This window comes from Ostrea edulis, chromosome 2 (assembly GCF_947568905.1).
Source record: "Ostrea edulis chromosome 2, xbOstEdul1.1, whole genome shotgun sequence".
Classification (NCBI taxonomy): domain Eukaryota; kingdom Metazoa; phylum Mollusca; class Bivalvia; order Ostreida; family Ostreidae; genus Ostrea; species Ostrea edulis.
This window is the reverse complement of record NC_079165.1, coordinates 71,624,699-71,696,787: the sequence shown is the minus strand read 5'-3', so window position 1 is coordinate 71,696,787 and position 72,089 is coordinate 71,624,699. Positions and strand designations below refer to the sequence as shown.

General features: G+C 35.6%; 2 protein-coding genes across 2 annotated transcripts in view; one reads left to right on the top strand and one right to left on the bottom strand.

Moving 5' to 3' along the window:
- Nucleotides 1-2,276, top strand: part of LOC125680047 (ankyrin repeat domain-containing protein 35-like) — a 7,407-nt gene extending 5,131 nt beyond the window's left edge. Inside the window, exons 4-5 of the mRNA XM_048919490.2 lie at nucleotides 756-903; nucleotides 2,201-2,276. Of these exons, the coding sequence (XP_048775447.2) occupies nucleotides 756-903; nucleotides 2,201-2,276 (224 nt within the window). The remainder of the gene's footprint in view (nucleotides 1-755; nucleotides 904-2,200) is intronic.
- Nucleotides 2,277-67,593: 65,317 nt separating this feature from the next.
- On the bottom strand, nucleotides 67,594-70,368 carry LOC125682581 (putative ankyrin repeat protein RF_0381). Its single transcript, XM_048923232.2, has 4 exons — nucleotides 69,923-70,368; nucleotides 68,581-68,682; nucleotides 68,250-68,456; nucleotides 67,594-68,083 (listed from the first exon to the last, which is right to left on the bottom strand). The coding sequence occupies exons 1-4, from the start codon at nucleotides 70,245-70,247 to the stop codon at nucleotides 67,881-67,883; spliced, it is 837 nt and encodes a 278-aa protein (XP_048779189.2). The 5' UTR covers nucleotides 70,248-70,368; the 3' UTR covers nucleotides 67,594-67,880.
- Between the last annotated feature and the right edge of the window lie 1,721 nt (nucleotides 70,369-72,089).

The window sequence follows — 72,089 nt, the reverse complement described above, 5'->3', positions numbered from 1 at the left end:
AGATATCAAAGGCAAAATTATCGTTGTCACAATTCGCACTTCATATCTTCATGTATCATTATGCTCCCGAGATCGAAGATCGGGGGGCATATTGTTGTCCTGTCTGTCGTTCTGTAAATCTGTTATTCTGTCTGAAACTTTAACCTTGCTAATAACTTTTGAACAGTAAGAGCTTTGATAGTTCATAACAGTATTCCATGTGACAAGACCTTTCCGTGGGTACTAAACCTTTTGACCTTGGCATTTGACCTACTTTTTTTTTTTTTTTTTTTTTTTTTTTTTTTTTTACATTAGTCATAACTTATAAATGGTAAATATTAGAGCTTTCATATTGCACATGATCATTTCTTGTGACGAGATCTTTGTACTGATACCAAGATATTTGTCCTTGTGGCCATCTTTGGAATTGGCCATTATCGGGGGCATTTGTGTTTTACAAACACGTCTTGTCAAATTTGCATTCTACTTACATTTCTGTTGGAATTCCAAGCCGTTAAAATAGATGTACAATATTTAACAAGTAGGTACTATGTATTCATACGCGCATTTGCTATTAAATTGCAGCGCCCTCATTAAGAAATGCCTATCATTACAATTTGTAAAGATGTCAAAACCCACTGCAAATGTAAATATAGGGGAGTTAATGCTAATTAATGTTCCTTATTATTCTCTTGTCGAAATACGTTAAAATGATACAAACCAGACTTTATAGGAAAATGCCAAATGTAATGTATAGACAATCTGTTTTATAACAGACTACAGTTTGGATAAAGACAAAGAATGGTTGAAGGAGGAAGGCCTAGACATTGAAATAAGCAAGACCCACAACTGTATTAGCCGTGTCCTGCGCAAAGTCACGTGTGGCGTAAACCTGGCAGAGAGCAGCAAATCAACGTTGTCTTTTTAGGTCACCTGAGTTGCAATTGGTTGTCGTGGTCCGTCAAGTGTTAACAATTGAACAATTTTAACTTCTTGATAACTACCAATCAATTATTTTCAAATTTGGTATGAAGCATCATTGGGACAAGGGGGACATAAATTAGATTTAAGGACTCCTTTCGCCCTAAGGGCTGGACAATTTACTGCCCAAAATTGACCAATTTTCAAAACTCTTCTCACGAATCACACACGTGTAAGAAAAAATAAATAAATGCATAGTGATGTAGAGCAGGAAGGCCTCTAACAAACTTGTAAACTTCATGATCCGCGGGGTAGGGGTTCTGGCCCCAGGGTGGGGCCAAACTAGGTATATAGTGTTTTTGTGTAAAACAAATAACATCTTCTTTAATGTTATTGATACTAAATTGATAGTAAATAGATATTTAGAAAGAGCGGGTAGTCCTTTACCACAATTGTAAATTTGATGATCCCAGGGGTAGGGGTTTTTGGTATCAGGGTGGGGCCAAAATGGCCTGTTATTAAATGTGTGAACATTAGACATTTTTAACCTCTTCTTCATAACTATCATTCCGATTCTTTTCAAATTTGGTATGAAGCATTTTTGGGACAAGGGGGACATACATACATTATAAATTTTAGGACTCCTGGGGCTTTAGGGGCGGGGTAAAAACTGTCCAAAATTGACCAATTTTCAAAAATCTCCTCAAGAACCACACACATGTAAGAAAAACTATTGTAGATGTAGAGCAGGAAGGCTTCTACCAAAATTGTAAATTTCATTATCCCCGGAGTAGGGGTTCTGACCCCAGGGCGGGGCCAAACTTGATATATAGTGCTAAATAGAAAGAGCAGGTAGTCTTTTACCAAATTGTAAATTTGATTTTTTTCCAGAGTAAGGGTTGTGACCCCAGGGTTGGCCAAATTTAGTATATAGTATGTATGTGTAAGTTTGCTGATACTGTATAAAATCTAGATACATACTTAGGAATAGCAGAAAAGGATGTACAAAAAATGATGAATTTCATAACCCATGGTTATGACTTTGAGATGAGTCCAAATTAGTCATATCTTACGATGTTTTACTGTTAATACACCTATTATTTAAAGCCTTTCATCAGTGTATACATTTTTGAGGGAAGTGGAGTTTTAAGAACACATCATGTTTTATACTATTGTTGAACATTATAATTTAGCTTAGATATTCAGAACAGGAAAGTTTTGTCTAGATTTCATAGCCCATGGAAGTAGTGATACATTTTCACTAGTATTCAGGTGACTGATAAGGCCTGTGGTCCTCTTGTTTCAGTAACCGCCAGTCGTCGGAGTCCAACCTTCATGTAATGATGATTGACAGAAAAAGAATTGAAACTGCATAATGTATTACAAATTATCATTTTTTCATAACATAACATTTCAAATGCTGATTATTACAATTGAATAGTCTTGCTATCTCCAATAAAATGAAAAGATTTTCAGAACGTTACAAATCCCAGAATCAATTGGTCTACTGTATTCTCTCATGCAGTGTTATTATATATCATAGTGTCATTAACGTAGCGTCTCAATCTAGAATCGATCTAGGGATCTCCCGGTTACAAAAGGGGCGTCCTAACCATTACATGTAGGCTACTGTGACCAGTTGATTCCAAAGTGAACTGATATCACTGCAAAAGAAACATACATACATTTGCGGGCCAGAATTCAATACTTCGTTATACTGAATCTATGATAAATTAATTACGTTTGAAACGCAGTGCAATGTAAAATACTGGTCACGATTGCCTTCTGGTTAAGGCGCTCAATTAGCAATCGGAAGCTCCCGTGGTCGATGTCGGGGCTTACTAAAAGACCAGAGAAGCTTTTAAAAGATAGTTAGAGACTTTCCTTCGCCAAGCGCCCGGTAAAGGAAGTGAAAGTCATGGATTTTTGCTATGAGACTTGAACCCTGAAACCGTACATGCAAGGGAATCATCAATGCTATGACTTTGAGTGCCATATGTGCCTTGGTTAGCTGACCTGTTTTTTAAATATTTTTATGAGGCAGAATTTATTCGAAAGCTTCTACACGAGATGAAAAAATGTATTGTGGTAAGTGCATGTATGTCGACGGCGTCTTATCTATTAGCAGTAATCATTTTCATACGTATATCGATTCGATATATCCCAGTGAACTCGAAATAAAAGACACCACATAGTCCTCAACCCCAGCTTCTTACATATACATGTATGTATATATCTTATTGAAAGTAGATATTGACGGCAAACTAACAACTCTTTTTTATGACAAAGGGGGTGATCTCAGAGGTTGACATCCCTGAGGAAGTAACATGTTCTTAACTGGAACGTAAAACAACAGACAAACACTACAGATGTTTTGAACTGTTACGTTGTTTCGTTTACGTCTCTTCGAAAATTTTACATTCATATTTAGACGCCAGTTGTCGGTGAAGTACCACATATGTAGATGCATGCTTAAAGGGATTGGTTCACGATTTTTCAACAAAATGCGTTTTATTTTTGATGTGAAACATCAAAAATATAACCCATTTAATGTTGTCGGCCAATATTTTGACCTATTGAATACAAGAATAAAAGCAATATTTCAACCTTAAATCTGTGTTATGTAAACAAAGACTCGAGTCTTTTTATGTAAACAAACAAACCAGTGAAATATCAATTTTATAAAATAAAGCATCGTAATTTTGCATAGTCACAAATTTTAACTTTAAGATGACACAATTTACCCGAGGAATGTTTGAATTGTGAAAGATATAATAAACTTAGATCAATATCAATTTCTTCTGAAATTTTCGTAAAGAATAAATAATATACCCCAATCTTTATTTACAAAACTAATAATGAACTCTCTATAATGAACTTCTGTGATAATGCATAACCTTAATTTTTATGTGAAATCATTTGAACATATTGGACAGTAGATTCTGATCAATAAAAATGAATTGGGGGGGGGGGGTGTCGTGAATTAGTCCCTTTAATGTTCAGGGTCAGAACAGTTTCTTTAAGATACGAACGCCTGTCACGACATGGGACCTCCGTTTTTGAGGTCGTATCCGAAAGACTCGCTTAAACGCCGAGCGTTTGGAGAATGAGCAATTACTACCCATTCTTACGCCTTAGGATTGGCATGGCTGGCTATGGCATGAGCGGGGCTCGAACTCAATCTCCCAGTCATGCACTGCGAATACCAGGTACATTGATATGAACAAGAAAAGGTTTAATACACAGCCTTGGTGTTTTCCTGATCTATTATAGGAGCTAAAACACACCCATACTACTCGACCTCTTTGCGTGCTAATGGAAAAATACCGTGTAGGTGGACGGAGTCCAGAATTGATGTAATTACTCTCTGTCAAAATATAAGTGAGAAAACCACCTATACAGTCATCTTGACCGAGGACACCGACAAAAGATTTATGCTGCAGGTAATGATATGTATACATCCTATTTGTCAGGGTATTTTCACTTTGGGAACTTACCTCTTGCAGAGTATTCAAGAACAAATCACGATGGGTGAACTTGTTAATCTGTTGGACCAACTGACATCGCACACAACCTTTGGTATTTTTAGCGGCTCATTCTGTGGAGAATCTTCACTGTTACGCAATATGCGTGTACAAATTAAAAAAAAAAAATAATGATGCTTCAGATTAAATTCTTGATAACATAATTAATCATATGAAAAATATCCAAGGAAAGGGAGATTTTGGTTTGAATTTTATAACAGCCAAAGCAACAGAGGAACAAAGACGCGTCAGCGAATTAAATAAAACGACAATCCGTCACCTAACTCCTAACACTGGTTGGACGGATTCATGTGTCACAGTTAATGCGGGATCTAACACAGTGATATGGAAATGTTTCTTGCTTTGTAAAATCTCAGATATGATAAGACTTTCATTGTGATTTCCATTCATGTGTGAATAATAAATTGAGTGAAATATGTTGTGTTAAGTTTTCATTCAAACACATACTTTCGAACTTTGTTTTATAAAGAAAATCTAATATCTTTCCATTTGTACTGTCTAGTGTCCAATAAATCAAAACTAGATTAATGGTCTCTAATAGTTTATAAGACACTCGGTATAATGGTGTTGATGACGTCACAGAAATGTATCATAACAAGATGTAGGTGGATGCCAGATGATGTATATGCCCTTACTTGTACGGTCATTTATAAATGATGAAACTGACAATTATTAATAACCTGTTTCCTTTGAAACTGAGTGCATTAAGAGCAGGCACAAAACCCCTTCATACTTGGATTCAAGCCTGAAAGATCACGTTCTGATTTTCTAAATATCTATGTATTTTAAGTAGAGATTGGTCTTTGACAAAACCAGAACTACACTGGTGGAATTTATCTCCTGCAGGACACTTTCAAATTGGTTCAAATTCAGAATATTTCTTATAAAAAGATGGGTTTTTCCCTGTGTTGTGATGTATTTTTAATTCTTTTACATGTAGATTGTTTGTTTATTTTATGTTTACCACCACACTCAACAATTTTTCAGTTATCTGGTGACGCCCAGTTTTTATTGGTGGAAGAGAGAACCCAAATACAATGTACCTGAGAAGAGACTTCCACCGACCTTCCGAAAGTAAACTGGGAAACTTTCTCACTTACCGGCGCGAGCAGGATTCGAACCCGCGCCGACAGAGGTGAGAGGCTGTGCGATATTGAGCGCGATGCTCAAACTACTCGGCCACGGAGGACCCTACACGTAGATTGAATTTATAAATACAAAAGAAATGTAAAAGTCGTCGAGCTTGTTGTTGACGTTTATTGTATTAAACTTGACCTTTTTGCACTTTGGATAATTTTATTTGCATAAATTATTTCTATCTGTTGGTGTCAATGCAACTTTCATTTAACTTAAGTTAAAGAAAGAGTTGTCCAAATCAAAAGTTTGAAAACAAGCTGTGTATATACATGTACATTTAATATGAGCACTTATTTAAAATACACAAACTGAGTGACAAAATCCAGGGTTTACGATGCAACAACACAGTATTATACTTTTATGACATGAAACGTAATTGTACAGTTTTGTCAAAACTATCAATTTCGGTAAATAACTACTTTCTAATCATTCATAATAGACAGGATATCTTTGAAAATGCTCCATACATTGCCAATATGTTATAGCTTTGATACAGGTATTTTTTATTTATTTTATTTGTTATGTTTTAATTGGGGTTCGGCTGAAATAGAAACCCAATGTGCAATGTATTTAGATTTTGTACAGTAAGATTTGTACGTCTTCATTTGATATGTACGAGTCTAGATAGTGGTTGGATTTGTGTCAATGTGACATTCATATATACAGTGTATGTTTAGGTACTGTCATGTAAAATAAGACAGGGAAATGGCAATTGGCTTTCACTATGACAGGTGTTAACAGAGCACGTGAATAAAGATTTTCACACGTGAATATTTATCATTCACGTTGGTAAAAAGTATGTTTGAAAGTACATTTTCGTATATTGTTTTATATACATGTAGAATCTTTGTTTTCAACTAGTTTTACTCCATCTCTTATACAGTTCTGTCGACTCCTCGTATAATTGAAACCAGGAAAACCACGAGATAAGGACACCAACTCTGTCAATCTCTACATGAAATAGAAAGACCGGATCTAGACCTGCGGTAAACAGTTTGTGGATTAGAGGTGCGGTAATCAAGAGACCTAAACATTGCACCATATGACTTACGCAACTTAGTGTCCTGTCCAAACGATGCCTGTTGACCCACTAGGCTCAGTAATGATGGGGGAAATCGCTGATTTAAAAAAAAGCATAAAAAAGAACGCTGATTCATTATTTTTATTTTAGCTTGTAGGTTTTCATTTTAGCCTGTGGAATCTTTACCCACAGTCTAAAATTAGTCTGTGGTAGAAAAAGTTAATTTTGACCCCTGCAATTCATATTGAGTTAGTGGAGTCTATGTCGAGCTCATCTTTCATCAACGCATTACGTAGATTTATTGCACTTCGAGAGAATATGTCGTTATTTCGATCAGACACAGGTACTAAGTTTATTGGTGCCACAGAAGATCTTGGGATTGATGTAACAAAAAGATCAGTGAAGAACTACCTAGAGAAGTCAAAGATTGTTTGGACATTCAATGCTCCCCACTCTTCCCACATGGGAGGAGTGTGGGAGAGAATGATCGCGTAGAGTATTAGATACACTACTCTTCAGACCAAAGGAAAAATCTCACTCATGAAGTTCTTAGTACATTGATGGCTGAAGTGACAGGAATAATTAATTCAAGACCAATTACTGCTGTATCTAAGGATCCTGAGGTACCGTTTATGTTGAGTCCAGCAATGCTTCTGCATCAGAAGATATCCGGTCATTATTCTATGTGTACAGATGTTGACATACGTGATATATACAAAGAACAGTGGGAGCAAGTGCACGTCTTTTCCGACTTATTCTGGCAACAGTGGAAAACTCATTACCTACAAAACTTACAGTCCCGTTGCAAGTGGACATCTAAAAAAAATGAATTTGAAGGTTGAAGACGTTATAGTCATCAAGGATCGTGAAACAGCTAGATGTCAGTGGTCTGTTGGACTTGTGGAAGAAGTTTTCCCTAGTCCGGACGGACTAGTTCGGAAAGCTTATGTGCGCGTTCTAATTATTGGAAAACCGTCTACATATACAAGGCCTATTAGTGAACTCATTCGACTCATAGATTAACAGTTTCATATTGGTTAAACTGCTAGTTACGTAAGATGTTAACTGTTGAATTTGTGATTGTTGATTTGATCAAGAAATTCGTTTGTATTTCAATGAATTTTTATGGATAGGATCCTGGTCGCAGCATCATGTTATCTTATGTTTTTCTACTTAGATGTCTAAATATGTTTGTTTAAATTGATATATAGTAATATTGATATTAGGTAGGGAGTGTTCCGTTCCGGAAAATTTTACGAATTTGGTTTCCGTGTTTATGTTGGACATACTACTTCCGCTCCACGAGCTTGGCATATTGTGAATTGTATTGCTGGTGTTTTACAGACCCCACAGTGTATGTATATTTGTTATTTCATTCTTATATTAATTATAAGTGATAAATATTGTTTCTTTAAATATTCAATGATATATTTAATTTATGCATTCAAATGTTTTGTTTACGAACGAAATTAATACTTATCAAGTGTTTACTCCCTGACCTTTGATATGTTTATGTGTGTACATCATTGTAAAGTTTGGATTTTGTAATTGTAGCATCTACAGTTTATTTCTAGTGAATAAATTATGTTAACTAGCTGTCGTGATTCGACTTTTGGGGCAGCATACGGAAAGAATGTGATGCATAGTTCATGGCCAGTCACAATATATGCATTCAGACTGAAGTTCTCTGTTTAGTAGGTAAGAATGGGCCAGTTTTTAATGTCCGATGCGTATTCCAGAAATAATCACTTCGTCTTGGCGTTTCATTTTGATGTTACACGATTTGTTATGCCCCCCCCCCCCCCCTTCAAAGAAGAGGGGTATATTACTTTGCACCTGACAGTCGGTCGGTATACCACATGTTCTCCGCTCAATATCTTGAGAACCATTTACTTGATCGTAATGATATTTCATATGTTGGTTGGTTATGAGTATAAGAGGACCCCTATTGTTTGTCAGGTCAAACGTTGAAGGGTCAATCTATTCTGGACATAGGAATATACTGTCCGCTCAATATCTTGAGAATACTTTGCTTGACAGATATCAAACTTGGTACACTGGTACATCTTTAGATGAAGATGACCCCTAATGATTTTGAGGTCACATGGTCAAGGGTCAAACTGGACATAGGAATATATTGTCCACTCAATAAGCTCAAATTCACAAACAAAAGAATAGATGCCGTCAACATATGATATAGATGTCCACTCAATATCTTGAGATTCCTTTGCTTGACAAATATCAACCTTGGTACACTGATACATCTTCAGGACAAGATTACCCCTATTGATCAAGGGTCAAACTGGACATTGGAATATACGGTCCTCTCAATATCTTGGGAATCCTTTGCTTGACAGACATTAAACTTGATACACTGGTACATCTTCAGGAACATGTACATTTTTGGAGGAAAATTACCCCTATTGATTTTCAGGTCGCATGGTCAAAGGCAAACTGGACATAGGAATATACTGTCCGCTCAATATCTTGAGAACCCTTTTCTTTCAAGGAGAATTGGGGTTTGAAAAAGTAATTGGAATTAACTGCAATTAATTATATTTTTAAGTTATTGGATGTAATATGTAATTAAAGATTTTTTAAATACAAGTAATTGTAATTTGATTAATTACCTGAGAAAAACACTCTGTAATTCAATTATTTTTTTAATTACTTTTAATTACAATTACTATCAATTACAATCCAGCTCAATGAGAGTTGTTTTAGCATATTATTGCAATATCGCTAACGTCTATTTGATACTGGAGTATATTTTCTATTATGTGTCTTTAAAACATGAAAAAGAAGAACTTGATACTTTGTCAAAATGGGTTAAAAGCATATGAGGAATATTAAATCCCCGCATTAGACATATGAAAACAAAAGTACGTACCATCCATCCTTCTGTAGTTATTAAACCAGAATTGATAAAAGAATTATATAGGTTACATGAGGTACATGTTTTGGTTCCAGCTGACAGAGCTAGTGAAAACATTGTCTTTGTTTGTGAGGCTCATTTTTACAACTGCATTTTAAACGAACTTGGCATTAATTCCACTTTTGGTAATCGTACGTATACTCCAACTGCCCTTTCAAAACCATGCTTCAGTTTTAGACACATTTTATATCCCAGTCAATGGGCCGAATGAATATGAATTACCTTACCTATACTGGATTCCTAACCTATATAAAAATCCTTATAAACAAAGATACATTGCTGGATCCAGTAAGTGCTCTACCAGGCCCCTCTCTTTGCTCCTCACGAAAATATTAACAGCTGTGAAGGAGAAACTTCAAACTTACTGTGCAACTACATATACCAGAAGTGGTGTTAAACAAATGTGGATTCCAAAAAATTCTAAAGAACTTTTAGTAAACTTCAAATCGTAAAACTTTTCCCAAATCAATAACATTAAAACCTATGACTTTTCAACACTATACACGACCATTCCTCATAAAAAAAATTAAAGACTAGACTATTTCACATCATCGACAGTTGCTTTTTCAACGAAAATGGAAAACGGAAATATTCATATCTAGTGATCAGTCATTCAAAAACTTACCTTTGTTAAACACCACTCTGATTCCACGCATGCAAAATATGCTAGAGTTCCTCATTGACAATATCTTCGTGGTATTTGGTGATCCGATCTTCTAACAGTCTGTTGGAATTCCTATCGGCACGAATTGTGTTCCTTTGTTAGCAGATCTGTTTCTATATTCATATGAAGCAGAATTTATTCAAAAACTTCTACGTGAGAAGAAAAAATCTCTCGCTGTGGCCTTCAGTTCGACATTTAGATATATCGACAACGTTTTCTATTAACAATAATAGCCTTCATTCATATGTCGATTTGATTTATCCCTGTGAGCTAGAAATAAAGGACACCACATAATCGTCCACTTCTGCTTCAAATTTAGATATTTTATTGAAAGTAGATATTAACGGCAAACTGACAACTTAACTGTATGCCAAACGGGATGATTTCAGCTTCTCCGTCGTCAATTTCACATATTTGTGTAGCAATATTCCATTAACGGCAAACTGACAACTTAACTGAATGGCAAACGGGATGATTTCAGCTTCTCCGTCGTCAATTTCACATATTTATGTAGCAATATTCCATTATCACCTGCATATGGTGTTTATATCTCTTAACTGATTCGATACGCAAGAGCTTGTTCTGCGTATAATCAGTTTTTAAATCGAAGCAAGTTACTGACAAACAAGTTGATGATACAGGGCTCAACAGTCTCGATTGAAGTCCGAATTTTGCAAATTATATGGTCGGTATAGCGATCTAGTTCGTGAATGCAACCTATCATTGGGTCAAAGCTGTCTGACATGTTTCATACCGATTGTTAGGCCGTTCTTGGCACATTGATTTTGACTACGGATAACTCCGATTAACTGATTAAAATATAGGGCCCACGGGTGTGACCGGTCGACGGGGGTTATTTGCTCCTCCTGGGCACCGAGTCCCACCTCTGGTGTGTCCAGGGGTCCGTGTTTGCCCAACTATCTGTGTTGTATTGCTTGTTGGGGTTATGAGATTGATCACTGTTCGTTATCTTCACCTTGCACTATTCAGAATGTGGATAGCAGATAAAAATCAGTGTCAAAAAAATGTTGGGGGAAAATGCTTACCCAATCATAATATACTAAAGTTACATGTAGCAGCTACATTCCCTATTTAATGTTTCCATGATTGTGAACACGTTTAATAGAAACATGTGTTATTTATTCCTACAATTATGGTTAACCTGTCACGTTCGAAAGACAATGGTATATGTTACTTCAGAAGAAAATATATATATAATTGATATATTTCAGTTTTTTATGTAATAGAAGTTTTATTGACGTATTGTCTGAAGATGCTTGCATAATAGTACATGTATGACTAATACTAGCCAAGCATCTTTAAAAGAAGCATCAAAGGAGAAAATAACGAATAGTGATCAATATCAAAATAACCAAAAGTGATCAATCTCATAACTCCTATAAGCAATACAAAATAGATAGTTGCGCAAACACTGACCCCTGGACACACCAGAAATGTATTTTTCTACAGAATAATTTCCTGCATGTAACATTTTTAAGAGCCATTCTCTATAAGCATCAAAACGTGTGAAAAACGACCGAGACAGATTTTGACGAAATTTTACACAAAGTAGTACAATAGTGTTTAACGGTCAACAGGGGATGCTTACTCCTCCTAGACACCTGATTCCACCTCTGGTGTGTCCAGGGGTCCGTGTTTGCCCAACTATCTGTTTTGTATTGCTTGTAGGAGTTATGAGATTGATCACTGTTCGTTATCTTCACCTTGCACTATTCAGAATGTGGGTAGCAGATAAAAATCAGTGTCAAGAAAATGTTGGGGGAAAATGCTTACCCAATCATAATATACTAAAGTTACATGTAGCAGCTACATTCCCTATTTAATGTTTCCATGGAGACAAAACAGTCAGATTACCAACAATTTTATAACAGGGCTTTTCTTTTGGACTATCTTTGGTCAAAACAGACTCAACTGAGTATAAATACTTACTTCCATGGAAACATTATGTTGGTTATTTAGATATATTTTCATTTTCATTGACTACAAGTATTTTACAAGTTTTCCATAGCAACTAAACTACAAATTGAATTCTTTCTCAAATAGTATATTTTAGCCCGACTATCAATACAAAGATAAAGTTATGAAATTATAGAATCAATCTACTGAAGTACATTGATTTATTTTCAATGACTGTGGTTGTTGCCCCTATTGTTTCCATAGTAACATACTTTTCTTCCTATTTTCTCCTTTGTAATAATTAAATCTGGTTGATATGGCAACTGGAATATTTCATAACATGAAAGTACATAATATGTATCATTGTTTATGCAAAATTTAAATGATGTCATAAAATGGCCTAAAATTGATTTTTTCAAAAATAGCAAAAAAGCCAAAACATTGATTTTTCAACTTCAGGAACAATAGGTAATCCAATATGGATTTATTGATAGTTTATTATGTAATTTTTATGCTTTACCTAATGTTTAACCAAGAAATAGAGAAATTTGTACACCAGTAAAGGGGGCCTCCGTGGCCGAGTGGTTAGAGCATCGCCCTCAAAATCACACGGTCTCTCACCTCTGTCAAAGCGGGTTCGAATCCTGCTCGCGCCGGTAAGTGAGAAAGTTTCCCATTTTAATTTAGGAAGATCGGTGGTCTCTTCCCAGGTACATTGTATCTGGGTTCTTTTTTCCACCAACAAAACAAATAACTGGGCGCCACCATATAACTGAAAAATTGTTGAATGTGGCGGAAATTATCAACCAACCAATCAATCAATAGTTTTAAGGGGCAGGGGTGCTATAAAAACTATGTGAATTTAGTTTTTTATTGGTCAGACATTGAACTTTTGATCACACTTCTTAGCAATAAATGTTGTAAATTAGTTTTTCAATATACACACGCAATTAAGTTTAGGGGGTATATTGGAATCAGCATGTCCGTCTGTCTGTAGATATGATTTTGTCCGTGAATGTTCTAAGAAACTAGTGTATTGATTTTTCTGAAAATTTGAACACTCATTATTCATGAAGTGAAAATGTGCACCTGATATTTTCATATTGATTGGGCAATATTTCCTCAATTTACAGGCTTTTTCCTACTGATGGACGTTTTCATTTTGTAAATTAAAAGGAGTTGTATGGCTTAAAAATTCATGAAGAGATTTGATTTAAACGTTGAAAATACATTGTTCTTTGGCTAAAGTTATACATATCTTATTTTAGATTAGAATATTCAAAGTATTAGAAGTTATGCTAATTTCTATTTTGTTTAAAGAGGTGGGTCTCTTTGTCGGGAGAACTTCAAAACAAATGAAAAGGTTTGAATCAGACTATACATTTTGTATTCAAGTAAAATAACACTTATGTACCTCACATTTTGATTGATATTGAATATGTAAATATTTCCATTCTCTATATGGGTCATTTTAAAAAATGGTGGTATTTTGTTGTTACAGGGCAGTAAAAGATGCCTTACTCACATTTTGCCATGTTTCACTATTGTATATTATATAATATATATTACCGTACATATCATCTTATTTTCAGTTGATATTAAAAGATTTTTAAAAATTGAGATAATTTATAGTTTTGATTTGGTATACATATAGGGCTGTTACGTGTAACAAGTGAAATACTTGGCTTTAAGTTACATTTTAAGAAGTAAAAACTATTTCATTCAAACAATTATGTGGTCTAAGGGTTGAATAGTAATTAAAATAGCTTTCAGAAACAAATAGAAAATATTTTTTTATGATTAGTATCATTCAGTGATGATAAGTAAGCCTGTTATCTGTTTTAATGTCCTTGGGGTAACGAAACAAAACAGTTCTCTTTCTTAGTATTTTGAATGGTAAATGACGCCTCCCTTTTCCCATCATGCAGTAGTAATTGATGGCAGAAGACAAAGTGTCTAAAAGTTTAAATTGCTGACTTTTGTGATGTTAAAGGGGCATGGACACGGTTTGAACTGAAAATTTTCAAATTGTATTTTTCCATTTTTATTGTTTACAATGCTTAACTAAAGTATTTCTAATGGTCAACCAAAATTTGAATATCAGTTGGTGAGTTATAAGCACGATACAGCACTCGCAATTCTTTGTTATGTAAACAAGACCCGTGCCATGTTTTTTGTTTACATTAGACTGTTTAATAAAAAATAGCGTGTTTAAAACAAAATGATATGTGCCAAACACTAGAAATTATTTGTGTTAAGAATACACTTATGAATTGAAATAATCTGCTTTAAACAAAACTTTTAACGGTTTATTTAACCTATGTAAACCAAAATATTTGTTTACATAACAAGGACTTGCGAACTCTGTATCTCCCATGTACCTTGACTACTGACATTCAAATTTCTGCTCAAATCGTGTCCATGTCCCTTTAAGGTAAGTACAAGTTAATGTGTAACATTTAAGATTGTCCATGGGTTAACAGAAATTAGGAGGAAAGGGAAAGTTTTGATAGCTCTGAAATACGAACCGAATATTTCAATGAGTCTCTGTAGCAGATGACAGGCTTTTTATTTAGAGGGAGGAGTTATTGTTTGGCAGGGAAAACTTAATTCACATATCCGTCCCTGGTGTAACAATAATAACATGCTACACCATGGACCATATTTGTTATCCCAAGGAAAACATTTTCGTATAGTTTATTTTATGGGAAAGCTGCGATAAAATGGCTAAATTGAAATATGTCATCCTGTAATAAAATTGCTACTTAATACTGTATTATGGAAATCAAGGCATGTGTTGTAAACTGGGAAACTTTCTCACTTACCGGCCGTGCGAGCGGGATTCAAACCCGCGCCGACAGAGGTGAGAGGCCACGTGATTTTGAGTGCGACGCTCTAACCACTCGGCCACAGGGGCCCTACAAATTTATAATTAGGCTTACGTCTTCATCCAAGTCAATAAACTGTGACATGTAGGTGATCATGAATGATTTAGCTATATTTTTGTATTACTATGCTAGAAGTTTTAATGAGTGTAGTACTCTTATCTACACAGATAAGAAACTTGGATGTAAACTAACAATTCATGCTATTTTTCTAAGTCCAAGGGCCATAACTTAATGGAAAAACAATGGACCGAGATATAATTTGAACTTGAATTAGATAGGTTACATGAGGAATATGTTTTGGTTCCAGCTGACAAAGCTAGTAACAACATTGTCTTTGTTTGTAAGGCTCATTATTACAACTGTATTTTAAACGAACTTGCCATTAATTCCACTGTTGGTAATCATACTTATACTCCAACTGCCTTTCAAAAAAGAAATTCTTCAAAACCATGCTTCAGTGTTAGACACATTTAATATCCCAGCCAATAACTCGAATGAATATGAGTTACCGTACCTATACTGGATTCCTAAACCACATAAAAACCCTTACAAACAAAAATACATTGTTGAATCCAGTAACTGCTTTACCAAGCCCCTATCTTTGCTCCTCACAAAAATATTAACAGCTGTGAAGGAAACTCTTCAAACTTACTGTGCGACCGACTACACATGCCAGAAGTGGTGTTAATAAAAAATTAATGTGGATTCTAAAAAATTCTAAAGAACGTTTAGTAAATTTGAAATCGCAAAACGTTTCCCAAATCAATAACATCAAAACTTGTTACTTTTCAACACTATACACGACCATTCCTCACGATAAATTAAAGACTAGACTATTTGACATCATAGACAGTTGCTTCTTCAATATATATGGAAAAAGGAAATATCTAGTGATCAGTTATCCAAAAACTTACTTTGTTAAACACCACTCTGATTCCACGCACAAGTACTCTAAAGTTGAAATAAAAACAAAATATGCTAGAGTTACTCATTGACAATATCTTTGTGGTCTTTGGTGATCAGGTCTTCCAACAGTCTGTTGGAATAAACAATATTCACGACATTAACCGCCAGTCGGCGCTGGTGTAGTATCGGTGGTTACGAAAACGTTTGAATTTGTCAAGCGCCTGGAAACAGTGTCAACAAATCCTCGTACGGTAGTTTTCTTTTACAAAATAACATATAAATAAGTAAAGTTGTAAGAATGCCAACACGTTTCTATGTGCTAGGATGTTCTGAGAGTGGCGGCCATAAGTTTCCGTTAGATCCAGGCCTGTGTATGAGATGGAAATTAAGCGGTCAGCAAGTAAGACGAAAGGATTGTGGAAGCCAAGTAAACACGACGTCGTTTGTCACCAGCATTTCAAAGCCAGTGATTACAAAGATACGCAATTCGGTAATAACAATTTTTTTGGGTAATATAACGAATTTGATTAATTATAATAACCTTTTTTAAAAATTTTTTTTACAAATTTTGTTTACCATAAAATCAACAATGAAACGAATTGTCAAACTTTTTCAGACATCACTTGTTTCGAGAAATGATAATGACCTCGACAAAAAACTTCTTAAGTTTTTTATTTCAATTATTAACATTTATTACCACGAATGCCTTATTAGCAGAACATATAACCAATTAGATTATAAATCACTAAAACATAATAGTTGACTAAGATGTTTGACTTTTTTTTAATGTTGTTAAATTCTACTTTTGATTTTTTGAAGTTCCTGTTGCTTTGTGGTTATGTTTTACAATTTCAGGGAAACAGCAAAAATCACAGAAGTATTGAATATGATGCATTCCGAATTTATATATTATATATATCTGCCTATTAAATTTTCTTCTCTTCATTTAATTTTATTTACAATATTAAATGTTGCTTTTAGGAATTTAAAAATAAGATTTTAGAAAGCCATTGCAGTATAGCGTTTATCAAAATTTGAATGTGTGCTGCATCATAATATCTAAAAGAAAAGTAGTAATAAATAAACACTCCCTTAATTAATTTCATTTTCTTAAACTTTTACATAGACAAGATATGTCGTATATGTCCCTTTCCGTTGTTTTTTTTTTGTTTTTTTTTTTGGTCTGTTTCTAGGAGATGTATTTTTTCAATATAGAAAACCAATTGAAGCAGATAGCTAAAGGAAACACGAACATGAATGAGGTGATGGTTCATGTAGATTTTGCTGAAAACTATGGATGTAAAATGAACACAGAAATACAAGCAATGCATTGTGGAGCTTCGAAGAGGCAAATAGCTTTGCACAATGGTGTTTACCGATTTGGAAAATCAGAGAATTCCATTTCTTTTTGCTCAATATCTGATTTTTTAGAGCATGCTCTACCAGCCATTTGGGCCAATCTGGAACCTGTGTTGAATACTATTAAACAAGACCCAAATATAGATACCATTCATTTCTTTACTGATGGTCCATCTTCTCAACACCGCGAAAAGGGAAACTTTCAGTTATTTCTTCAAATGAAATGGCTGACCATGGATTTAAATATGCTACATGGGATTACCATGAAGCAGGCCATGCAAAGGTGTTCCAGATTTGGTAGGTGCTGCCCTTCAAAGGATCTGCAGATCATGGCAATGGCATTTGTGAGGCACCTGATTTTGTTCGCCAAATCCGACGAAAGAGACAAGTATAGAACTTTATAAAGTTTCAGACAAAGAAATAACATTAAAATATTCCAAAATGACTTCAATCAAAACAGTTCCAGGAACTTTGACAATAGACCAGATCATTATCACCTACCTAAATGAGAAAAAAGCTGTTCATGTTCTCCCGGAAAGCAACATACTGGCCACGAACTGACGAAAGTTCAATTTCAGAAAACGACCCCAAACAAAAACCACATGACAATGAAAGGCGAAGATGCATCAGTTGATCAGAAAAAGAGAGATGAGAAACTAGAACCACAGGAAAGAAAAGATGAAAAACTGGAACCATATAGGAGTGAATCAGGTGATCAGGAAAAGAAAGATATGGACATAGAATCTTTTCTTTGAGTATAATCTACACTCTCTTGGTATTTGTAGATCATTTGCAAATCTGAATGAAAAGTGTGAACTTAGCTATACATGACAGAGGCGAGTAAATGGGACGGTCCTTCGGATGAGACTGGAAAACTGGAAAATCAGTGGTCATAAACGCCGGGCATAAACCTAAATTTTCCAGCCCTTCACCGGCAGTGGTGACGTCTCCATATCAGTGAAATATTCTCGAGAGGGGCGTCAAACAATATGCAATCAATCAAATAATACTATGGGCTAATTATACTAGTAAAAATAATTCCACTGTGGCACAAACTCGCATACTTATATTTAAATACCCCTGGTACTATACTTAAAAGCTCTAATCTTCGGTATAAACGTGTAGAGAGTTTAACATTTTCTGTAAACCTGGGGATTCAGCAAAAATCACCATATCATCAGCGTACATAAGCACAAATTGATTTAACATCTGTATATCAACACTAGGACAATTGTCTGAACGAACCTCAAAATCATTCATAAACTGTATACAATAAAACAAGTAATGGAGATCCCCCCCCCCCCCCCCCTGTATAACACCGACTTTATTACAAAAAATAATCAATGAGAAAGCCTTTGTATTTTACACAAATCTTAACATTAGTATAGAGGGATTTAATTATCTTAAACACTAACCTTGTATGAAATATTTTATGCCATAACTTTTTTTCTATCAACAGAATCGAAAGCTTATTGGAAATCAACAAGAGATGTTTGTAAAATACATATCCCCCATGATACAAAATTGAAAAGGGTTATACACATATCATTTAATTGATAATAGTATAATCAATTCAATATATTGAGCAGACAATATCTTCCTATGTCAAGAGTGGATTGACCATGTGACCTAAAAATCGATAGGGGTCATCTACTCCTTATGATGTACCAGTGTACCAAGTTTGGTGTCAATCAAGCAAATAATTCTTAAAATATAGGAGACAATATATTACTATGTCCAGTTCAACTATTAACCTTTGACCTCAAAAGCAATAGGGGTCATCTTCTCCTGAAGATGTACCAGTGTACTAAGTTTGATGTCTGTCAAGCAAAAGGGTTATCAAGATATTGATTGGACAGTATATTACTATGTCAAGTTTGACCCTTGACTTTTGACCATGTGACCTTAATATCAATAGGAGTCATCTTCTCCTGATAACGTACCAGTGCACCAGGTTTGATGTCTGTCAAGCAAAGGGTTCTCTAGACATTGAGTGGCCAGTATATTCCTATGTCTAGTTTGACCCTTGACCGTTGTCCATGTGACCTCAAAATCAATAGGAGTCATGTTCTCCTGAAAATATACAGGTGTACTAAGTTTGATGTCTGTCAAGGAAAGGGTTTTCAAGATATTGAGCGGACAGTATATTACTATGTCCAGTTTCATCCATGGCCTTTGACCATGTGACCTCAATAATAACAGGGGTGATCTTCTTCTGAAGACATACCAGTGTATCAAGTTTGATGTCTATAAACAAAGGGTTCTCAAGACATCGAGTGGACAGTATATTCCAATATCCAGATTGACCTTTGACTTTAAAACATGTGACTTCAAAATCACTAGGGGTCATCTTCTCCTGACGATGTACTAGTATACCAAGTTTGATGTATGCCAAGCAAAGGGTTCTCAAAATAGTGAACGGACGGTATATTCCTAAGTCCAGTTTGACCTTTGACCATGTGACCTCAAAATCAATAGGGATCATTTTCTTTTAAGGATGTACTGGTGTACCAAGTTTGATGTCTGTCAAGCAAAGGGTTCTCTTGACATTGAATGATCAATATATGATCAATATATTTCTATGCCCAGTTTGACCTTTGACCATATGACCTCAAAATCAATAGGGGTCATCTGCTCGTTAGGGTGTACCAGTGTGCCAAGTTTTGCAAAGGGTTCTGAAGATATTGAGCGGACATTATATTCCTATGTCCAGAGTAGATTGACCCTTGACCTATGATCTTTTGACCTGAGAAACAATAGGGGTCCTCTTCTACTCATAACCAACCCACGTATGAAATATTATTATCATCAATTGAATGATTCTCAAGATATTGAGCGGACAACATGTGGTCTACCGACCGACAGGGTAAACTAATATGCCCCTCTTCTTTGAAGGGGGCATAAGAAATCAACAATGTAATATCCTTTTCTTATCAGTAAGGTACTTAATCACTATTGATTGCAACACAAATATGGCATTTATTGTTGATAGACACTTACGAAAACCGAATTGCGCATCAGACAAAATATTGTAGTTACGTAGTTCCCATATTAAATTTTTGTTGTTCAGTATGCTTGTAAATAATTTACCAAAGCAACTTACTACAGATGTACTACGATAATTATGCGTATCATTTATGACCCCCCCCCCCTTTCCCCCCAAAATTGGGGGTGATAAAGCATTCATTTAAACAGGATTCGGGATGAAAGCCAGAATGAAAAATAGTATTAAAATGTTTGAGTAAATATGTCATTTGAATGGCGTGACATTTGATTAATACTTCATTGACGATACAAAACACAAAAATAGGAATCTTACATTCAACTTTGAAACATATTGCAGTATCTAATATATTTTCTAAATAAAAATTATGTGCGGACGTAATTTTTAAAAAAAAAGAAAATAACAATTTATTCACCTTTTACCTTTTTTTTTTAGGGCAAATGTATTGATCATAACCTGCTAAGTGTTTGCTCATCTGGTTTAAACCAGCATTCACATAAACATACTTAGATATCATTGATACAAACTCAGCACTTAGTAGTTTTTCTGGTAGTGATCGAGAAATATTCCACGAGATCACCGAGCGCTCAGTTCAAACACTCTCTACAGGAAATATAACCTATTGAACAACTCGGAAATTGCGTATTCCCTAGGGGAAATATCTGGATCCGTGTATATTTAAATGCGCTCGCTCTAACCTTAGCACTTTTACATGTAACACATTCCTGTTGTCACTGCCACAAACATTTGAAGAATTAAAAAGTATCAGGGCAACAGAATTGCATACGACTGTTGGTGAAACAGGGATAGTAAGTGAACCTTGGCACCAACTTTAAAACAACTTCCAAATTATATGATACGCCGCTCTGGAGCTTGTAGACAAGGCAATATTTGAAATATTACTAGTCAATGAGGTTAAATTCTGATAGGATGATGTGGTGTAGATGTTTGGTCTCTGTTTTGCTGAGGAGCACACTTGAAAGCCTTTAGAACTTGAGACCGTGAAAGATGGCCATTTTACCATAGATTTATTTGCTCTGAAAATGAATATTATGTTTTAGTATAACACAGTAATCAACTAGTCAGAATTCTGTATTTTGAAGACTGTTAATTATGTTATCTAATATCTGACATAAAGAGAATCCTTTTATGAGACAATTTCATTTGCAAGTACAACGAGAAGCAACTATTTGATAGAGATGGTCAGTAACCTACTGAACCAGGAGCCTTGATATAGAGAGGAAACTATTCACAAGATTTCCATTGTCTAGGTAGTAGAACCGACTTTTCATAGTAAGTCCCAATATGCCTATTCTAGAGTCACATGTAATTTTTATACACCTGTCAAGTATATCAAGTACTAACTACACATACCACACTCGTTACAATGAAGCAGAATGCGAAACTAAGTAGACCAGTGAGCGATTGCATGTCCCGTAAAGTCATTACCTTTCTATACATGATATTTTCCAATTCTGTTATCTTTGACATCACTAAGAATACAAGCCTCTATCCCTTAATGTATAACTACAGATCACCATTTGCTGGGAATTGTGTCTTTTTATTCTTGATGGGAACCCCAATCCTTTCACAGGCGGATGAAAGAGAGAATTAAGATTTGAAAGCTTTTCCCAACAATTCTGAGAATTTGCGTAACCAAAGAAAAAGAAATCGCCCACAAAATGGGACATACACCCTGCCTTATATATTGTTCATTCCTATATTCACTCTTTGATTAATGTCTTGAGTTCTAAGTTTTCTCATGGAAGGGTAAATATTACTTTCACAAGAGTTTTCCTGTGTGAGTGTTCGTAGCATATGTCAACTATTTGAACAGTTTGGTACAGCTCTACAAAAAGAAAGTACAAATTATTTTCAATCGTACCTTAGCATCTGTTTCCCCCTACACAATGATCTAAAACTGTGACTCTGATGGCCCAAATACTAATACATGCAAGTCTTTTTTAGAATTCGCATTTAATTTGTTTGCGAAATATTGTATGTATGATGGCATATATACATGTATCACTAAGATATATTATTTACTCAGTAAGGGAATCTTAAAACAACAGTACCGCAAACGGTACACAATGCGCCCGTGAAAATGATTACATAGGGTGTGTATCTTACGCCATAATTTGTAGAACTTTCCTTCAAGTAGTATCAGCCTTCATCAGACTGTGAGATACTTTCTTTGCATATTACAAAAAAAATGCATTGAGTTCAGATTTGCATATCCAGAAAGAACAAAGAAAAATAGCACAAAACCTTGAAAATTTTATTTGGCGATTATTGGTCACGGCTGATATTTACTATTTACAATCAGGGAGACAGGCATCGATTATTGCCTCTCTGGCATCCCTAAACAATACAAGCATGAACAGGTGGGCCCTGGGCACAGATGCTCACCTGTTTGATCATTTAAACACAAAGTCAAATAAGTAGAACTGTTGAGCACTACTGATGAGGCAAAATAGTTGCCTTGACCATAAGCTGTTCCTGACGCAGCATGTTTCCAGCCGTGACGATTGGAATTTTGACATGTAAGTGATACGTCCAACAGCTTATCTGAAATATAAACACATAAATAACTGAGAAAGCGGCAGTAACGGTAAATTGTTGCATACGAGTTTTACATGTAACAATTATGATTAAAATGGGGTATGGTAGGGAGGGTTGAATTTTTTTGCAGACAACTGACAACTTTGTGTTTGACGTCACAGTTTTTACTGTGTTTGGCTAATATCCCAACACCCATGACGTGGATGACTCCAAGAACCGGAGTAGTGTCCTTAGGATGACGGAAATGATATGGTAATAAAATAACAGGCAACATGTCACTTTGATTAATGAATTTAACCCTGAGTGGTTAAATCACATTATAAAAAGATACATTAAGCCAAGGCTTGCATAATCCTTATGCAGAAAGAAAAAGGAAAAATAGCACAAAACCTTGAAAACTTTATTTGGCGTTCATTGGCCATGACTGCTATTTACAATAAGGGAGTCAGGTATCAATTATTGCCTTTCTGGTCTCCCTAAACAATACAAATATGAACAGGTGGGCCCTAAGCACAGATGCTCACCTAGCCCATAAAAACTCATTAATTTAAACACAAAGTCAAATACGAAGCAAACTGTTGAGCACTACTGGTGAGCCAAAATAGCCACCACGAGACTATGCTTTAACATAGACTGTGCCACCAGTAGGGCAACCTGTACGATTAATTGATTGATTAAATATTGTTTAGCATCTTTCACTCATTGATCAAAAAGTGGCGAAGTTCTGAATGAGAGAAAAATGTAATGCCTGCAGTTATGAATTCAACCCTTATTCATGAACATGTAGCGACGAACGAGCAACGAGCCCTGGTGTACGTGTACGAAAATGAGACAGTTTCAGTTAATAAATACCTCAACCCCCACCCCCTGAATTATCATTTTAACATTTTCAAGTTTGGGAAAGAGCACAATGTTATGTTTTATTTTGTCTCACTTGACAAGAATTTTATATAAGTCAATTATTTTCCTTAAGCCCCCCCCTCCTTCCCTCTTTTCTACTTTAAAAAAACAAACAAACGATGCTACATTTGAATGCACACACACATTTGTGCCCGAATGTCAAATTGATTTGACAAGTATTTCTGATTATTTTACGCCTATATTTAGGAAAGACATTGTCAATAAATGTATTTACTCCTTTCCCTAAATTTGAAACTTTTGTATTGTTTGTCTCTAATATAAAGATGAAATTTTTCTCGTACATTTCAGCCCCACATATGATATACGTACATGTATAGTACAGTACATTAAACAGTTTTTCCGCATCAAAAATATACAAATATTGCACAATATAAATGGAAATTCATGGTCACACTATTTATTTTGAACGTACATTGATTCCGGGATGATTTCCTCAGGTCGATATACTAAACATGTAATTGCAATAAAGTGAATTACACAAATTCTACGTGGGAATAAACCTTTCATACTATATTTAGAAGCTTTCAATTGTCAACACGAGGTATCTGTTCTACCCGTGTTGGTTGTTTAATGCATTTATCTGGACTCCTTTCGGGGATGTTTTTTTTTTAATTGCGTGTAATCCAAATATAATCATTTCTTGTTTCTTGCGAAACTACGGGCTCAAATCTATACGAATCGAAACGACTTGTCATGTTTGCAGTGCTGTTGATGAAATAAACTGGAACCGATGATGTGACGTCATAAATTAAACTTCAATGGCCGCTCCCTTAGCGGCGGGTAATTTATTGATTGAATATTGTTTAATATTTCACTCATATGGAGACGTCACCACTGCCGGTGAACGGTGGCAAAATTTTGGCACATATGGTCTTTGAGCAGGGAGGGATCTTTATCGTGCCACATCTGCTGTGACACGGTTTTTGCGGTCTCACCCAATTCAATTCATCCGAAGGACCGCCCCACTTACATTAAGCAAGTTGATGGTACAGGGATTTCAACAGTCTCGATTGAAGTCAGCATTTCGCAAATTCTATGGTCGTTATAACGATCTAGTTCGTCAATACAACCTCGCATTGGGTCAAATGCTGTCTGACGTGTTTCATACAGATTGTTAAGCCGTTCTTGGCACACTGATTTTGACTGTGGATAACTCCGTTTACCTGATCATGATATGGGGCTCACGGCGGGTGTGACCGGTCAACAGGGGATGCTTACTCCTCCTAGGCACCTGATCCCACCTCTGGTGTGTCCAGGGGTCCGTGTTTGCCCAACTATCTATTTTGTATTGCTTGTAGGAGTTATGAGATTGATCACTGTTCGTTATCTTCAACTTGCATTGAGAAGAAGATTTTTAAATGATCCCACCCTATTTATGCATTTTTGTGAGTGTCTCCCCTTTAAAAGGGACATGGCCTGTAGTCGCCTTCTTTGACAAGCAAGGAGTACTGAGGACCTATTCTAACCCGGATCCCTTCGAGATGCGGGTATCTTTATGCAAGGATTTTTGTTGTGAAAAACTGTCATTTACGATATCAGTAAGTAACACTTTATTCATAAAAGCGACAATGTGGTTAGAGTTGTCTTTCTCTTTTAAAAGTTGAAATATTAACTGATTATGTATTTCTCTAAAAGGGAGGTTGTGACAAAATTCCAGGGCAATACCTGTATCCATGAGTTAACGTGTTCATTTGGCACATGATATATGTATGGTGTGTGTGAGAGAGAGAGAAGTTGTGTACACGTGCTTTGTCACATGACCCCATCAGAGTACCTGTTGTAATTTTCCTCTCTGAGGCTTTCTGCATGCTGTACGATTTCCATGGGTTTGGGCAAATGCGATTACTTTTAAGTTTTCTTCTTAACGACAGGCGTATTTTATCCATCTAAATGCAGCGAAGTTATGTTCGAATTCTTTGTTCCACTATTTTTTTTTTTTGTACAGACAGAGCACTATATATTTACGGCACCAATTAAACTATTGGTTATAATTATCATAATTTGTATACATGTAATTACCAAAAAGAGTGGAGACATGTTTATCGCCCCTTTGTACATGTACATCATTTTTCGCAGCTTTCGTGCTTTGTTGATTACTACACTTTGAACGAGCGTTCAATATCTTGAGTTTACGTTTATAACATCGGGTATTGATTGGAAGTTTAAACGAAGAAAATACCGAGTCTCTCAAACCTTTATAAATTATCCAATAAACAATATCTTGCTTTGCTGAACAGTATTTCCCAGAAGATATTCAGTGGAGATTGCCGCTATGTACAGTGTATGTAGACAAGATTGCCGTTTTCTTAAAAGTTTGCTACGCTGTATGTAAATACTTGTGCTTTGTTGAGAACTTACATTATTTCTACAATAAAAAATGATTTCTGGTGAAATTCATCGCGAAGAATAAAGTCAAGATTACCGCTTGGTCAGACTTTTTGCCGCGTATTATACACACGAACTGTGATTTCCCCTCAATTTTCAGTCCCCAAAAGCTGCGTATTAAATACCAATGCATATCATACTAGTATTCGGCAAGGCATGCACGGTTTCTTTTTATTTTACTTACTAAAACTGTGAAAAGCTAATATTTCCTTTAAACCTTGAATATCAATTAAAGTGGTGATATTTATTTCCATTTAAAACTATTAAAAGTACCTCAAATTTGAGCTTCCTTTTCTCTAATAATACAAACAATCAAAGAAACTAAATCAGATTTAGAACACCTTGTTTCTTTCCGATTAACTTGTTCTCTGGACGTTCTGGCCAAGAACGTTATGACGTTACGGTGATACTATAGAAAATATCAGTGCTTCAAATGCAGAAAAATACGCCTTTAAAGTAAAGGAGAGCCAGAGAATTACATATTTTGAATCATCTAACTATTATATTTCTGAATCTGCTAAAAAGTGAAAATGGGTAAAAAAAAAAAAAAAAATGACGTAAGGGACTTTTTGTCTATTGTGCAATTTAGGCATATCGATTGAAGCGTAAACCGTCACCGGTTTCGGCATTTACACCTTTTCCAGATTCAAAACTTACAGGTTTTCGACGAAAAGTGGATGTAGGTTACACGTATGCCTGTCCACTTCTCTGAAGAGAATATTTGTTCCTTAGCTCCTTAGTTGCAGTTTATTAGTGTTGAGTGTCTGCTCTTGTTTGTCAAAGTCTCTGGGGTTTTTTTCCCCTTCTTTTATTTTGATCTTTCATAATTCTTCATATGTGGTTTAGTGTTAGCAAAGAACAAGGAACGTTATTGACTATATACCGCCGAGATTTCTTCTTCTTCATTTTTTCAACTTTCATACCATGCTTTATCACTATTTTTATTTACATCCCACTTACATGAAAATGACGTAATATTTTATTATGACGTCATGGATATACGTTATTTAACGATGAGTTGTTTTTTTTTTAGCAGAATCTGTTGATTTGAAATAAAATATGATTAAACTTTATAAAAAAAACAACCAACAACATATTTTGCATGTTTAATTATTCATTAATGTTCTTCTTGAATATCAATATGGTGTCGGTTCGCAGCAGGGTTAAGGTGTCCCGAGTAAAGTTAAAATAATCATCATAAAATGTACCTCGGTGCACTTCATACTATATGACGTCACAATATAAAAGTACGTCACGACGTACAGGTCTATAGTTGTATCACGGGGAAAATGTCATAATATTTTCTCGCTATTTATTGCCGTTATCTAGTGTTCAAGCTGTATGTGTTTTAATCTGTTTGTCAGATGACCCCCCCCCCCCCTAAATTTCTTCAATAATATATGTCTCATATATTTATATATAATATGTGAACGAAAGACTGTAAAGTAATCTTTACATCACTTTGTGACCTTGATATCGCCCCCGATGTGTATAGTCATTTAGAATAAAGAAAACCAACGCATGTACATATCGACTCGTTACAGGTGAAAGATGATGATGTTTTATTTCGACCTAGGCATATTCAGAAAGGTAACTAATTGCAGATTTAGGATTTTGATACGGAAGGTACAATATTTTGCCTCGTTTAGATACGATTTGGATGTGAATGTGGAAAATGCCCAACATTTGAGTTGAGATTATGGAAATTGCTATATTTGAGAGGATATTGTACCGATCCGTATCACTCTTTAAATTTACTATATTAATGTCGACATATCAAGCCCAAGCTGCAAATGGTTTGAGTGCATCTTTCACCTGGAACGAGGTGATAAACAACTAAAAGTCTAGCGGATAAAAATAGCTCTACGTCACTTGTATGACGACGTAATAGGTAAGCAAAGGATTTCCCCACGTGATACGATGTTTGTTAATGTATTGACAAACGATTTTTACTAAAAATATGCGACGCTTGAAAGAATTTTACTTTTATATGAATATGGTGTTATTGCTTGTTATTTTACCCGGAACACCTTAACCCCGCTGTGTTGTTGGCTGCAAACAATATGATTCTCAAAAAAGAATGAATGTGGAAATCGGCTGTTTTCGATACGCAAAGTCAATATTTTGCATGTTATAGAACTGAAGCAAACTGTTCCTTCATTTAACCTCATAAACTATTACTTACTTTGCGATTTAATTAGTATGTCCACTCAAACAATCAATGCTTTACCTATTTTACCATAAAAATCTGCACATAATAAATGCAGACGATGTCTGCCTTTTGAGTCACGGAGGCGGATCAAAGATCCACCGCATGATGAATGGGAATTACTCTACTTTCGTTTTTAAAGGTCACGGGAATATGTTTGGACGTCCTGTCTTTTCAAAATAAAATTATTGAATTAAAAAAACAAATCAAAGACACACATAGACCTCTAATAACGTTGACAGCGCGGTGTTACTGTTAAGGCAATCTCAGTTACATACAATGTATAGATGAGCGGACTCCAATTTCAAATACATTTTTGTAGTCTTGCTTTGTTTCGGTGTTATATATATATATATATATATATATATATATATATATATATATATCAGACACTGTAGTATCGGGGAGGGGTTGCCCCTCCATTTTTTTTCGGAGGGGAGGGGGGGGGGGGCTGTAAGGTTATGTATTTACCTAGTACTCTCTCAGCGTGCGTATTCATATATGTGTCGACTCAAATAAAATTTATAATTATCTCCAATGAATTAATGTTTAGGTTGAACTTTTATAGTTTATGGATTTGAATGAACTAAACACTCCACTGAGACTTTAATTTCAAGAAATCAATAGTCCGTAACTTAAAGGGAATATACACGCAACATAGTTAGGCGCAATCGGGTTCTGTGCAATACAAATCACATGTAAGTCTTGTAAAAAATATCACGTGAACATAGCTATTGCTGTTATAAAATTTAGAAATTCATTTCAAAATTAAGGATTATCTCCCTCATGCATAGCTCTTATCCTTGGACGAATTTGGCTCCACTTTTTTGGCACGCTGTTTTTGGCTATGTTTAGCTCTAAAACTTCACAGTTATTTCGGATTTCAAACATTTCGGTTGAGCATCACTGAAGAGACATTATTTGTCGAAATGCGCATCTGGTGCATCAAAATTGGTACCGTATAAGTTTTACACTATGTAAACACAAAGTGCTTTAAGTATATCGCGTCAAGATTTTTAGGAATCATATTTTTCTTCAAAAGAAATTTATACATTAGAACAATTAATATAATTACGCTTTTTAACAAAGTTGTTGATAATAGTGAAGTGATGCATAAAGAAAAATGACCCGAGTTCAGTACTTTAGGATAAACTCTCTTAAGTACTGTTTGAATTGATAAAAAATTTAAAATGAAATAAAATTTTATGAACTTCACCTCATTCACATTTCCAAATTATTTGGAATGAAGTTGTCATTGCAAAAATGTCCATTGATAAATTACAGGTAGGTCGTTCGCGTGAGCTGTTTATACATAAAGAGTGCATACATTGCCTAAAATAAAAGTAAATCAAGTAAACAGGGCCTTCATGTCAGACAATTAAAGGTTGATTAAGCCATGAATGCATAATGCCACTAGATGCCTGTGTATTTACATAAGTAGCTTTAGAGTGGACCCTTGCATTAAAAACAAAAATACTTTAATTAATGCCAGATTAAATAAACTTCTGAAATCACTCAAATCTATTTTTGATCATGAATTCCAATATTCTGGATAAAGTATACATTAACAGGTCTACAGACGTTCGTAAATGTTAATTACTTACGCAATTGACATTTCTGTTTATTACATGTCAAATTCCACGTATCAATAATATGTATCTTCCGAATCAAATCACCGTTAGAGTTTTATAACCGTTGTTGTATAATTTCATCCTTTCTTTTATAGCTTTAATTTCTTATACTGAGTTAGATTTTTAGACTTGTCCAAAAGCTTAGCACGATCCTACTTTTAAACGAACATTCTCTGATTTTATGAGTTATTATTTCTAATCACTATCTGAGGTTTGTATATAAATATCTAGACACGGATTTTGAATTCTGATTCAATTTTGATGAAATCAAGTTAATTGCAGAATGTACCCTAGTACTGTGTAAAAAAAAAATGTACAATTATGTAATATTGGTGCTCTGGCAAAGTTTCATATAATGATGGAACAACATAACATAACACCAGTATTGTGTGAAGTATTGTCATTTATTAGATGGCAATAAACAAATACTATCATTCTATGCAAGGTGAAGATAACGAACAGTGATCAATCTCATAACTCCTACAAGCAATACAAAATAGATAGTTGGGCAAACACGGACCCCTGGACACACCAGAGGTGGGATCTATATCATTATAACAAAAACAGCTAAGGGGAGATCTAGACAAGTTGCTTCTTTAAAAATCCCTAACTATGATAAAGTGATCTCCCCTGTTATACAAGTAAACAATAATGGTTATAATAGTTAGAAAAACATTTGATCTGTAAAACATATACATTTAAAGATCAAAAGAAAATTCATATGTTGTGCGATGTTCGTGACATGAATTATGAAAACTGGTATCTCCCTCGTCAATATGACAATACAGCCATACTCGGTACACAGTCCGATATGCAGTGGGAGACAATTTTTCGTCGACCTACAGTTTGTTGGAATAAACAGTGTAAAAACTAAAAATAAATTCCCAATCTTCCTGGTCACAGGCTACAATTATTCCTATTCCAAAACAGGGAAAGAATCACTCAGATCCTAATAATCATCGACCAATAGCCTTCACAAGCTGCGTATGTAAAACCATGGAACGGATGATCAATGAACGCTTGGTATGGTTTCTCGAAACTAATAACATTGTAACTGATATACAATGTGGTCTCAGGAAAAATCGAAGCACAATGGACCAGTTAGTAAGACTTGAAACCTATATCCGAGATGCATCTGTTAACAAAGAGCATGTCGTTTCTATATTTTTTGATTTAGAAAAAGCATACGATACCACATGGAAATGCAGTATGAAAGGTGAAGATAACGAACAGTGATCAATCTCATAACTCCAATAAGCAATACAAAATAGAGAGTTGGGCAAACACGGACCCCTGGACGCACCAGAGGTAGGATCAGGTGCCTAGGAGAAGTAAGCATCCCCTGTCGACCGGTCACACCCGCCGTCAGCCCTATATCCTGATCAGGTAAACGGATTTATCCGTAGTCAAAATCAGTGTGTCAAGAACGGCCCTAGACAGCACCCGAACCAATGCGAGGTTGTATTGAGAACGGTATCCTAAAAGATCTTCATAATATAGGCCTTAAAGGGCATTTACCAGACTTCATCAAGAATTTTTTAAGTTATAGACATTTCCATGTTCGCCTACGATCTACAGTTGCAGACAATTTTGAACAAGAAATGAACGTGTCACAAGGAAGTATTTTATCGGTTACAATATTTAGTCTAAAAATAAACAGTCTAGCTGATGTTCTTAAAAACGACTTCAGTGGAAGTTTATATGTCGATGACTTTGTTCTCTGTTATAAATCTAAAAACATGAACTCCATTGAGCGAAAACTACAGTTATGCTAAATAAAATCCAAAATTAGGCTGATGTAAATTGTTTTAAATTTTCCAAAACTAAAACTGCATGCATGCATTTCTATTCTAAGCGTTTCGCCACGATGATCCTCAATTGCAATTAGATTGTACTCCAATTACAGTTGTAAAAGAAAGTTTTTATGTGTCACTTTTGATAATAAACTTTCTTTTATTCCTCATATAGCAATTCTCAAAGAGAAATGTACAAAAGCTCTTGATATAATTAAAGTTGCTTCTACATCTATGCAAGGTGAAGATAACGAACAGTGATCAATCTCATAACTCCTACAAGCAATACAAAATAGATAGTTGGGCAAACACGGACCCCTGGACACACCAGAGGTGGGATCAGGTGCCTAGGAGGAGTAAGCATCCCCTGTTGACCGGTCACACCCGGCATGGGCCCTATATCCTGATCAGGTAAACGGAGTTATCCGCAGTCAAAATCAGTGTGCCAAGAACGGCTTAACAATCGGTATGAAACACGTCAGACAGCATTTGACTCAATGCGAGGTTGTATTGACGAACTAGATCGTTATAACGACCATAGAATTTGCGAAATGCTGACTTCAATCGAGACTGTTGAAATCCCTGTACCATCAACTTGTTTGTCAGTAGCTTACGTCGATTTAAAAATGTCAAAGGTTCCTTGCATATCAATTTTACATTTATGTCAACTTGCATATATCAAACATTTTATTCAAATGCATCAGCAGTGTTAACCTTTTAACCCATTGTAGCTCGCCCTGGCCCCAAGGATCATCGCATGAACAAATCTACCACTGCACTAGCACCTTGTCTTGGAGGTCATGGTGTGAACAATAAAAAATCTTCAGTATAGCAGCAATATTTCGTGTACGTTTCGTCTTTTCATTGACTCAGGGATGCTGTCATAACCCAACCAATATAACGTTATTTACATGTACATATGAAGAAATATTACAAAATTAAAAATTCAATAGTGTTCGTAACTCTTACAAGTAGACACTGGATGACACCCAATCATTGCTAAAACACGCCGTCAAGAAGGGTTCCTAGGCTGTGAAATACAAATGATTACACACCGCATGATTATCATATATAATGGAAACACACCAAGTCATGAAGAATGATTAAATACATTACTTGTATGTTTACTAAAATGTTGTCCAGAAGAAAACAGTTCTTAAAAATATTATGTATATTAGGATTTCGTCGCTGTTGAAATCGTTTCAGTTCATTATTTTATCATTAAAATGAGCTATTTTAGTAATATTTAACCTGACAATATGAAAGCATCCCCTGTCGACCGATCACACCGGGCGTGATCCCTATATCCTGATCGGGTACCCGGAGTAATCCGTAGTCAAAATCAATGTGTAAAGAACAGCTTAACCATTGGCATGAAACAAGTCAGCATCTGACTCAATGACAAGTTTATTGGTAAATTCGATCGATATAACGACCATAGAATTTGCGAATGGTAACTTTAAACGAGATTGTTGAAACCCCTGTAACATGAACTTTTTTATCAGTAGGCTGTTTCGATTAAAAACTTGATCATACGCAGAAGAAGCTCTTGCGAATCGAAGCAGTTAAGAGACACAAACACCATCTGTTACATTGCTGCATAAATATGGGAAGTTAACGATGCAGAAGCTGGGGGTTATCCCATTTGTCAGAAAGGTGAGTTGTTAGTTTGCCATCTATATTTAACAAATATGATTTTAAAAGATTTTTACCAGGTGAGGTCAGGTGCCTAGAAGGAGTACGAATTACCTGTCGACCGGTCAAACCCGCCAGGGGCGGATCCATTGTGGTTACGGGGGCGCCACTTTATGAGGAAGGGAGTATGGGGGCCGCCTCCTGGATTTTACCAATTTTATAGGGCTGGTGTGTCCAGGGGTCCATGTTTGCCCAACTATCTATTTTGTATTGCTTGTAGGAGTTATGAGATTGATCACTGTTCGTTATCTTCACCTTGCATATGTCTCCTATTTAGTCATTTGTACTATTTTCTATCATTTTTAATCAGGTGAAATTAATAAAATGACGCAAATTTTAGGGGTTTTTGGAAAAGAATTAAGTTCTACCAATAAAGTAATTCAAACAAGATACCACGATTTACCTTAAATTTGAAAATTTTAGGGGTTGGGGGGGGGGGGGCACCGCCAGCGCCCCCTTAAATCCGCCACTGTCCACCACGAGCCCTTTATCTTGATCAGATAAACGGAGTTCTCCGTAGTGCTAGTAATATATTCAATAATTATTGATGACTTAGCGTATTTCCATTATACACTTTTTTGGCACGCTGTTTTTGGCTATGTTTAGCTCTAAAACTTCACAGTTATTTCGGATTTCAAACATTTCGGTTGAGCATCACTGAAGAGACATTATTTGTCGAAATGCGCATCTGATACATCAAAATTGGTACCGTATAAGTTTTACATGGTAACCATGCAGTGTGTAATTATTTGTAATTCACAGCCTAGGAATTCTTCTTGTCTGTGTTTTAGCGATGATTGGGTGTCATCCGTTGTCTATTTTTACTAGTCATAAACTCATCTTCAATTTCTTATTTTCTGTATAAATGAACATGCAAATAATCTTAATATTTTTTGGGTTATGACAGCATCCTTGGTCAATTTTGTTCAAGTGAAACAGAAGGGTTATGTATCTTTCCAAAGGGAAATGATTATGAATAGTCAAAGTGGGTTAGATGTTTAAAAGATCTCCCAAAGAACCCAAATAACAAGAAAAGACGAAACGTGCAAGAAATATTGCTGATATACTGAACATTCATGTTTTGTAACGCAATGACCTCCAAGAAAAGGACAATACCACAATACGTTGTTTATATGTAGGAAACCCCTTTTCAAAAGCCATAAGGGCACACATTTTCGAATTAATATGCACAAATGCTCATGGTGTGTACTTTCAGATTTATTCATATCATGATGTTGCAAAAAATAAAAGACTCGTACATTGGTTATATTAATATAAGAAACAATCTTTAAAAAGCTTTTATCTGAAGGACCACAAAGCTACAGATTCTTTAACGAAGATACAAGCGTCTTCAGGTACTAGTGTTGTTGTAGATTTGTTCATGCGATGATCTTTTGCTTCAGACATCTTGATGCTTAGATGGGATGCACCATTGTAATTTGACCGTCTATTAATGCCAAAGTCATCCCATGTTTTGATTCTGCTCTGTAATATTTTGGATTGATTGCTTGAATATTGTTTAACGTCCCTCTTGAAAATATTTCACTCATATGGAGACGTCACCACTACCGGTGAAGGGCTGCAAAATTTAAGCATATGCTCGGCGCTTATGGCCATTGAGCAGGGAGGGATCTTTATCGTGCCACACCTGCTGTGACACGGGGCCTCGGTTTTTGCGGTCTCATCCGAAAGACCGCCCATTTAGTCGCCTCATACGACAAGCAAGGGGTACTGAGGACCTATTCTAACCCGGATCCCCACGGGATGTGTACTATTTTGGAACAATAGAAATGTGGTCATACCAAACTCAGTTGCCAGTCTGATGGGGGTTCATCTTAATAAATATGCAACTAAGCAATATTGTAAATCGTTCAACAATGTTTAATTTATACACATGTGCCAGAAACAACCACTGATAGTAACTAAATAACGCATTAACATTCAGTCATATACAGCTTTCCAATAAGTGACAGCAGATGTAAAAGTTTATATAAAGTCTTGAAGTTTTGATGACGTTTTACATGAACACATTTTATAGAAACATGCGTTTAGTATTTCTATATGTAAGGTAAAGCAATTACCTTCAAAAGACAATTACTTTTATTTTAAAAAAAATATATATTTCAGCTTTAGAGGAATGGAAATTCCATTGACGTATAATGTCAATGGATTTGATCAAAGTTGAATCCGTACTAACCACTGCTAATTGAAGATGATTGCATAGAAGTATGATATCCTGGTCCTGCTGCGCTTGAGGATTTGATTTGTCAATATTTCATCCTATACATATTGTTATTTGTGTTAAAATTTTGCTACTCGTCCAAGGCAAAATTGCATCGTTGTTTATTTCCATGTAAATCATAACTGGAAAAAAACCATGTTAGATGTTGATTTTAAGCTTGTCATTTATTTAAAATAAAGAACGAAACTGACTGGGAGACATAATCGCATCTTGACTAGAAATGCAATATATAATAGTAATGCACCACAGCGTTCTCCCAGCCACAATATTGTTACAAAAAACAAATGTGATAAATACAATGTGAATCTTTCCTGGAAACAAAAGTGGTGCATAAAAAAGGCCGAGTTGTGCGAGTCAGATTGCAATTAGAACATCAGTAGTACCAAACCCTGGTTTAAAACCAAACTGTGCATTAGATAAAATATCAATTCTAGCTTCTATGATATGCTGTTCTGGGGCTTGCTGACAAAGCAATATTTAAACTATTACGAGTCAATGGGGTTAAAGTTTAATGGATGATGTGGTGTAGGTGTCTGGTCGCTGTTTAGCTGGGGAGCGCACCTGAAAGACTCTTGAAATTGGAAACGTGAAAGAAAGTCAGTTTACCACAGATATATTTGCTCTGAAATGAATGTAATGTTTTAGTATAGCATACTATTCGTCTTGCCACTCTCTTCAGAATTCATGTCTCTTGAATACTGTTAATTATCTTAAGCACTGCTCTAATACATGTATATGACATAAAGATAATTCTTTTATTAGACAATTTCTGTTGCAAGTACAACGGGAAGCAACTCTTTGATATCGATTTGATAAATATGTAATTATTTAAACTTTTTATCAGACAATTTCTGTTGCAAGTACAACGGGAAGCAACTCTTTGATATCAATTTGATTAATCTGTAATTATTTAAACCATCTGGCAGCAAACCACGTATCTAAAACAGCGGCAAAACCTGCTGATCCAGAAGCATCAATAAAGAAAGGAAAGTAATTAGATGATTCCCATTGTCTGTGTAGCAGAACCCACTAACCAGTTTAAGTCTCAAAAATGATATGCCACAAATATGTTCATATGTTCTAAAGTCACACACGTCAGGTCTATCAAATACTATAAACGCCATACGAAAACAGCATGCAAATCTAAGTAGGCTAGTGAGCGATTGCATGTCCCGTAAAGTCATTATCTTTCTATACATGATATCTTGTTATCTTTGATATTCAGCGGATGCTTACTCCTCCTAGGCACCTGATCCCACCTCTGGTGTGTCCAGGGGTCCGTGTTTGCCCAACTATCTATTTTGTATTGCTTGTAGGAGTTATGAGATTGATCAATGTTCGTTATCTTCACCTTGCATTCCTAAGAAGACAACATTCCATCCAAAATTCTATATCTCTATACTACAGATCACAATATTGCTTGCGGGGAATTGTGTCTTTCCATTGTTGATGAAATCCCCAATCCTTTCACAGGGAAAGAAATCTCAATAAGTCTGAGTATTTGCAGGACCACAGAAAAAGAAATCGTCCAAGATATGGAACATACACCCTGCCTTATATTTTGTGTGCATTCCTTTATCCATCCTTTGGATTAATGTCTTCTAGATTTTCTCATTGAAGGGAAAATATTACTTTAATAAGTGTTTGCTTATGTGAGTTAGTGTAAACATTATTTTATTGCAATATAAACAGTTACATGCAGAGAATGAAGATGATTTACAGCAGAGGTATGCTGAATTGCAACAGGATTCGAAAACAAGTTATAAAACTTGTATTAATCCGTTTCCTTTATGTAGATTTACATTTTAATAATGATCTGCCCAAATTGGTGGTATAAGATTTTGTTATGCCAATAGTCATATACATGTATGTTTGTGATTAAGATGAGTAATAATGGTAAAAGAATCTTATATAAAAGGAGAATAAAACAATTATAATAATGATGATACTACTTGTAATGAGATAAGAAATAAAAGTAAATGTTAAAGCTTTGTTGTATGAAATATTTGTGAACAGAAAGAATGTACGAGGGTTTAGATTTTGAACCATTTGGATTATAATTGTAATTAAAAGATTTATTTAGCGCCTCTGGTGCATCAAAATTGGTACCGTATAAGTTTTACATTATGACCCCTGGATCGAGGCCTCTGCTGGTGGACTGTTAGTCCCCGAGGGTCTCTACAGCCCAGTAGCTAAGTACTTCGTTACTAGCTTGAAAATACGGATATATATTTAATTGCTGTTATAAAATTTAGAAATTCATTTCAAAATTAAGGATTATCTCCCTCATGCATAGCTATATTTGGCTCCACTTTTTTGGCACGCTGTTTTTGGCTATATTTAGCTCTAAAACTTCATAGTTATTTCGGATTTCAAACATTTCTGTTGAGCATCACTGAAGAGACATTATTTGTCGAAATGCGCATCTGGTGCATCAAAATTGGTACCGTATAAGTTTTACATCAACATTAGTTCTCGAAAGTGCTTTACAAATGTGAAAGAAAAGATAATATAAAATCGATGTGCACATACACATGAATAAAATATTCATCGTGTCAGAATTACAATTATTAATACATAGCGCCTAATGTAATGATATAATTACCCTAATAACACATGAAATAATTTAAAACAACCCTTAGGAGTAATCAAATACATAGAAAGGACATAAGTATAATAACAAATAACAGTTCAAATAGCAACTATAGGTGGTTGTTTTGTTTTTTGGTTGTGTTTTTCTTGTTTGTTTTATTATTGGGGTGTGGAATCTGGTATCACATGAGAGGATACGAGCTTTTGTAGTTGTTAGCATTTCATAAGAGGTGTTATCATATATTATGTGGAACATAAATGCTGAAACAGTGGAATGCACATTCTTGAGAAAAATGAGAAGGTTGGAGAAGAAAAAGAAGATGAAAACATATATACAAGTCTTTGAGTATATGAGGAAGTGTGGCATTCTAAAGAGTTGAATCTAGTGAGAGGAAGTATGATAATTTGTGTATTTACAAACATACATTGTAAGTATGGTATACAATATGGTTGTTTGAATTTAAACATAAATTTATACATTGTATTTACATGGATGATTTTTTTTAGTTGGTGAGTACATTTCATAATTTTTTTAAACGCAGATTTACGAAGTCAGAAAGTGCACAAGGTCCACATTAAGAAGTTGCAGTCATACATCCTAAACTATGTGACCAAACCTGATAAGGTCACGCTAGTCGTGGATGACGTGGTACTTGTCCTTATGGTCTTTGACTGCGATCTCGTCATTGGATGCGTTTTTCAGCCGGCGTTGGCGGCAGCGTTGCCTGCAGATGAACAACAGTCGATCCCTGAACTTCGTTAGGTCCTCATTAGCGGATATATTCTTTGTTTGGGCGTGTTACTGAAATGTCCTGATATTTCGCAAAATATGAAATTTGTATCCACTGATTTGAGACAGGTGATCATTTGGCGTGGACCTTTTCTCTTGGAAGTAGGATTACGGACTTGGTGTGAATTGAGTATGTAATTCGACGGTAGTTCGGTCCCTGCTGTTGATGTTGTCTCAAGACTTTTGGCTCTCGGATTTTCTCCTTGGGTCTCCTGAATGCCCGAAAATCGAATGATGGAGCGTTTGCCATATTGTTCCAGAGTTAGTAACCCATCTCAAATATTTGAACTTTTTGATACAGCTCTACAAAAGGAAATTCCACATTATTTTCAATCGTACTGTAGCATCTGTTTTCCCTATACAATGGTAAAAAATTGTGACTCTGATGACCCAAATAAATCTTATTAGTTCTTTATACCTAAATATTGAATCGAAGGTCCATACTATGACAGAATATGTACTCTGTGTTCTTTTGATTGTGAACAAGATGGGTGTCATATTTTACTACATTGTAGTGCATACTTAAATCTCGGAACAGAATGGTTTTTACTAGCATTGCTTGTAACCCCATATTATCTATGTAATCCGGTTTAGAATACATGTAGGTCCTCAGTACCATTTGCTTGTCGTGAGAGGGGACTAAACGAGGCGATCCTTCGGATGAGACAGGAGATTCTTACTCCTCCTAGGCACATTGATTCCAGCTCTGTTGTGTCCAGGGGTCCGTGTTTGCGAACTCTCTGTTTTGTATTGCTTATGGGAGTTGTGCGATTGATCACTGTTCGTTATTGTCGCCGTAAAAACCGAGGCCCCGTGTAACAGCGGGTGTGGTACGATAAAGATTCATTCCTGCTTAAAGGCCGTAAGCGCCGAGCATATGCCAAACTTTTGCAGCCCTTCACCAGCAATTTTGACGTCTCCATATGAGTGAAGAATTCTCTAGAGGAACGTTAAACAATATACAATCAATCAATCTATGTCAAATAGATTGTATTATTTTTCTATTAACGAATTTATAGTCTTTCTTTTATACATTTATTGCATGATAGTGAGGGAGATATGAAGATTTATTCACCCAAGAAAAATCATATTCTCCGAGGGGAATATGATTTTTCTTGGGTGAATAAATCTTCATATCTCCCGAACATTCATGCAATAAATTGTTTATTATACCGAAACAAAGCAAGACTACAAAATTGTATTTGAGATTGGAGTTTACTCATCTATACATCGTACATGTATGTAGTTGAGATCGCCCTAACAGTAACATCGCGCCGTCAACGTATATATAGAAGGTACAAACAGCGAAACACAGTGATATGATAACCAGTTTTTGTATTTCCATTCTCCTTGAATGCTGATTTACTTGCATGTTTTTTATATCAACCAAAATCAGTCGATTTTAAAACTGTATACCAGAGACCCGCATATTTTGTGCCTTACGAACTATGAAAGTAGAATGACTCGGACTTATTGTGACGTCATAATACACTTCGTTTACTTTGACGTTAAATTTATGGAAAATGCACGAAGCTGCCCAGGGGGAAATATGATAGGGAGATATGATGTTTGATAGGGAGATATGAAGTTTTGTCTTCCCTGGCACGTGACTGTCTAGACCAATCAGATTACGCGTTGCATAGAATTCTCATACTGAGGTATAATAATACATGATATGGTGTATCCCATGTTTTTCGTAATACACTGTATATGTTCATGATTCGTGAAAAAAAACGGGGTAATGCACCTATCAAATTGACCTGTTAAGTCTTTATCTTTTAAGGCACGCTGATAACATGTATTTTAACGAACTGCAAAATATGTTGAATACACGGACAAATTATACAGATGAATGGTGTATCAATAACTAAGGTTGTTGTTTTTTGGAAATGGAATGAGAATTCGCATTGATGAGACGTGAATTTATAATGGTAAAGTTATAGAAATAGTGGATCAATATCCTTACACTGTAAAAAAAAAACAACAAAAAAAAAAACAAACATGCATATATACGATTTAAACGGATAAAAGACATGTTTAGTATATTACATGTTTAGGAAAATGATTACAACTTAATCGCAACACTAACAAAACATGTCCCATTTGAATGATTTTAAATTTTAAATCTGCCGCTAAGATTAGTAATTTGGACATGTTTTGGGTGTAAACATGAATAAATTATAAAATTTGCGCCACTTCTAAAAAGGAAATCAGTTGTCAACCATGTTTGGATGAACATGAACACAATAGTGGACCAAAAAAACTAATAGGAAAACGAACTATTTTCTTCATATTTCCATTAAACATCAAACGTATGTATATTATTGAAATGAGTTTGTCGTATTGATACATGCTTCGTACTTAGATATTTTATTTAAAGTAGACATTAACGGCAAACTGACAACTCAACTGTATGACAAACGGGATGATTTCAGCTTCTCCATCGTCAACTTCCCACATTTATGTAGCAATGTTCCATTATTTCTTGCATGTGGTGTTTATATATCTCAACTGATTCAATATGCAAGAGCTTGTTCTGGGTATAGTCAGTTTTTAAATCGAGGTAAGCTACTGACAAACAAGTTGATGGTACAGGGATTTCAACAGTCTTGATTGAAGTCAGCATTTCGCAAATTCTATGGTCGTTATAACGATCTAGTTCGTCAATACAACCTCGCATTGGGTCAAATGCTGTCTGACGTGTTTCATACCGATTGTTAAGCCGTTCTTGGCACACTGATTTTGACTGCGGATAACTCCGTTTACCTGATCAGGATATGGGGCTCACAGCGGGTGTGACCGGTCAACAGGGGATGCTTACTCCTCCTATTCACCTGATCCCACCTCTGGTGTGTCCAGGGGTCCGTGTTTGCCCAACTATCTATTTTGTACTGCTTGTAGGAGTTATGAGATTGATCACTGTTCGTTATCTTCACCTTGCATGTATATAAAGGTCCTAAAAATATTTTTCTAAGAGGAGTTGATTATGAAAACAATGACCATAGTGCATAATTAACACTTTTACATACATGTAAAATTATAGAAAACGGGATGGTTTCCTAAACAAATACGTATGGAAATATGGAGATCGTTATTCACGTTGTTTTCTTAATTGTTTGTTTTTGTTTTGTGTCACTGTGTGTTTTGATTTAATCGGGTTTGAGTAACACTTTTATGTCTAAATTTAAACAATGTATAAGTGAAGATGGACGTGAGAAAGACAAGATACACAGTGTAGAGCCAAAGAGACTAAGTGAGACATCAGAAGACTAACATGGCACTTTTATAAAGTAGCGCTCAGAAAGAGACGCTGCAGAAGTGACGTACAATACCGTCAATTTGGTTTCCAATTAAACGAGTAAACCTGCAATATTTTGATGAAATATCACTCTACTATAGGGGCCTCCGTGGCCGAGTGGTTAGAGCATCGCGCTCAAAATCACACGGCCTCTCACCGCAGTCGGCGGAAAACATCATTAGTGTAAACTGCAGTTTTTGTAGAAACTTTACGTGGTGTATAATTTTTACTGCTTAATGAATTGTTGAACTGTCGCAATTATTCATTTATCTTTGTATGATATTTCAATATTTGATTGCTGACATTGAAGAATAATGGCAACACCAAGTTTACTTTCATCATTAACTATCAGAGAATGACATGGAATGAAAGGATTAGATTCTAAACATGTTAAAGGATTTACAAAATAGATTGAATTATGTGTTTACTTCCTAAACACATGGGCATATTATGTATTTTAAAAGGATACCTTTGTAAACATGTTTAGTATTGAAACATGTAAAGCTGAAAACACGCAAAAACTGTGTTTCACAAATGTGTGATGAAAATTGTTCTTTGTCTAAACACATTTTACAGTGTACACATACATTGAACTTTAAACTGCAAATTAACAACTAGATGCGCAATTCTCAAATCAACAATCAAGCAACTTTATCTCACCCATTGTACATGTACCGTATTCTCCATTTTTTAGCTCTTCTGAGCCGAAGGCTCAAAGAGCTAATGCTATGGCCATTTGTGCGGTGTGCGTAAACTTTTTAGAAAAAGGGCTATAACTCAAGAACCCCTTGGCCAATTTTTTTCAAATTTGTTACAGGGTATCATTGGCCCAAGGGCTTTCATACATACTAAATAGTGGGATGTGACCCTTTAACAAGGGGAGATAATCAGGAAAATATAAACCAAAGTAGTGGTTGCTAAAAAATCTTCTTCTCAAGAACCACTGGGCAGATTATCACCAAACTTACACATAAGGATGAGGATATGTTGTAGATTAAAAATTGTTCAAGGCATTACCCTGGGGCAAAGGGCGTGGTCTCAAGGTCACTGCAAAGTTGACCTAAATTTATATTTCCTTAAATCTTTGATATTTTAGTCATTATAAGGACTAGGATCATCAAATTTTGACAGTTGATGCATCTTAGGACCTTGTGTCAAATTGTCTCAAAAGTAGGTCACAGTGACCTACTTTTTGAATTTTGCAGGTATTTATTTTAAAATTAATTTTGATGCATATCTTGGACACTTTGAAGCCTATGATCATCAAAACTTGTCAGTTGGTGGATCATGGGACTTTGAAATGCGTCAACTGAAAAATAGATCACCGTGACCTACTTTCTGAATTTTATGGCTTATCATTTATAGATATATTTTAAGTTGTTATTTCAAATACTGAGAGGTTTAGAATCATCAAATCTTGTAAGTTGATCCATCTTGAGGGCTTGAAACATATTTATTAAAAAGTAGGTCACAGTGACCTACTTTTTGAATTTTGCAGATATTCAAATTTCACATTTTCAATTTTAGATGCATATTTTGGGCACTGTAAAACCTAGGATCATCAAACTTTGTCAGTTGATGCGTCTTCAGTCTTCGGTTTGTGTCGATCAAAAAGTAGGTCACCGTGACCTACTTTTGGTATTTGACAGCTAAATTACTATATTTCAGGCACTATTTGACCTACAATCATCAAACTTTGTCAGTTGATGCATCTTGAGTCTTCGGAGTGTATCAACCAAAAAGTAGGTCACTGTGACCTACTTTTGGCATTTGACAGTTATATTTATATATTTCAGTCACTAATTGACCTACAATCATCAAACTTTGACAGTTGATGCATCTTGAGTCTACGGAGTGTGCCGACCAAAAAGTAGGTCACCTTGACCTACTTTTGGAATTGGACGGCTATATTTATATATTTCAGATACTCTTTGACCTACAGACATCAAACTTTGTCAGTTGATGGGTCTTGCATGTTCGAAGGGTTTCGACCAAAAATTGGAATTGGACGGCTATATTTATATATTTCAGATACTGTTTGACCTACAGTCATCAAACTTTGTCAGTTGTTGGGTCTTGCATGTTCGAAGGGTTTCGACTAAAAAGTAGGTCAACTTGACCTACTTTTGGAATTGGACGGCTATATTTATATATTCAGATACTATTTGACATACAGTCATCAAACTTTGTCAGTTGATGCGTCTTGCATGTTCAAAGGGTGTCGACCAAAAAGTAGGTCACCTTGACCTACTTTTGGAATTGGACGGCTATATTTATATAATTCAGATACTATTTGACCTACAGTCATCAAACTTTGTCAGTTGTTGGGTCTTGCATGTTTGAAGGGTGTTGACGAAAAAGTAGGTCACCTTGACCTACTTTTGGAATTTGACGGCTATATTTATATATTTCAGATACTATTTGACCTACAGTCATCAAACTTTGTCAGTTGATGGGTCTTGCATGTTCGGAGTTCTCTGACCAAAACGTAGGTCACCATGACCTACGATTGGAATTTGACAGCTATATTTCAATATTCAGATACTAATTGGGCTTAAAATCATCAAACTTTGTCAGTTGATATTTCTTGGGTTCTCAAAATGTGTAAACCAAAAAGTAGGTCACATTGACCTACTTTTTTTGAATTCTTAGGATTTAACTAAAGATTTAGAATACTAAGAGACTAAGAATAGAAATGGTGGAGTTGTACAATTGATCAGAAGAGCGATTCTAGGCCCTTGGGCCTCTTGTTATATCTCGTGTGTAGTAAATGTGCAGTACATGTATTTTGAATTACGGATGTGAAATTTGGGGTTAACGGAACAAACATTGAAAAGGTCCATCTTAATTTATACGACACATATACATGTATCTATTTGGAGTTCGCAAGAGTACAATGTATTTTGAGGCAGGATGACTTCCTTTTTATCTTGTCCGTATGTTGCGAATGTTAAAATCTGGGTTTAGAATAATGCAGTTTGGAAATTGTATAAGACAAGCATATGATTGTATTCTATTTGTGAAGACACTAAACGAAACTGTGGAAACTGGGTATCATTTATCGAGGAACGACTACATTGTTTAGGGCTTGGATATAAGTAAATAAAAAGTTGTATCTATGCCAACCATACGACATACATGTAGAATATACGATTATTTTATTCAAAACTTGCAAAGTAGATAAAAATATTACATTTTCAAACACTTAGTTGATATAAGTCGATACCAAAATTGTATGAAAAATGATTTCCAAAATGAGATTGTCCTCGCATAATTTGTTCGCTGAAACAGGTAACATGTCCTGATAGGCAAATTGATCTGTAAATCGTACTACTGAAAGTGAAGATAAATATAATTTTATACTTGTTTACCCTGTTGAAATACAATCAGAACTACTGAAAGGGTTAATCATAGGTGTAAACCCTTTACATACAAATTAACACAGTTATTAAGTGTCAAGAATGTCAAAGAACTATGTATAAATGTAGGAAAGTTTATATTCAAAGTCATTATATTCAAAGCACATGCATGCTAATTATTATACATGTCTGTACTAAATATAATTTTGTATTTTGTTCTCTTAAACCGACAGTCCATTTTCACTACGTTATAAACAATGTACAATGTGTTCCAAAATGTGCTATAAGATATTTGTCATTTGCAATACAGAGACCGATCGATATGAAAGCATCTAAACTATTGAACTATTTTCAGGGGAATGGCATATTTGGTTGGTTCTTAGTTTGTGTTAACAATGTTCACATTTTCGTACGTTCTCAGAAATATTTGCACGTGCAATACACAAGGTCGTTATGATATGCAAATTTCAAGAATGTTCCTATTACAGACCTGTACTTTAGAACATGTATGTTAATACATACAGGACGAGGTAATTATCTTAATCGATTTTAATCTATTTCTGACAATTATGTCGTTTAATTAAATAATCCCATTTATCATGTTGATTAAAGCGCATGTGAGTGTTTTGATGATACCATGACTTTAATTAACATTTGTATAATGATTAGTCAATTATAGAAGCATGTTTCCTAATTACCATGGATTCAAACCACATCCATATCTCTCTCTCTCTCTCTCTCTCTCTCTCTCTCTCTCTCTCTCTCTCTCTCTCTCTCTCTCTCTCTCTCAATTTTCTGAAATATACACATTTATATGGTTTTTTACAACAACAACCCTAAAGTTTAAACTGAGATAACTATGGTATAATATTAATAATCTTAAGGTACGATTGGATTATATCATTACGGTAACAGCAATTACAACAGAAAACGTGGTGAAAATATTTTTGTAAGAACGACAATAAGTATGGGATAGTTGATCTACACACGTACGTGCACCATAGTAACATTCGTTCATTCCGTTAAAGGACAGTTAGCAGCCCAAATTTCATTGATAAAAAAACAACAACAAAAACCAACTATATTTTGACAATGACAAGAGATAAAATGGTGAAATATTAAAGGTATTTACTTGTGAGTGTTATGTACTGGCAGTTGCTGCGTGTATTACATTGCAAGTGAATTAATTTGTTTACATTTTAGTTTAAAATGGTATGATTTCGGTTGAGCATCACTGAAGAGACATTATTTGTCGAAATGCGCATCTGGTGCATCAAAATTGGTACCGTATAAGTTTTACATTATGACCCCTGGGTCGAGGCCTCTTGCTGGTGGACTGTTAGTCCCCGAGGGTCTCTACAGCCCAGTAGCTAAGTACTTCGTTACTAGCTTGAAAATACGGATGTATATTTAATTGCCGTTATAAAATTTAGAAATTCATTTCAAAATTAAGGATTATCTCCCTCATGCATAGCTCTTATCCTTGGACGAATTTGGCTCCACTTTTTAGGCACGCTGTTTTTGGCTATATTTAGCTCTAAAACTTCATAGTTATTTCGGATTTCAAACATTTCGGTTGAGCATCACTGAAGAGACATTATTTGTCACAATGCGCATCTGGTGCATCAAAATTGGTACCGTATAAGTTTTACATGATACCATATTATGAAGGTACATGTATATCGATACGACACATTGTGTAATGTTTGCTTAATATGATATTTATTCTGTATTTTTGTTTTAGCCATTTTAACATTTTTGTCTCATTGTAATTTCTATTCCATAATTTTCTTTCATTATACTTTCATATAAAATACTCGAATCTGATTGGTCTGGAAGCATTTGAAACAAACATAATATTTCCTTCTGAGAATAGAAAGTACGCGCTACAGGGTGATAGTATCTAGCAACGGGTAACAGTTCTTGACGACGGGCGATATTATAAAAATAATCAAGACAACGAACAGCGATCAAACTCATGCATTCTATAAAAGATACAAAATTAAGAGATGGGCAAACAAGGACACCTGGTCATACGAAAGGTGGGGACAGGTGTAAGCATGTTCATATTAAAAGCCAAATATAAAAATAGAATAAAAGAAAATAAATCCGAAATAAACTTAAGTCATTTCCAAACCGTTATTTGCAAAGTCGTAAATTATATACAACCCCAATGAAAAAATGCAAGGTGAAGATAACGAACAGTGATCAATTTCATAACTCCTACAAGCAATACAAAATAGATAGTTGGGCAAACACGGACCCCTGGACACACCAGAGGTGGGATCAGGTGCCTAGGAGGAGTAAGCATCCCCTGTTGACCGGTCACACCCGCCGTGAGCCCCATATCCTGATCAGGTAAACGGAGTTATCCGCAGTCAAAATCAGTGTGCCAAGAACGGCTTAACAATCGGTATGAAACACGTCAGACAGCATTTGACCCAATGCGAGATTGTATTGACGAACTAGATCGTTATAACGACCATAGAATTTGCGAAATGCTGACTTCAATCGAGACTGTTGAAATCCCTGTACCATCAACTTGTTTGTCAGTAGCTTACCTCGATTTAAAAACTGACTATACCCAGAACAAGCTCTTGCATATCGAATCAGTTGAGATATATAAACACCATATGTAGGTGATAATGGAATATTGCTACATAAATGTGGGAAGTTGACGATGGAGAAGCTGAAATCATCCCGTTTGTCATACAGTTGAGTTGTTAGTTTGCCGTTAATGTCTACTTTCAATAAAATATCTAAGTATGAAGCAGAAGTGGACGACTCTGTGGTGTCCTTTATTTCCAGCTCACAGGGATATATCAAATCGACATATGAATGAAAGTTATCATTGTTAATAGACAAAACGTCATCGATATATCTAAAAGTCGAATTGAAGGTCACAGCGAGAGATTTTTTCTTCTCACGTAGAAGTTTTTGAATAAATTCTGCTTCATATGAATATAAAAACAGGTCAGCTAACAAAGGAGCACAATTCGTGCCCATGGGAATTCCAACAGACTGTTGGAAGACCTGATCACCAAAGACCACGAAGATATTGTCAATGAGGAACTCTAGCATATTTTTATTTCAACTTCAGAGTACTTGTGCGTGGAATCAGAGTGGTGTTTAACAAAGTAAGTTTTTGAATGACTGATCACTAGATATGAATATTTCCGTTTTCCGTTTTTGTTGAAGAAGCAACTGTCTATGATGTCAAAAAGTCTAGTCTTTAATTTATCGTGAGGAATGGTCGTGTATAGTGTTGAAAAGTCATAGGTTTTAATGCTATTGATTTGGGAAAAATTCTGTGATTTCAAGTTTACTAAAAGTTCTTTAGAATTTTTTAGAATCCACATTTGATTAACACCACTTCTGGCATATGTAGTCGCACAGTAAGTTTGAAGTTTCTCCTTCACAGCTGTTAACATTTTCGTGAGGAGCAAAGATAGGGGCTTGGTAGAGCACTTACTGGATCCAGCAATGTATCTTTGTTTGTAAGGGTTTTTATGTAGTTTCGGAATCCAGTATAGGTACGGTAACTCATAAAATACATACAGTGACCCCCGTTATAATGCCAACATTTTTACCTCGGCAATTTTGTCATCATAACGAGGGTGCCATTATGTCGAGGAAGGGGGTATGTGTACAGATGTCAGAAGAAATCAAACAAATTTTATCTACTACATCGTTCTTTGAATGCCTGGATAATCCCGGCGTCTAGTGGTCGTAAATGACTCGTAATGGTAGGGGTATTTAATGATTTCCAGTTTTTATTTTATGTGCAACACGCTTAGACTTCGGTGTATCCGCCATACTCAGATTTCAAAAACCATACTGCATCTTTGAACTCAGTTGATTATAATTAACATAACTTATTATCTGCTCCAAACTTTGATACCTTGAGGACTAATAGCGGATAAGTGCCTAAGCCTGCTCACTAAAATTTTCCTGTCGTTGATTGGCGATAATTAGCGGGGGTGATTATAATGGTAATTGACCAAATCGTATCTGTAAATAGGTTGGCTATATGCGGGGATAGCATTATAACGGGGGGGGGGGGGGGGGGGGGGGGGGGGGGGGCAATATAGCGGGGGATCATTGAATTTGGAATCAAGGGCAGACAATTCACAATACTGAACATAAGCGAGTAGTGTTGTATTACCTGATTTGTTGATGTTGTTGTAATGGTGCAGTAATATGAGAGATAATATTTTAAGTATTATTCATATTTCTATGCGAACAATCTACGCGTATACATCCATGTATAGAGTTTTACATTTGTAGCAATAAAATGGATTACCAAGTATGAAGGATATATAAGAGGAATTGGGGAAACAAATCCCATGCACAAAGTAACTGTTTAAAACACGCAAGGAGGTGTAGGAATAAAGGAAATGAATTTTAGCTAATTTATTGGCACCCATTCTACTTGTGCATATATAGATATATGATGTGTGATTTTTGTCTAGTAAGACCAATATATTATTTACAATGATTGTTGTACAATTGCAAAAATAAAGACCCGCGGGTGAGAGTGAGGAATCTGGCAAGGAACAACGATTTTATATTTCGTAACTAATGGAAGATGCAACCGTGTCTAAAATCCAATTACATAATCTAAGTGATAATATTAGTCATGTTTGAAATTTGAAAATGAGTTTATTACGATAAATTGTTTTACACAGATGCAACATCAACACAACATGGAAATATTGAGACCATTTAAAAAGAATATGAGATACAATGAGAATCAAGATTTTGTAATATTTTAGATACAAGATCATGAAGCATGTGGTGTGTATTTGAGGGTCATACTTCCACTGATTGAGATACTCGTGACAGACATGTTTACATGGTTTAAGAGTCAATAATTTAAGATCATACTCGTGTAAACAAAAGCAAAAGTCACAAGGGGTGTACGACCGAGATGCTTATATGTGATATTTTGTTCAAGAATTTGAGATATACGTGTAATGTTTGACTACACAGACAATTACAAGTAACACGATCCATCTATTTCTCACATTATCACCAGTGTGAGATAGACTTTACCCATGTGAGACAGCCATGTGAGATTTTTCTGTCTCACACTGCTGCGACGTCATTTGATTGTGACGTCATATATTTTCTATGATTTACGTTACACGGTGAAGATTTACGTTACACGGTGAAGCAAAAATATTTTGTATTGTTATCTTTAAATTTTAATGTATATAGCTTTCCGTTGGACAACCTTGGGTTTTTTAGTTTACACTTACAGTGTAAACCATTTTCGGGTATGCTCTTTCTGCCTATCTAATTAGTTTTTGCATAGAAGTTCAAATGAGGATTTTGATAATTTAGAATTTTCTCAAAGCTCCTAAATTTATGCACTAAACTGTAGGTAAAATGTGAGAAAAATAATCCTTCATTATTTACTCGTGTGGGATAGGGAAATTCCACCTCTGGAACAAGATTCGCTGTCTTGGACTCGGCAAAGCCTCGTCCTAGACTGCGAATCTTGTCCCCTCGGTGGAATTTCCCTATCCCACACTCGTACTAATGAAGGATTCTATTAGTCTTTACGACCCAGGGACTTGAATAAAGCTATAAACAATAACACAAATCAAATATGAATTTCATTCATATGGAGACGTCACTATTGCCGGTGAAGGGCTCCAAAAGTTAGGCCTATGCTCGGCGCATGTGGTCATTGAGCAGGGAGGGGTCTTTATCGTGCCACACCTGCTGTGACACGGGGCTTCGGTTTTTTGCAGTCTCGACCGAAGTACCACCCCATTTAGTCGCTTCTTACGACAGTCAAGGGGTACTGAGGACCTGTTCTAACCCAGATCCCCGGGAACTTGAACAAAGTTATCAACAATAACACAAATCACATTAATTTCACTGGTTATGAAAAAGAAATCATTCAAAAGCAGTATACATGTTAATGATTGATTGTATATTGTTTAACGTCCCGCTCGAGAATATTTTACTCATATGGAGACGTCACCATTGCCGGTAAAGGGCTGCAAAATTTACGTCTATGCTCGGCGGCAGGGAGGGAGTTTTAACGTGCGACACTTGCTGTGACACTACAGTCTCATCCGAAGGACCGCCCCTTTTAGTCGCCTCGTACGACAAGCAAGGGATGCTGAGGACCTATTCTATCCCGGATCCCCACGAGATCATGTAAATGATTATTTGATTTGTAGAAGTAGCAGTGAATTAGAAACACTGTAAACTTCGGCTATATAATAAGATCTCAGGTGTATGTATTTTTTGAAAATTCCGAAGCACAAGAGATCTTACCAGAGACAGGAATCGCATACTTCAGGTACCAGAACCATCATTTAGAATGAATAAGATATGTAAGGTATATCTGAATTCATTTTCAATTTGCGACTGCCGACTGTACGTTATAGATCCAAAGGCGCATTGTAGCGAGGGACTCGCTCGTAAAATTCTAACTGACTTTGACATTGTGATTGCACGATGGTGTGATATCCCCTTTATACCAGCTTTTTTTTTTTACAAGTTGGCATCAATTCCTGAAAGAAAACATAACCCAAATAAAAGTACAAATGTATATATATATATATGTGTGTGTGTGTGTGTGTGTGTGTGTGTGTGTGTGTGTGTGAAACAAAGAAGCGCCCCAAGATCAAAAGATCTAAAACTTTCGTACCAAACAAAAGTCTTTCAAAGGGAATGCACCTATATAAATCACCATGCATATTTATGAGCAAAGTTGTGGACAGACAAAAACAAACGGGCAGACAGTATAAAACAGCATGTCCCAGAACATCGATACGGCAACATAAATAAGAATAAAAGGTTATAACATGTGCAAAGGTGCTGATTTTCTTGTGACTTGGTCAGTTCTTCACAATGTACTAACGGTGCAAATAACCACTTCATATCTCCATTAGTGGCGGTCTACTGGTCATTGGCCTGTTGAAAGAACTGATTAGATGTGTTGCCCTTACTCGTAGCCGCGTGTCCCACACGTGGTGGCTTTAGATAAGGTTTATGCTGTTGCCGTAGTACTTTAACAGCATTCCCTGTACTCATTTACACGCCAAATTGTCAACTCTTTACACTACCATTCCTCAGGACAAATTCAAAAATCATAGACAGCTACTTTATCAATAAAAATGGAACACGGAAAGGTCCGTATCTTGTGATCAGGCATTCAAAAAATTACTCTGTTAAACATCACATTGATTCTACACACAAGTACTCTGAAGTCGATATTAAAAAGATGCCGAAGTTCTTTATTGACAATATTCCTGTTGTCTGTTTCCTTATTAGTGATATACAGTGGGTATGAGCAGTTACTAACTATCACTAATGCATAAAAAGAACAGGATATTGGAACTCTTCAATATCAGGAGATAAACAGTTACGTCATGAAAATCTTCCTTTGAACGGAAAAAAATAGTGACTATTTTTATTTTGGCATTTTCATACCTACAGTAAGCAATGCAGCATTAATAGGGATACAGGGTTAGTTCAACAGTCAAATCACTTATCTGAAGCGAAAGGCCGTGTCACTTACACTGTAAGTGCACATTAATTGCTAGAACCGGTGGAAGTTGAATGTGAATTTTCAGACATGAAAATAATGAAGGACTGCTCCGAAATTCGGGGAAGGCGGCAGTCCAAATATGCAGTCGAGCAGAATCTCAGCCAAGATTAAAACACAGGGGGATCTGCCTGTGCTTCATTTATCATAGTTCTATACGTGATGTCTCCAATAAACATAATTCAGACAGACCGAACAAGCACACTCCCATGATAAGACTGCATGTAACATCACCAGCAGGCGTTGACTGAATTCCTTCGTATTTTAGTTTCCTAACGCTTACTTTACAGTTATTATATATTTTGTTTTCCCTGAAGAGCGTGCTTGTCACATTACACGGATTACACGTTTTTCATCTACCATTTCTAATTCATATTGTGCAATGTGATGCAGGAACTATTTTCCAAACATTGACAGAGGTGTAAGTGAAATTTGTGTAACGTGTCTTTTAGTGAGAGCAAGATAAAGTGGCTGTGGCTGGTTGGTTGTTTGTTGTTTAATGTCGAGAATTTTTCACTCATATGGAGACTTTGATATTGTCATTACGATATCTTTTAAGAAAACAAAAGTTTCTGTCAAAATATAAACTCTTAAAAAAGAGATGGCCGTAATTTGTTAACCAATGATGTATCTTATATTTCTTGAAGGATATGTCTTTCTTAAAGATAAATGCCAAATTCTAAGAGGTATCTGAGCGGAACAACGACTAGCTGCAGTTAAGAATAGCAAGGAAACTAAAGAAAATGTCAACGTCTTCTGAATGAACTGCCAAATCACAAATGTATCGAAAAGAACCATGAATTGAAATAAGTAAGGTTTTTAGTCACCAGGATTTTCCAATCTAAACAGGTGTGTTCTCTTACAATGCCAGTATCCATTAGTAATAACACTATAACACTAATTGTGATATAATGTACGTGTCGCAAGTTTGTAAATTACTTTTCAAAATTTTTTAAAATGTTTTGTCCTCCTACTTAGAAATTTCAAGTTCACATTGTAAATTTTGAAAATGTAAGGAATGCTAAAACTCTCGTAAATGTGCAATGCGTGTTCTACTTTAATGATGATCAATTCGAAAACAGTCGAGGCGTGCTTTTGAAATAACAAGATGATCACTACATGTACATGTATGTAGATGTAGAATTTAAGACGATGTTTACAATTCAGGTCTTAAAGGTGTTTTGACAAATTGGATTTATATGTAGAGAAAGGGGGGGGGGGGCGGTATAAATCTTTAAAAGCTCACAACTTTCCCCAAAAATGTATTGTTTGTTGTTTTTATGTAGTGTTCAAATAGCAACAAAGTAGATTTGAATTCCTTTAAAAATATTTATCGAAGGTAACGTGTCTGAATCTCATTTTACTCAGTAGATGTCGGTCTCCGTCATCATATCCTGTATTTTACTCAGTAGATATCAGTCTGTCATCATATCCTGTATTTTACTCAGTAGATATCAGTCTGTCATCATATCCTGTATTTTACTCAGTAGATCTCAGTCTCTGTCATCATATCCTGCATTTTACTCGGTATGTGCCCAAACTGCTGGTACAGTGCAGCCATGTGAATTCTATGGAATATAAACTTCGTTTTAAGAATGTTATAATGAACTTGACTATGCACTTACGAATGTCCCATGGACTTTAACAGTTACCTGAGTATCACGAGCAAATATACATTGCATATCCTACATGTATATGAAGTGTTGTGTTGTTAGTACAATCAGTGCCAGCGGCGTAGGTTGGGGAAAATAAATATGGAAGCAGAAGAGGCAGGGGGTTTGGGGGCCGTCCTAAGGCTTCCAATGGGTCCAGGGTAAAGCCCTAGTGGGAACGCAGGGGGCGAAGTCCCCGGAAGCTGGTGCATTTTAGACAATTAAGAAAGGTATTTTCAAAGTGTCTACAATACACATTTTCTTTAATTTTAAACACAGACACATGGGGTAAGGACATCGTAACGTCCTTCAATTTAGAAAAACACAAACCCGATTATACATATCAAGTTTTACTGCAATTTTTTTTTTAATTTTGAGGCGTTTTGTCATCTTTTTATAACAACTAAACTAAATGTGTTTTTGAATTCCGTGAAATCTAAATGAAAGAAGATACAATCGAATTTTAGTAGTTTTAAATAAAGCTTTGACAAAGTTCTGAAACACATTAGTTGTTATAACTAGAGTAAAAAGAACGTCTCAAAACAAATTGCAGTTAATCTAATTGATAATTATAAACACATTGTCATATTACGTCGCCACGGAATGCTTTAATACATACATGAATATACCCGGAGTCTGAAACAGATAAAGATGAAATCATTCAGTATTTTCGACCAAATATGTATTTCTGTTTTTATATTATTTAAAATATAATATTCATTTTAACTTGATTTTAAATTATTGAATTTTTTTACCGCAACAATGTGGAAGAACATGCTTCCGTGCTTCATAGGAAGCTGCACCACTGAGTGCATCTTTCAAACTAGGAAATGGGATGGGCTGCAGACTCTGTGATCGATTAATAAACATCATCTGGTCAGATGACACCTGTGTATAAAAATTTTGAACTTCGTATGTCTCTGCGTTACAAATTTATCGCTGGATGAAAGTTGAAGATCATAACTCCTATGAGCAATACAAAATAGAGAATTGGGCAAACACGGACCCCTGGATATACTAGAGGCGGGATCAGGTGAATAGGAGGAGTAAGCATCCCCTATCGACCGGTCGCACCCGCCCTGAGCCCTATATCTTGACCAGGTAAACGGAGTTATCCGTAGTCAAAATCAGTGTACCAAGAACGGTCTAACAATCGGTATGAAACACGTCCGACAGCATTTGACCCAATGATAGGTCGCGTGAGAAGGAAGAACACGAGACACGCGTGCTGATTCCTGCATTATATATAAACCTTGTCTTTGCACAGGGATATTGCTCTATTAAGAAATGACTTTAATTTTAATGCAAACAGACACATAGGACTAATCTTCATTTATTAGAATGTACATAAATACTGAAAAATATAAATCACTCGAGCCGCTCAGTAATTCACTTTGCAATCACAATGAAGAGTCTTGCTGTGAAAGAAGCCATATTAGTTCTACGGAGTTCAGTTTATTTAGGAATAGGCAATTATACAATGCAAGAAAATATCACAGAGACATACATTCAAAACGGGAGATTTTGTAAGATTGATTGCTTGATTTTAAATTGTTTTACGTACCTCTCGAGAATATTTCACACATATGGAGACGTCACCACTGCCGGTGAAGGGCTGCAAAATTTAGGCCTATGCTTGTCGCTATGACCATTGAGCAGGGAGGGATCTTTATCGTGTCACACCTGCTGTGACACGGGACCTCGGTTTTTGCGGTCTCATCCGAAGGACCGCCCAATTTAGTCGCCTCTTACGACAAGCAAGGGGGGTACTGGGGACCTATTATAACCCGAATCCCCACGGGATGATAAAAAGAAAACCTTTTCAGCTATTTGATATTAAAAGTATGGTGGGTATTTACAGTAACTGTATATGACTGCCAAGGATTGCCTATGAAAGCCATATGTCTATTTCCAATGGGAGCCAGTATATTAAAATTGTAAACGTAGTTACTGAGGGTGAAGTTTGCTACGAACTGTATGATAGGAAATGTGTGTAGGCTATGCATACAAATCATAATTTGCTGTCATTTAAAGATCGACATTGAAGTCGCTCAACTCCAACAGATTGAAAAATGCGGGAATTCGCATTGTTTTGTCTACGACAGTAGGCCTTTCAAATAATACATGTAATTTGGGGCTTTTGATTTCATGCAAGGTTCTACTACATAAAACTTCACCCTAGCATGCAACAGTGTTGCTAATATTAATGATTGATTGATTGTTTAGCTGTTTTCCGCCACACTCAACAATTTTTCAGTTATCTGGTGGTGCCCAGTTTTTATTGCTGGAAGAGAGAACCCAGATACAATGTACCTGGGAAGAGACCACCGACCTTCCGACTATTAAATCCGACACAGGAAAATATATAAAGTAAGTGACAAATCACTATACACTTTTCAATTTCATGTATCTTAATGGCTGTTAAAAACAAAATGTACACTTTTATCGTTATCTACATAAGCAGTTCATACATGTAATATATGTACATGGGTACATTGTTAGGCCGTTCTTGGCACACTGATTTTGAGTACGGATAACTCTGTTTACCTGATTAAGATATAGGGCTCACGGCGGGTGTGACCGGTCGACAGGGGATGCTTACTCCTCCAAGGCACCTGATCTCACCTCTGGTATATCCAGGGGTCCGTGTTTGCCCAGCTCTCTATTTTGTATTGCCTAAAACAGACGGAGCAACTTCCCACATCAAGGTTTGTGATCCGCCAAACTACCTACAAATTCGCATGATAGCACGAACACCTTTGATTAATCACTATAATGACAAACAACAGAAAATTTCCACATTAGATACATGTACAATGTGTAGTGCATTACGGTTAAAGGAATATACCGGGGCACACGTTTCTGTCCTTTAAAAAAAGACTGCAATACGTGGACCATAGGCATGTGTTTCGAACAGAAGCTTTATATCCTAGCTTGAAATTGCAACATTTCCCACTGCCTTGGTTGAATATTGTTTTTAAAACGAAAGGTCATTTTCGCCATTTTGCGGTCTTCCACACCACCACCCCACCCCCTTTCTTAGGCGAAAAGGGAACAAACTTGGGTTGGGTCGCAACCACACATCCCTTTAAAAAAAAAATTCTAGATTCGCCACTGAATTATATATATCTGACAACATAATATTGATACATGTATTCGCAAGCTTGAATGTCGTTCTTCATTTCAGAGCCTCAGTGATATGAACGATAACATTACTTCCATTGTTGAACATCACCGAGGTGAATATGTTGTCATGTAAAGTTCTTTTTACAAAGGAATAAATCAGACTCGATGGTATTAATCGTTTTTTATAATTGATAGAACTGGGGTTTTTTTAAATTCTCTTCTTTAGGAAACATGATTCTAGTAAACAAACAAGCAAACTTTTCTCCCCATGTTTATGGTCACATGCTACCCTTTTATTCATCAAACTCTGGTGCAATTAGAACATCGCTCTGCCTTTTCCGTCAAGTTTTTCTCAACTTGACAGAAAAGGCCGAACGATGCTCCGATTGGCTCCGGTGAAAACATACACTTGTGCATGCGCAAGTTGTCTTTTCCCCAATAGCATCCGATTTAACCTTGGTTATATATTTTCCTCAGGGCCCACGCAAGAAATGTGCTCCTCAAAGCCGGGAACGAGGGTGTTTTGGATTCACCCTCTAGTATCAGTAGGTTATTATCACAAGTACACAAAGGTCAACCAATGAATACAAGACTGAAGGAGCAAGATACACTGCGTGCAACTAAGACCTCATTATAAACTCTTCCGGAAGGAGATAATAGAACATGATGAATATATACATGTGACTGAATTACTGTTTCGCTTGCTTCTTTTGCATATAAGCAAGTAGTTAATATTCATCAGAATCTAATTGCAGGAAAGATAAATGAATAACCTGATACAGTCCCTGAAGCGTTCTACTTTCCCATTTGTCTGTCCGCTCACTGTTGTTCGCCGTGCGTTCAGCGTTCGCTCTACATGAACAGTTTAGCATTCAGCGTACACCAATCGCTAGTGGTTATTGTTCACAACTCTTTCGCTCGCAGGTCTTTTAGCGTTAACTCATCGTTCAGGTCTGCTTCTTTATTGTCATTCGGAATTACGATGTAAATAAAAGGGTCTATCTTTCTAATGACTACAAAATGAAAAAGGAACGTATGCGTACGTGTTTTATGGATACTAAATACATATGAATTTGTGTTGTTAATATAATTTCAACGAAGAAGAAATAAATCTAGAATTACATCCAAATAAATCATTATCAATCTAATGTAATTCCGATTATCTATTGTAGATTCCTTATTTTACACGAGAACTTGATTTCGCGAAATGAATCGTATACATCATATCGCGAGAACATACAGTATATCTAAATTCGCAAGTGCTCCGTTGATCAAGATTATTTACATATATTTTAGCAATACAAAACTAAAAGCGAGTAATTTCAATTCGTGGGTGATGCTTCTCGCAAACTTCTGCGATTATAAAGTCCTCGCATATATTTAGGAATTTACAGTATATGTACATGTATCTTTACCGTAATGGAAATTAATTTCGACTAGGTGAGAATAATTTCAGCTTACTAAGTGCTTTATACCAACCTTCGGAATTCGAAACTTTTGTAACGTTTCTCTCTAATAATTATTTTTCTTTTACTACGATTACAAAAATAATGATCAATTTTGTACTTACATTTCTTGAATCATTGCCTCGGATCGCTGTATATGGTGTAGTAACTCTAAATATGTATTAGAATAAACAGTATACGTGTAGGTATACCGTGTCAACACCTCCACGTAATTAACGTTCCTACTCCCAATCATCTGAAAGAACCAGAGCCACCAATAGCCAAAAATGGCCCTTAGTCAGAACATGATATTATTCTCGGGGACAGAAGTCAAGAATATCTATTTTTCAAATATGTTATCCTTTTCCCGATATCTTTTCAATTTTTATAGTTATTGACGTTCAAAGTACCCTTTGTTTTGGCCAAATTGTTATTGACGTCCCAATTTTGCAACGTAAGGTCACAAATTTACAACGTTTTATGTACTTTTACATGAAAGTTCTCTAGGTATAAAAGTGAAACAGTGCAATCTAATTATAATATTGTAAATATTTAAATCTGTCTGTGTTAATTCTATATTAAAACACACACCTATATAGTATACTCGTACATCCCTTTCTCCTTCCTTTCTCCTCCCTCTGTTTGTCTCCTTCCCTCTCTTTATATTTTTTTAATTTTTATTTATATGCAAACATTTAACAGTTTTAAAGTAATATTAATTCAGTACCTCTTTACTTAGCTTTGTTATTTTTAAAAGTATGATATGAAGATAAACCCAATCCCAATATTTTAACTGTATAACCATTTATTGCACATACCGATAGTTTTCAGGGGGATCTTAAAATATACACGAAAACACGGTGGATCCAACCGTTGACTTACGAATAAGATCTATTGACCTATGTATGTGCGTTTCAATATTACATGTAGTTTATGTTGCATATTGATCACTTCTCTTAACAATATTTTATAAGTTTGTGGATTTTTATTTTTATTATTTGTTTGGGGGGTGTTATTATTATCCCACATGTATATAGAGGTTATACAAATTTTTGGTGCATATTGTTGGATATTATCAACTTTTACAAAAATAACACAACTGTTATGGGTTCTACATGTTATAATTTCTATATGCGTGAATTTTCGCGGAAACAAGAGGTAGTGTGAGCAATGCTTACTAAGAATACCCCCGCTTACCCCAATCTCCCAAAGGGTGTTGGTAATAGGTATAAACTACCTCTTTTCTGAGTGTAAAAAAACAAATGGCATGACAAACCGAACCATATTGCTACTTCGATGTCCAGTGCGCATGACCTTTGACTTTTTGACCCCAAAATCGATAGGGAACATCTTCATCCCATGGGTAGTCCATATGTATGATATGGTGACTGTAGGTGGAAAGGATAACGCTTTAGAGCCCGGAAACCATATTGCTACTTCAATGTCCAGTGCGCGTGACCTTTGACCTTTTGACCCTAAAATTGATAGGGAACATCTTCATCCCATGGGTAGTCCATATGTTTGATATGGTGACTGTAGGTGGAAAGGATAATGCTTTAGAGCCCGGAAACCATATTGCTACTTCGATGTCCAGTGCGCGTGACCTTTGACCCCAAAATCGATAGGGAACATCTTCATCCCATGGGTAGTCCATTTGTTTGATATGGTGACTGTAGGTGGAAAGGATAACGCTTTAGAGCCCGGAAAGCATATTGCTACTTTGATGTCCAGTGCGCTTGACTTTTGACCCCAAAACCGATAGGGAACATCTTCATCCCATGGGTAGTCCATATGTATGATATGGTGACTGTAGGTGGAAAGGATAATGCTTTAGAGCCCGGAAACCATATTGCTACTTCGATGTCCAGTGTGCTTGACCTTTGACCTTTTGACCCCAAAATCGATAGGGAACATCTTCACCCCATGGGTAGTCCATATATATGATATGGTGACGGTAGGTGGAAAGGATAATGCTTTAGAGCCCGGAAACCATTGCGTCTACAGACGGACGGACGGACAGACAGACGGACAACCCGATTCCAGTATAAACCCCCCCCCCCCCCCCCCCACACACACACACACAACTTGTTGCGGGGGTTATAAAAACACACTGGATTTATAAAGAAGAAGGTCTAAGCTATTTCATACCATGATGAAATTTTGGAATGAAGATACTTTATTTTACTCAAAAGTACAGGGCAATATTTGGGTATTCGTGGCTCTTGTTCTTTGTTTGTAAATAACCCGTATCCTCGATCGCAGAGACCGTAAATTATGAAGTCATGTCCGTAAATTCTAGATGTAAGCAAGGATTTCGATTCTCGACAATTTTTAATTTTCTTTTATGTTTTAAATATTTACAGGTTGTTAAACTTAATTAAATTAGGGAAAATATTTCACACACAAAACTCTTGGTTTGTCTGTCTACCCCTTGTTACAGTTTTAAGCTAAGACCCATTATTCATGCAATGGAAAGAAAGTATGCCACAGCCTGATGATGCCTGATACTACCTGAAGCAAAGTTCCACAAATTATGAGGTAAGCAAAACACCCCATGTAAGCCTTTTTTACGAGCGTATTACACATGTACTTGTATGTACAGTTTGCGGTACTCTTGTTTGACCATGTATTCCTTACATGTAATATGATGTACACAGTGTATATGTAATTTGTTTTATTTGTGCATGTTTTCTGCATGTGTCGATGCTGTTGAATTTACCATAATTTCACGAGCAATGTACATTTAATAAATGCAATTTACTTTGTCGAGATAAATATTTATTGGGAACTATGGAAGATGTAGTATCCCGATTCTGGTTGCCTGAGGCAATACTCTATTTTGTAGTCAACTGCCTAAGCATTTTCAAAGCTTAGGCCCAAATTTTAAACCACTGCATGCAGTACACTTGTTCTCGAGCAGGTCGTTAAAAAAGGTTAAACTTTAAAACACCAAACAATACTAATAATGGATTGTGTTCTTGATTCAGAAAGGAAATAAAGAAAAGTGATAAGTTAATTTTAATTGATTAAGTTTTAATATCAATTGATAGAGTTTATCTGTATGTATAAACTATAATATAAGCTATATAGTAAATCAACAGGAAATGACTAGGCGCAGTACACCTCAGCATTGTATGCAATTAGTTATGAGTAATCAATGTTAAACATGCTTAACAAGTTCTTGAATTCTCCGTTTTTCTTCTTCTTAGGGCCTATTATGAATTGTTTGGTTAATATAATCGTATGCTAACTAATGTTTTGTGTTCGTGCAGAAATATTTAACAGCGTTTAGATAAACGTATATATTTGTATATCGTAAAAAGGAACTTTATTTAGAACTTATTTTTTATGGTGACAATAATCTCAGTTATAGCCAAAATGTTGCAATTTTCAAAATTATACATGAATTTTTTTGTCTACAAATATATTTGTTTAATTTCTTAAAATCTTTCATTTTCATACCACAGAACCAACTTGTTTATAATATATCTTTTCCCTGTATAGTAAATTTCTATATCCATACCTAAATTATATTTGTCAGTCATACATCAGGCTGTAAATTACCATAGAAATGGAAACTGTTAAACATATCAATGCATAAGATATTATATTGTTTCATTATCATTATATAATAACTATATATACATGACCTTGACCATATATTTGTATGGAGAGGGCTTATACAGGCAACGCCTGTTGTCCAATCCTTTTATGTATTGTTCATAGTAAAATATTGTTTTAAGAAAGTCGTAAAAAGGATAAATTCGGGTAAAGACTTATGATCTTTCTCACAAAGTTACATGGGTACTTGTAAAAAAAAAAAAAAAAAATTCAAGAGGTGCTCACAAAAAGGCGATAATTGCCTTTAATGTAGTCTTATTACACCTTTGTTGTACTTGATTATGGAATAAATACAATGCAAAGAAAACACCCGAGATGCTGCGAATAAACCCTTCATCTTGCGTTTACTGTTCACTTTGCGCAAGTGTTGTGCTCCGTGCGCTCAAAGTTCACTAACTGTTCAACAAGCTGCGTTCCGCGTTCACATACACACTCTCTGTTCTAGTGGGGAAGTAGAACTTCCCAGGGACTGTAATCAGGTATCTTGTCGTCCAAAACTGGGCCCTGTTGGTCAACCTTCAGCTCTAGTCCAAAACTGGGCCCTGTTGGTCAACCTTCAGCTGTAGTACAAAACTGGGCCCTGTTGGTCAACCTTCAGCTGTAGTACAAAACTGGACCCTGTTGGTCAACCTTCAGCTGTAGTACAAAACTGGACCCTGTTGGTCAACCTTCAGCTGTAGTCCAAAACTGGGCCCTGTTGGTCAGCCTTCAGCTGTAGTCCAAAACTGGGCCCTGTTGATCAACCTTCAGCTGTAGTCCAAAACTGGGCCCTGTTGGTCAACCTTCAGCTGTAGTCCAAAACTGGGCCCTGTTGGTCAACCTTCAGCTGTAGTACAAAACTTCGTAAGCATGGGTGGATGGATGATTATAATCCTCAGTGGAGTCACGAAATGGTTAATGATTTAGAAAAACCCGACAAGACTCTGATGAGAAATCACGTGTATCTCAACCGTGACCAAGACATGTGCACTGTTTATATTAATAATAAATTTCAACTCTGATGTAAAATGTCACGCGATTTTGTTCAGCGAGATTGTTTATAACATCTGGTGGCCTTCATGAATCATATTGGGCAGACAATCACTCTAAAGCCAGCTTTCTTACTCAACCTTTAGCTACTGTGTGCATCTGTTAATGACAGGAATGTTTTAATGTTTTTAAATTAAATGGTTGTGAAGATGCATATATTTATTATAAACATAAACTTTCAAAAAGCATTGAGCAAAGCTCTCTGATTTCCTCACAACATTGAAAGAAGTTGTTCATGATTACTATTCAAGTAAACTTCTGTAAGGAGGTTTAATTAAAGATAGCAGATATTGTTAAAATCCTGAACTTGTACTCTCGATGTTGGTTTAAATGCGTCAGTTCGTAGGGGGTTCGTTCATATAGGAAGAATTACATTTGTATGACTATCCGGCACCTTTGATGTAGACTTGTCAGAAGCTACTTTAATTGTGGTAGTAGAGTACATATATCACCCTCCGTTCTTTGCTGACCATTAAGAAGGGTGTCACTAGAAATGTCTTTATGACTGAATGAAACAATCTCAGTGTAAACCAATTTGTTTTACTTGCTACATGTATATGGAGAGGTTTATATAGGTATTGCGCTTGCTGTCCAATCCTACCTATGTATAGTATGTATTCTTTATGTATATACATCAATAAAATACTGCTCCAATCAGATTTTGGTCTATGCATGGCGCAAAAAGCCGTAATACCAAGGGTTCCTGTTGCTTCAACTCCTAGTGACGCCTGATCCCGACTTTTAAGGTCCGATGAATATCAATTCTTGTGCCGGTAGCTTGAAGAGACGTTAGATCTCAATCCTTTGTTGTTGTTACTTTTAAAAAGAATCGATAAAATGATACATGTAGTAACTACACAGTTGTATCAATGCTGGCTTTTGAACAATTACAGTACATCAAGCACTTTGAAGATCATCCGGAATTCAAAGGTTTTTTTCATGCTGACATGGAATTTTTATTATGTGATTTTGAATAACGGAAAATGTGTTTTTCTTTTTTTTAAAAAGTTGTTTCGTTTCGTTTAAATATTCACTTTTTTCAATTACTAATATGGGATTATTCCCTGTTTCTTTTTATTCACACATTATCAATCCTTAGTTGGACAGTACCCTCCAATGACCTACCAGCGCTTTTATAGAACTTTCCAACTGTTGAGTTTGGCCTAGCCTATCAACCAGTGTTTCGTCTAGCTCTTGTTTATCCAACGGACACCTGATCTCCCAGGTAAATTGCTCTTAGCGCCTGAGTTTTATCTCGCCCTATTTTTTAAAATTATTATTTGATTAGTTGGACCCATGGACATACCAGTGGTGGGATCAGGTGCCTAGGAGGAGTAAGCATCCCCCCTATCGGCCGGTCACACCCGCCGTGAGCTCTATGTCTTAATCAGGTAAACGGAGTAATCCGTATTCAAAATCAGTGTGCCAAGAACGGCCTAATAATTGGCATGAAACACATCAGACAGCATTTGGCTCAATGATAGGTTGTATTGGCAAACTATATCATTAAAACGATCAAAGAAGTTGAGAAATGCTGACTTTCAACGAGACTCAATTTTAAGGAACATATAAAAAGGAAATGCCGAACAGCTATGATCAATTATCTTAGGATAAATAGCATTCGCAAATATTTGGCAAAGGAAGCTACAGAAATTTTGGTTTTATCTTTAGTAATTTCTCATTTGGACTATTGTAATGTGATTTTATACGGCATAGCAAGACTGAAATATGTAAAAATGCAAAGAATCCAAAATACGGGTGCGAAACTGGTATTAAATCGTAAGAAATTTGACAGCTCTAGGATGCTCTCATTGACCTACATTGGTTACCTATCGATTCTAGAATATCATTTAAATTATTGACTTTCATGTATAAGTGCCATGTGGGCGAAGCGCCATTGTATTTAATCAGAACTTTTAACGAAACAGGTACCAAATAAAAAGTTGCGCTCCGCTCAATCTTCTGAGAGTTGCTACATTGTTCCTTTTAACAGACGTAAAACTTTCAGTGATAGAAGTTTCGGAACCATTGGTCCGAGACTGTGGAACAGTTTACCGGCTGAAATAAGACAGTACAAATCTTTACATAGTTTTAAAACCAAATTGAAAACACATTTGTTTAGACAGTTTTAATGTACATGTTTTTAGTTTAGTATATGTAGAATGTGTTTGCATGTAGATGGTGTATTGTTTATTCTTTTAAAGCTTTTTATATTATACTTGTACAACGCCATTGAATACTTTGTGTAAAATTAGGCGTTAAATCAAATAAAAACAGTTTCACTTTCAGAGACTGGTGAAATCCCTGCACCATCAACTTGTTTGTCAGTAGCCTGTCTCGATTTAAAAACTGATTATACACAGAAGAAGCTCCTGCGTACCGAATCAGTCGATAGATATAAACACCATAGGCAGGTGATACTGGAATACTGCTACATGGGATGAATGAATAATTCCAATCTCTATGTACCTGGCTGAGATTAAACAAACTAGAAAATACAACACTACGTTCACTTCTTCGTGCCTTCCAGGTGAATCGTTAACATCGGACCAAAATGAATTGTAAATTTCCAAGTAGGTACGATTTGTTAATTTTGTTATCACCATACATTTATAAAAGAAACAAATAAAGGCTATGAATTGTGTTTGTTTGTATTATGGGAGTATAAGAATAATGGAAACATGAACCAATGAAGAATTCTTTGTATGGAGAGCAAATTTTAAAATGTTTGAACTCATTAAGTCTCATTTAAAATATAGTTATCGCACCCTAACTCCATTTGAAAATTTTACTGCAGCCGTTTTAGATCTAATGAATACATCACACATGCAGAGCGGCACATCCGGAAATTGTGACAACAATCTACAGGTACGAACTCCCCCTGAGAACATTTGCACCCCCGGAGAATGCACAGTGTATCAACAATATACAGGTTTGAAGTCCCCCAGAGAACATTTACATGTTCTCCTTGAACCTTTGCCATGGAATAAATCAATGAATTCTGTCGCGGGAAAGGTGTGATCATAAATGTTCTTGAGAATGTTTGTAATTCTTTCTACCACTGTTTCGTATGATCAAAGGCAAGTGTTTATCCAATATTGCACATAACTACCTTCTGGCCAACATCTAAATAACTTTTGTCAAGTAACTGATGGATAAAACATTGTAGTTAAACATTAAGGATTAGTGAGATTTTGATGACAGAACTTTGCTACCGGTATTTGAATTTCGTTCTCAGGAAGATGATTTGAAAAGATTTTTAAAATATCTTGTTATTGTATTTTTTATAAATATTTCAATTAATTCATTGGCTGTAGTATACATGTACTCAAAATGATTTCAATATTCCTTGGTACATGCATCACATACTTTCGCCCTTAACTTGATTCAGCAAAACTTTTTCATATTTCAAACATTTATTTATAAAGCAAAGGTACAGAAAGTACAAAAATGTAAAACAGGATTTCACAACATCACCCAAGGTATAACTAACAAACACCACAAAATTTGATTATCCACAAAACAACTTTTGCGCTGTGACAAGGTCTATGATAATATGGACTTTGACGGTTGAATATAAGAACAAGACAACTGAAACTAATCGTATGAAGTGTATTTTACATGTGGGATGATGAATGTTTCTTTCGCCATTTTCTTGTCACTAATCACAAATTCTACCAGAATTTATTGATAAATCGTTAATACTCGATGTTTGGACACTGAACATTCTGTGTGCGACACGGTTGATGAAAGTTCACTTGATTTCAAAGTATGAAGTCTGCTTGCAATTTTTCTTATAAGTTTCGACACCCAGTTTCCACTCTTCACAATATCAACATCAAGACCTTCTTCTTTCATCCATGCTGTGTCTCTCTGGAGGTCATACCCTGAAAAGATCATTTAAGTTACATTTAGTTCAATAATTTTGATATTAAAAATATAGATAGTATCTGCATGTATATTGATTATCCTCGGTACATTATACATATATTTGTTTTACATGATTCAGTTGTTTCATTGGATTTATAAAAATATATATTTATATCTATTCACCTGCTTTCAACAGTTTCTTCACGGTTTTTACACATTTGAGGTCCATGCTTTCAATAATGATAAATAAGGCGCTCTGACCCAATCGGTCCACGATATTAACGTCACTTCCGTGTTTAATTAAATACTGGGCGATGTTTGTTCTACACTCCTGGAGGGAAATTAAAAGCGCTGTCTTTCCTGTTGAATCTGTTTTATTTACGTCAGCTCCTACAATAGAAATACAATAGAGTGACCACTGTCCAGTTTGGTGATGTATAATATACTAAAAAACACACCTATTTTAAAGTATTCGGTACATAATGGCCGATATATATCATAAGATGTATTGTACCTGCTTTCACCAAAGCCTTGGCAATGTGGAAATCGTCCATGACAACAGCAATGATAAGAGGAGTTTGTTGAAATTTATTTTCTCTGTTTACATCGCAGTGTTCTAAAAATAATAATCATAGGTTAATTATGTCAGCAATTAGCATGTTATAAGGTTTGTAGTCGGACACTAATAAGATGTTATTGACGCCCATTGGTTATGGACATAAACAAGATATATATTCCAGGACTACAATTGACCGATTTATGGACAAAAACATTTTCCTTGTCCATAAAGTCGGGGGTGTGTAGCTGCTATATATTAACGACCGTGTTTACTGGTACATGGTTGTCTTCTACGGTCATTTGTTTACAATCAAACACTATCAACTGCGCATTCATTTTTTTCCGGTCCAGCTGACCATAAAAGCACATATATGTAATGGAAAAGAAAGATTTGAATAATGACATGATTTGTTACCAATATATACGATGTTATAACATTTGTGTCATTGTCATCATCAACAATCCTTGAAAACAAATCTGACTAATTGGACAGGAAAAGTTCTATAGTGTGAAACAGGTGATCAATGTTTCAAATATTCAAGTTATTTTTATTCAAAATTCCAGTCCCTTGTAAACAAGATAGTTAACATCCCAATCGTAACAAATATAGAATGACAGTCTGCAAACTTTAGACATTACTTTGTCAAATGTGCGACCCCGCCCTGTGGCGATATAACAATGACCTGTCTAGTCGACAACTTAAGCAATATTATTGTTTCTAAACTTTCATTACTTTTACAATCACGCTTGTCAACATCTGTCCAGAGTTAGACAGATAAGAAATTGATCGGTAGGAGTAACTTATGTCCGTAAAGAATTACCTATATATATATATATATATATATATATATATATATATATATATTGTATTTAAAGTACAAATGTGAGCAAACGTCATTCGACTGCTACAATCAATGTAGTTCTTGAATTTGTATTACGTAGGTTTTGTTTTGTGCTTGTGTGTGTGGTTGTGTGGGTTTTTTTTTTTTTTAAATGGTATTCTATGTAATGTTTATGACTAGACCTTACGCAAATTACGTTTGGATTAGAAAATATAATTTACATGATTAACGCACGAGGTTTAATTACTCAATATGACGCTTTGTACATCACCTGGAAAATTCCTTCAGCGTAAAAATTTGTGTACTACGATAAGTTTCTCTACCAAAACATTCCAACGCTCCTCTATTTTTCTTAAAGGACTATTGTATGACAGTCCTCCTCGATCATTTTTAGCTGATGATTTACATGTAGATGAGATATTAACACAGAATTTGTTTAGCAGCGTTGTTACTTACCTTCTCTTAGCAGATATTCCATCATTTCGTTGTTGCCATTCTCGATAACAATATGCAACAGGGGGTTCCCGTCGCAGTCACAGATGTTGGGGTCTATACCAGAGTCTAGGAAATTTACAAAAGCACGATAATCATTTTGGTAGACAGCATGAAGTATTCCCAGCCGCTCAGCAACACTAGAATGGTTAGAAAGCACTTCGTCATCGTTAAAGACGTCGTCATCTTCATCGGAATCGACCTCCAACCAATTGCTGTCCAGCTCCAGACATTGTACACCGGATCGTCTGCATTTTTTGGACGTTTCGTCTTTAAAATCTTTGCCCATGATGCTATCTTCTGCACTATTCAGAATTCCAAGATACAACTCACAAAATCGCTAATGTTGCCAATGTTTTTATCGTTACCCTTTCTAGAGGCTGAATGAAGTTCTCGTGCGTGTTACGGTATTAATATATTATATTTGCATAGACACGTGGTTTGTCAATAGATGCCCCTCCTACGACCTCCACATGGAGTAAGCCAAGCGTGATTGGATGAATTACCGCGTCAATGTGACCTTTCTTGATTAACAAAATACTCGATGCTTTTCCTATCAGACACGCATCGATAGATCTTGGGGAATTTCTGGGACTTGGAAGTACATACATTATGTTTATCTAGCGGAACATCATTATCATTGATATGTTGTCGGCCCCAATAATCATTATAAGGCAATGTATTATACACTTAAACTAATTAATTTTTAAACAATTAAACCTACATCATCGAACCATGGACCATTCTTTGGTTTAATTAGCTCAGTTTCTTTGTCGTTTCCTTTATCGTATTAATTATTTTCACTTTCGTTATACACGAAATACGATTTGCTGTACGAAGCAAATGTTGGATCAATGAACTCGGAACTAGAATTTCTACCAACGGCAAGTCAACATAAACATATTTCTAGGACGAAAAGTGAACCACACAAACACACAAGTACAAATATGTGCTCGTTTTATGTATTCACATATATAATGCATGTAGGAATGTAATGAATTTGAAGCAATAACAAAGATACAATGTTAGGGTACAATGTATGTACATGTATGTTACAATGCTTCAGACTTTCAAAAGATAATTTTAAATCTATGCTGTATAGTGCTTTGATTAAGCATGGCAAATGCCTCTTTGATTATCTGTAAGTCAGCGATGTTTATTCAGTCGGGGTTTTTTTCTTCATTTTTCAAAGTCATTTGTAGATTAAAATGCTTTTAAAGTCCTCTAATAGAGAACATAATTATTTGCTAGACTCCATTTGCGAATGGAATGTTCTTCCTCAAGGCAACTTTCATATTGAAATGATGAATGAGTTTACATCAAAGCTGATATTCTCTGGAAAGCAAATAATGATTTTTATAATTTACATAATGACCTTTTTGTTTGCTATTAAGAAACCCCCTGCTTATATCATGTACAATTTAGGTAAAACTTCATTGTATTTTATCATGAAAGAAATTCTACATGCAGTTTCTAGTATTCTATTGGTAGAGAATTAGGAATTTACATTAAACTATTCTAATTATGAATATTCGCCATAATTATATCTATAAAAATCTGTTTTGGTGAAATTTATTCTATTTGTGAATGAAATCGTAGTTTCAAGATGTTCTAAAGTGAAATACACCTAAATTACATTTCCGATTGGGGGGTATTTGATAAAATATGTAACTTTCGGTGTGATTTTTTCTCTCTATAATGTTAGTTTTTAATACGCATGAAAGTAGACGAAACACACAATATAAAGATTAACACTATCCCAGATATTTGTATGTATAAGCAACTTTGATTTTTTTCTGAACACGAGGGAAGAATTCACATTCATTCTTCCCAAATTACAATGTAAATGTGTTCAGCAAAAACAAGTACTTATTATTTTGAGAAATTACAACAGTTAAAACCAATTTAAGGAACAATACAAAATACTCCTCAGATAATTAATAAATCGGATATCCTCTAACTACACCGTCATGATCCCTATGTCATAACAACAAACTAGACTTAGTGTTCTACATATTCTGTTACAGATTTAGATATCATAATGTGTCGTTGTACGTGTGTGTGTGAATTCTATATATTGTGATTTTAAAAAGAGAAGGATAGCCCAGGATACGCATTATGGTTGACAATG

Excerpts from the sequence above, each read along its gene's own strand:
- LOC125682581 (XM_048923232.2), bottom strand. The coding sequence starts at position 70,247 with ATGGGCAAAGATTTTAAAGACGAAACGTCCAAAAAATGCAGACGATCC. Across the intron at positions 68,683-69,922 it reads GGAATATCTGCTAAGAGAAG|AACACTGCGATGTAAACAGA; the intron begins GTAAGTAACAAC and ends TATTATTTTTAG. Across the intron at positions 68,457-68,580 it reads CAAGGCTTTGGTGAAAGCAG|GAGCTGACGTAAATAAAACA; the intron begins GTACAATACATC and ends TTTCTATTGTAG.